Raw genomic sequence first — 72,089 nt, 5'->3', positions numbered from 1 at the left:
CTAATTAATCTTATTTAATAAATATTTAAGATAGTAAATGTTCTTAATACAATACAGAAAATTATAGTTATAATGGAATTTTGTAGATGTACAGCTTGTTACACATGTAGCAGTGTATCGATACAGTACTGAAATATCGTAAAATCTATACGATTATTATTTAATGTACTACTGATTTTACCACATACTCTGGGAATTCAGACGTCCAATCAGTCATCATTAAACTTTGACATTCAATAACTGAAAGTGTTTTGGAAGTAATGGCTGTGTTCCAACGGTCATCATATCTCTGGGGAACCAACCGTCAACTAACGGATTCCCTATAAAAGCTTGGTTCCACTGGGGAAAAACGTGTCAGTCCATTTAATACTCTATTAAATTTTTTACGAGTTTTTAAAAGTAAAAATAATAGAAAAATTAACTTTACTCTAAATTATTCTAGTTTTAAATAAATTAGTTTATTTAAGTTATTAAACATCTCACTAGAATTGGCTGCGGGATAAATATCACATGGAACCTGACTGAGAGTCGAATAAAACGCAGTTTTTAAGACGATTATCGAAGTAGATACAATATATAAGTCTTAATAATGGGTAGATTATTTTTACATTATTATTATATAGTTTTATAGTAAATTTTAGACCACAAAAATTATTTAATAAACATATGTAAACGGGAGATATGTCTAATGACTCTACAAACATGAAATGGTTAATTCTCGAGGATATATAAACCCAATGATAGAGGTACTGGTCGATACAAATATCATTTAAATTAAATGCATAGGATTGGGTTTGGCAGTACATTTTACGCCAAAAGAATGAAGGTGTCGACAGGTGCCACGTGTGGAAAAGTAGGTTCCCAGTAGTTGGTACACCGAATAACCGTTTGTGGTTGAAGGCGTCTAGAGCCACCTTATATGAATGAATGAGTTCCTCAATTGGGTTACACCTGTACACAAAGTAATATAAAGATTCTTGGAAATAACCTGAGCCATCTATTCCAGTATTGATAGCTGTGTCCACTGTACCAGCACTTCTTATCAGTCGCACTTTTACCTACTGGTAGCGTGGCTCACTGCGGCACTGGGCCAACCTTACCTTACTACAGCGTAATCTACGCCTAAACTAGCCTTAATTGCAATAAAATAAAACAATAATCTTAGTACTAAATAATTAAATATTCTAACATTTTTCAAATTTAACTATTTAAACACTATGCTATAATTTCAAGCATGTCACGTATATCAACTCTCTTAAGTAGACAGATTTTTAATTTAGATAAAAAGGTGTTAGGAATTTATCATAAAGAGACAGACACATTTTCAAGAAGCTCATGTAGCAGCTCTAATTATATGGTATTGGTATTATATGGTCGGTTTTGTCCAACTTTTCCGAAACCAGATCTCCTTATAGGGCGAGGACTGTTTGCCCATCAACAAGATAAAAAATAAATGAAGAATCTACTAGAAGTCCAAATCGATGGAAACTTCCGATTTCATAGCCTTGAGGATAAGACGTATTATTATAATTTGGAGATGTCTTAATCAGATCGTTGTTTTTTATAGGCCAACTTTGTTAAGATGACAATTTCTGAAAGTACACTGCTACTAGAAGATGAGCTGTTGAGGGCCTATGTTACCAGGTCGCTATAATCCATGTGAATAGAGATTTCATGATACTTGGATATAGCTTTATTCTGGTAATTTTTTATTGTGATAACCAAAAGACTGATGGTACTCAGAGACCTCCCAATATTCCCAAGTGGTTACACGTAATAGAGCCCAGATGGTAAGTGAATACACATGTTGGTTTAATTCGGCAGTAGGAGATTTGTTGACAGTGAAATTTAAAAACATTCAGAATTTATTTATGGCTAAGGGTTCTAAAGGTTAAGATTTTCCAGAAGATAAAGGGTTCCATTGGTCAGATTGATCAGAAAAGTAATGTTTGTAATAGATTAATGCCTGTCAATGGACTACAGCCCCATGGTTTACGAAGCTCCATCTTGTAAACAAAGCAAATAGATTTTACAAACTTTCAGGAAGAATGTTATTGTTTGATAATTCTAAATAAATTAGAAACTGGAACTTGGTCCTCGATAATCGATCGTGTGTACAGTTGCAAGTATTACAAATTATAAGATCATGGATCAAAGAATTACATGAGTGTTAAAAAAAACTACTGTTCATTTAAATAAGTGATAACAAAAGTGACATTGTAGTGATACAGGAATCTCCGTGATATTAAATAAACTATATCTTCAATTGAATTTAAAAGGCCACCATTACACAATGATGTTCCAATGTATTCAATGATAAAGCAGCCGAATTTTATGACAACGAAATTGTTTATTTGTTTCTAAAGATCAAAGAAATTCTGTGTTTTGAAATGGGTTCTATGTATTATTGAAAACATTTACTGGAATAATAATACTCCATCTACTATGATACTCCATATGTAATAACGTATTCCTGTATATTTATTAACCCATCGGTGATATGCAATAAATGTAAAGCTGACTCTATTTGGAACATCATATGTTATTTATCATTATTAAGGTTATAATAGTCATCGTATATGAATTTTTTCAGCTTGTATGTTTGAAACTATGCGAATAATATCTTAATATGGCAGTTTAATATGTCTATATAGTCTGTTCGATTCACTCTTACAATATAACGAAAAATGTTATGTTTTGTTGTAATGAATTCTTTTCATATTAAAAGTGTGTTTGATAAAAATACAAATAAAGGCCTGCTGGTTGGAGATTGGTCTAAGAGATATATTAAAATTTTCCATTATTAAATATGTTTGGTAATAATCGTATAGTTGCATGAATTTTATTATTTTCTCTGTTCATGCAATTTTACAGTTTCCGATCTAAATGGCATATTAATTAGTTGTGTAATTGTTTTAAATTAGGTGTGGTTAAAAATAAAGAAAAAATATTAAAATAAACATAGCTTTATAAAGCTTTGTGGAGTTTTTCAGGGTTAATATTATTATAAATATAAAGAGTATACCAATTTTAAATTAACCGCTGCTTTATTATTTGATAACAACTTCAAAGTACATATAAAAAGATCATCTTTTCTCATTCACAGAGATGAGAATTTTCATACAAATTTAAATAATTATCGTAAAAATTCCTTTTATACCCTTAATGCAATACTCTATAGATTCATAGATTAAGGTAATTATGAAAGGATTTCGCATATCATTTACCTTTGTACATTTTATATTTGTGACACACGAATATAACGATGGAAATTTTCCGAAATCTTATTAAACTTTTAAATCCCTCATCGTCAACAATTACTGCAGTAAAGTTTATGAAAATTCGTTGTTGTCTGTGTAATATTCAATAGCACAGGTTCATTATACTGCATAGTGAACAACTAATCACAACTAAAAATATGTAACTAATCACAACTGTTTAGTAACGTAGTGTATATGTAGAAACGTCTTGTTTAGAAATCATTTAATAAAAACTAATAATTTTTATAGTTTTATCCGTTTTCTAGCAATGATTTTCACACAGTATGCCATATCACCGAACTATCTTCCAGTTCAATGGGCACGGTGTCATGGCGGCATGGGGTCTGAGGCTACATTGTTGGTTGTGTTTGTGACGTCAGAGATCCTTTGTTGTCTAAATCTATAAATAGACGTTTGAATTGACATCTCGTCCTCCATGATATCACAACTTTATTACAGTCGATAGCTTAGTAAATCTTGATCTACATTAAATAAACGTCTTTAAACGTTCTTCCCTACATTTAGATAAAATTTATGTGCTGTAATTGCGCATTATCAATAAGAAATTATTAAATTTTGAAATAATTTATGAAATAATGAAACCAATAATTTCCAGTTGCTGTTTTCGCCGTTTAAGTGTATTAATGTTTAAGCTGAATATTAACTTTCACGCAACATAATTTAAAGTTTTAAAAAACAATTTATTGTTTTTTTTAATGTTGCATGGGGCGGAAAACTTATTCATATATAGTGTATTTGTAACTGCAAAATTACTTAGGATTTAGTTAACATTATTCTGAGGTCCTTTTAACCTAAAATAGAGTCTTCATATCATGTACTCTTTAAGAGTCATATTTTCTAAAAGATCTATGTGCATCAATAAATTCAGATTCAACCAATAATATTATTTATTTTAGAAAGTATTGGAACTTCGCAACTGCCTTTAGTAACAGAGGATGTAATAAATGTTTTTTAGTATATAAGTGTTGTATTATGACATTAGCTGAACCTTAATGATACTATACCATTACTATTGTCTGCAAGCCTTTGAAGGTTTGTTTGAAACAAATAATTTGTTTTGATTTAAAATAAAACAATAAATTTTTTCGAGTATGCAATTCCTAAATTATGTGTTTTAGTATTTCTGGGATAAACAAAATGTTTGTAAAAACTCTTATCAACAAATGATTTATAATCCACTATAATAGCGGAAGTACAACAATGATGTGTTTTGATGGATTATAATTTTGCAGATTGTATTATTACTTGAGCAAAATGGAAGATATTGAAATAAAACGAATATTAAATTCTTTAAAAATTTCATTTCTAGTGAATACACATGGATAATTTCTTTTATCAAGTGATTTAAACTATTCATTTCATGGTTTGGAGCACAATGAGAAATCGCAATTCGTATGCCTTAAATACTAGTTATAATGTATATCGTTTTTGGTTTTATTATTTTAGTAAAGTTTTCTATGTCCAATGTGTTTTTTATAGGAATGGTTAATTACTTTATTAACGGAATGATATATTTCTTGTTTCTGCGTTTATGTAGCATTAAAGACGGGCAACAAGGATTATATCTAAATTATGCACCTAATATTTTTAATCCGTGATAATAACAGCATCTTTGTACTATGTGCATGAAGGTAATCGCAGTGTAAATTAAAAAATAAATTGACCTGTACAGTTTTCTGTGATAATGGAAGTTGCACTGATGCGTGTAACATGAAACATTGACATGTTATGAGTAACATAAACATTATACAACATAATATGCTACTGTTAACTTTTTAATCGATACTCCGATTAGATACGAGTAGACTAAACAAGGGAGCATTGTAACACGCTCTGTATACTGTGCATTGCACCTTGCTCTCTGTACACTGCACACAGTGAACAATATCCTAGTACGTGTCTCCCTCATATTTGGTTCAATGAACACAACAATCCCATTACTGCCGTGTCAGTGTGGCGGAGCTTGATTATCCCGCAAACTCACGTTGTATGTCACTCATCCAGAATATGAGCAATTTGTGGACTAAATAATTATCAAACTGTAAAATCAAACAAAAAAGAACATTTATTCCAATGTATTTAAATTTTTTCTGTACTACGTAAATGATGACAATTAAGCTTTTATAAGAACACCATGTATTTACGCCGGTGTAGTTGGTGTCTCGTATAAAGATTATCTTAAGTACGTTACGGCTCGTCAATCATGCCAGACTATTCGCTTCTCGCAAAGCTGTAACACTTTGGTTTCCAAACAAAATGCCATATTCTGGTTCAAATCGTAGGTAAAAAAGAGCAGGTGGCTAAGTGGGGCACTGATATCCCTCTTGCCCTCGTAAAACTAAAGTGGGTGCCACAGAGATGCTGTCTGGACTCTACATTGTTTACGGATGACCTGTCCGATTGTGTTCGTTATTATAATGTGCACGTATATGCTGACGTACTTTGCAAAAACCGTTTGAGTTTAACTCAAGTTTTTGTGATGGTGAGGTATAAGCAAGTTGTGTAGTATGGTTTCAAGTTAAATATTTAAAATCTAATTTTCTCTAGTTTTTACCCAGTGTTACAGTTCAAAAATCCATGGTGGAGACGTGGAGCGGAAAATTAAATGTTTGAGTTTGAGTGATTATCTTATGTCTCTGGGCAGTGTATTAGACTTACATTCTCTGAAAAATATCACTCACATTTCACATTTTATTTTGGGAAGGATACGTAGTATGTACAAATAGCAAACAATTTTAGCAGAGTCCGCACATCTGCAGCTAATTAAATCATTGATTTTGTCGATATTTTACCTCAATCTTATGCCTCCCTGCATAACTTAACGATAGCACAATCAACATTGCAATACGCTGCCGTGCGTTTCGTCTACGGTCTTCATAGTGCAGTCCCGTATCTGCTGTCCGGGATGCTGACGTACATTTTCTAAAGGATACCCCATTTTCTGCTGACTTGTTCTCACTTCCACCGTGTACTATCACTTCAGCAACCTTAGTACCATATGACTCGTGGGGAGCATGTCCATCGCAATAATCGGCAGAACAAGCTACTGCACTTTTTGAAATAGCGGCTGGAAGAAGGAAGGATACGATTCCGTTACTTTGGTCCTAAACTGTATGGCGGTCAATGTTTCCAGATTAAAACCAAACAAAAGATTTTACATTTCCATAAATTATATTGATAATTTTGTTATTAAACTGTATTATAATTATTTATTTTCTAATGAAAATTGCACGTATGTTTGATACATTTATTTAGTTTATGGTTGTTTAGTTGTTAACTTAAGTTATTTTGTAAAACATCCACGTACTGAGAAGGGCTAAGAATTGTACTAAGGATATAGTTTTACTGATTTAAATCTATGTATTCGTATAGCAGATTTTTGATAGTTTTATTCATTTTGATCAGATGGGTGTTTCATTCTTTATTATTTTCATATAAACTTTATGTGGAAAGAAAGTAATTCAATAAATTAATATCAAATACTGTTAAAAATGAATTGATGGCTAAAATGGATGGCTTTAAATCTAAAAAAGTTGAAATCGATCTACTCAGTGAATAGAGTCGTTATACCAACAAATATAAACTGAATTTGATCATAACTAATGATTAAAAATTTTGCAGATGGCTAAGAATTTAAAACTTTGTTTTTAAACAGTGTAATAATTATATAATATACTATTATATATATATATATATATATATATATATATATATATATATATATTGTCATATTTAATTTAAAACAGTTTTGTTCACAAAATACCTTTGGGCCAAAAAAAGTAAGAATAAGTGATTGAAAACATTTAAAATAATTTGATCTCTGAACTCTACATACTTAATATGTTACCTGTACTCTTAAGGATTTCATCCATTAAAACAACGGTGTATGTTACGTGTGGCTAATTAAGTATCAGCTGCGATTATTTTATACTCATATTTGAGATGCGCCAAGTGAGATGACAATGTGAGATGGAAAGGGATCAAGTTTAGGTCATGTTTCAGGGAGAGGAGGATGCAGGAAATTAATCTGATATCGCAGCTGTTCAACTCGCAGACGAAGTCAACGGATTAATTAATTGGCAACGCGACCCTTACAACTGCCGACTCTGTCAATTAACTTTAGTGCAATCAGACTTGCAATTTTACTTCATCAAACAATTGTAAATGTTATACTTTTTACCTGCTAATTTTACAATCATTTGGATACTAGGACTAAGTAATTAATGTGCTCGTTATATGCGAAATGCAGCATATTTTGACGTAATCATTCATAATGACTAAACCTGACTCTCGTTTTAGTCCGCTCATCGTAATCGTATTAAATGTGCGTATTTTATTCTGTAGGCGATTTGTTTCCATTACTTGTAAAATACAAATTCATAGCTATAAAACTGTGTATTTAAATAGGTTTCTACAAACCTTTAGTCATAAATCGAAAAGCATCTTGTCTTCAGATGAGATAGTCAAAAATTTACTGTAATTTACTCATAAAGTGATTGTTTTCTTAATCTGAAGTGCAGTTAACTATGTAAAATAATTTTATGAAATATTATTGGGCAGTTCTGAATGGACACGCATATCAAATTTAATATTTAAATGCTACTCTACATTAGGCCTACTCTACGTTTTTTATGAATATAATAAGGTTGCATTTAGTATCCATCGTTTATCAGTGAAAATTGTTTTGTCATTACATATACAAACTTTATAAGTCCACCGAAACTAGATGGGAAACCCGGAGACATATTATAATAAAATATCGCACACTGAAGCCACCGGGTGGCCATAAAAAAGTCGAGGGTTGGGGTTAGTGCCACTATTTGACAACAGGGGCGCTATTCAGGTTATCTGATCTGTAATCCTGGTATGCCATAACTTGTATTCTTCATGCTTCACTATGCATGTTACCAAAATCTTCCACATATATAGTGAAATAACATTTTATATTTTTACATTTTGTATTCTTTATAAATCCTTGCTCCTTTTAAGACTGATGAGATTAGGGTAAAGATAATCACGAAAATAAAATAAACATTTTAGCAGGAAAAAGAGAATTTCATTATTATTAGGTTTCCCAATTCCTAATGATTGGGGTCCTCCATAAACTCCATTAACGCATTAAAATCTGTTGAATTTAATTTCAATATTATTTAAGTATTTTATGGAGGATAAGTTTGTAAAATAATTATTACTTTACACGAACTAGGTATGTAGGTTATAAATATAAGGATAGAGGTTAATGATCTTTTAACTGTAAAACAAACAATATTCTATTCTACAATTTTATAATATTAATTACATTGAATTTACTGACCATTAAACTTTGTTCACTAAAAAACCCTTTATACCTCTAGTGTTCCACAAATTCCTGATAGCGCACAGAGTCTAAAAAGATTGTTCAAGCGAATTGTGTATTCAAGGAGATAGAGAATAATACAAGTACACTCTGCAGTGACTCCGTGGAGATAAGGCCTGGTGCAGAGATGCTTTAATCATTTACAAACAAAAGAAACAAACTTTACCAGCAGACATGATTGGAGTAGCTCTTGCTGAATACATTGAGATGAAAAGGGTATGATAACTACTTCTAGGATCTTAGTTTTGAAATCTGCATACCATTCTTGTGTGTAATAAAACTATTCTTAACTTACAGCGAGGAAATTTTATTTCTCGTAGTTTAATATTTCTTCGTTTCGAATATATTTTGATGATTTTAGAATGCATTAAACACTCAATAAACATTTAACTTCATGCACATGTAAAATAAGATGCTTCTTCAACCTAACGATTATTTTTTAATCTAGAATAAAATTTGTATCTTAAACCCACTAAACAACAGATCTCTGAAGGGATCTCCATAAATCAGAATATAAATTGTACTATCGTTATGCCCACGCGTAGGGGAAGGCTAAAGAATAAAATGAAACCAAGAGGAGAGGGTGTTAAGGTCAAACATGTTTAGAACATTTAAAAGTTTTTACTTTATTATATACAATCTTTTACGATAACTCTACAAGCACAAAGGAAATGTTGATTGTTGAATGTCGGAATATTGTTATTATTCGCCATGCTTATTCGTTGTTTGTGCAGTTTTGACTATGTGTTTAAATAATGGAACACAGGTATATTAGTTGTTAAATATAGGTAGGCTAACATGTGATTGGCGGACATAAAATGTTTAATAAGACTATTATGTTGAGTTGTAAAATTATGATTAAGTGAATACTAACAAGGTGTAGCGTGACAGGCTTCGCTGAGAACGAATGCACAATTTAAAATATACAATTAATTTTATTCTTGTAACGTTCTGGGCGCAGACATACAGGTATAAAATCATACAGAAACTAAATTAAGAGATAAAATTACGCTTATCCAAATTCCAAGTTTGGATATCTATCTGAGAACAAAATTCTTGTTTGTCAAGAAACGAAGTTTCGTCCAGTTTACAGTTTTCAGGTGATACCTTTCTCGTGATAATATCTTGTCACATGATGCATTCACATTGTTGTTCATTCAGTAATGTTTCATAGCTGTGTTCAAAAGTATCCGATGAGCTGTGGAGGGTACCATAACGCCAGTGTGCGCTGATATCATATCACATCAACTAATTTTGACTTTGATTTTACACTGTATTAATTTTCGTTTTGTTCCATAAATAAAATTGTATGAAACTCAGTTTGTTTACACATTTAATAACTCTAATATTTTCATTCATTGCATTCACGGTCACATAATTGTCATATAAATTATAAAATCACACCTCAGTGTCTTTTTAAACGTCTAGTTAAAAAGACCAAATTCATTATTACAATATTAAGTATACAATCGCTAAGAAGCGTCTTATTGATGGTAAAAAAATAGCTGTATTTAATAAAAATATAACAAACCATTTTATTTAGTGTACAAATAATGTAGTAGTTACACATAATCAAATTTATTATTTCTTGTATTAATAATACTTGAATTTAATACAATGAACAAGTCAGGTAAATTAAATATAACGAAGAGTATCAGCTTGAATGCAATATTAAAGCTCTACGTGGTAGGTGATTTACCAGAGAAAATAATCCTTGAATAAATTCATTCCGAGTTTATGGACTGAGAAATCTCATTACTTGTCAACTGCTGGATTGGATTTCAATCTGTTTCAGGCAAGCCAACATTTTATATAAACGGGTAACGGGAATTGGTTCTTTCAATATTTATCAAACATAACACAGCACCTATATTATAACATATATTACCTAAACAATGCACTTGTTATATACGTATGGTTTTTAATACTAAGTTATTAAATGTTATATTAATATTTTGGTGTTTTACATTTATTTTGTGATAACAATTGAATTTTTCTGTTAAAATATTTAATAGTATTATATTTTATTTATAATTATTATGTTTAATTCAAAGCTATAGTTTCTATTTACAATCGTATTGACATCTACTATGAAACTGTTCATCGTATGCGTAATGAAAATGAAACGTTGGCAGTATCCTACACAGACAATATCAGCAACCGTAAACTAAGTAAATGAGTCCATCTGTCTTCATTTCGACAAGTTCAACGAACTTTCAGTCTGTACCTTCCAACCTCTACACAAAACTTTCACTGCACAACACGTCTTATTTGTTCGACGATACTGTTGGAATTATTTGTTCATCCGTTAATAACACACTCATAATGTATGCATTTTCTTTGTATTAATACTGTAAAATCATTTATTTTTAAATTAGTAAGACATTGCAATGCTCATGACTCATCATTGGCTGAGCATTTTTGAAGTTACTCAGGAGGCTGGTAAAAATCAGCTTTTGTCTGTTTGCTCTTCGCTGGGTATTTAACTGTACTGAAATGAGATTTTCATGAAACTTCATTTCTACATAATCAGTGTCGATTTCATCTATGCCTATGAATAGGAATTGGCTGAGTGATAGCCATGCCTAACTGTCCGTATGATCTCAACAATTAATTGAGCTCAAGATTTGAAATTTTGCATTGAACTCCATTGAAATAGACAAATCTATTTTCAACAGCGTTGCATGTCTCTCCATGGGATATGGCTAGAATTAGCGAAGTGTAATGGTGCGTAGGGAATTGAATTATAAATGTGGTATGAAGCTTTATTTCTTTATGGGTAAGTTCGAGTTCGATAGTTGTGTATGTATGTATTTGACTGAGATGTGCCAAAGTCTATCATACAAATGACATTTCAGAAAATTTTGAGATGGATTTTAGCGATAAATTTGTAATTTTACATGACATTTAATTTCAACGATACAAGAACATTTTTGATTATGATGTCCCTCCATGGCATGTCCCTAATCATATACATAGACATTGGTTATGCAACATGTAGTCGGACGTACCTAGTCATCCTTGTTGCATTACAAGCGTAAGAACTTCGATCCTATTCTATCATTCACATCCATAAATTGTCCTTATTTATTATTATTTCACACTGATCTTGATGGTCTAAATATATTAGTAAATGTGCGAGTATTTCTTATGTTTTACACTAACCTCACCAAAAAGTGAGCGTAATTGTTATTATATCACAGCCAGTATATGGCCCAGTAATGTTTATTTTAGAGTTTAGACATATTTATTACAATTAAATTTATGTTAAAATTCTTAACAAAATAATAAACTATAAAATATTAGCTAAGTACACAGCTATTAAAATTTAATCATCATCACATTTTCTATTTCGTAAGGTAATGTTTTTACTTCAATATAAGGATGATATAAACAGTACATTTCCCGAAGTGAGATTATCTTCTTAAGGTGTCAAAAATCTAATACATGAACATGCACTAAAAACCTAAAAAATGTGACAACTGGCAGACACTCAACAACATTTATCATAACAAATGCCTGGTACACCAACAGTTTCAAGTCCAATTTACAGAAAATGGACCCATGCGATTTCAAAAAAACTATTCCAAGATTCCCATAAGAAAAAATGTTTCTGAACGGTCAGCGAAGTCTCATGGAGTGATACGCATCACATTGGTTTTGCTAAAGGCCATGTCACACTGCCGTGGCGTCGCGTCCGTCCATCTGCAGATGGATTTTTAAAATAATCGCTAACCATGTTGTCAAATAGGACAAGTCACACTGCTGGCTCGCGCATGCGCATAAAGCACCTCCCCAACCCCCTCACAGGGGCACCGCTCTTGCCACTGCGTACTCCTAGTAGACACAACCACGTGCTTGTTATTTATAAAAAAACGTTTATAAATGAAAGCTAAACTTGATGACATAATAAAGCTTTGACCGTACATCCCCATTGAATTGGAAGAATAGTACAGCGAAATTTATATTTGGCCCACTACAGAAGAAGAACATGAGGACTTTGATGACTAAAAATAACTCATCGAGTTAACCTATGTATTATTTTACTGTATGACACAGATTTAACAATGTTAGTTGAACACATTTGAGTGTAAAAACTAAATATTTTTATAATTTGTTCAATTGTTCATTTCATGCTAAAAAGGGATGTCAAGCACTTTATATAATTATTTGTAGTATGTAAAAATAGTTTTTCTGCCTTTTACATGGTTTGATTTAATTATGAATGGTCTGATGTATATTTAAAAAAAATGCTCTTTAATTATTTTTGTACTCAGAACACAGTTTTTTTTAGTTTTCCGAAAACTGTTCCTTGAAGACTGATCCCCTTTCAGCACGACCCGATTCATATGTCCTAAAAGAGGATTTGCTGGAAAAAAAATTGTTGAAATAGCTGCCTATGAAGCTGCACTGGCATTTAATGAAGGAAATACAGCCAAATATAAGGTCCTAGAGGTCTTAAAAATAGTCCCTGGAAAATATTTTGAAAGCGTGATGGAAAATTTTGACATCTTGAGAGTGGGATACTCGGAGAAAAAGGCAAAATTGGGAACACTGGAAGTAAGAAGAGGAAGAAGGAAGCTAAGAATTGAAAAAGAACAAAAAGACAAGGAAAGAGAAGGTGTTAGATATGCTGCTGGTTAGATATGCTAAATTAAAATTTCAACAATTTTAATGTAAATATTAGTGTTAAAAAAACTTTGACAGCGATTTTCCGAAACCTGTGTTTTAAATTACCGTCTCCTTCATAACTCAAAAACTATTTGTGCTACAGCTACAAAGTTTTTACGAGTTATTCAGGACACATATAGCTGCAATGTGAACTACAATCATAAGGGTGAGTAACGACATTTTATTGTGTACTGAGCTTCCATCCTCCTAGAAAGACGTGGCGTTGGCCGCGGACGCGGATGCGTGTCTGGTAGTTTGACGGGATTCGAGACCGTCGCGGCATACGCGGGCGTTCATACTATGGATGGACGGACGCGACGCCACGGCAGTGTAACATGGCCTTAACTCTCAGAAAACCATACATCCACTTTAAGAATTCGAACTAAGGGGGGAAAGCAATAAACCATGTTATCATCATTCCAGTAATGTATTTTCAGTGTTATAAACATTAACTACCTGCACGCGCGCACGCACGCACTCACACACACACACACACACACACACACACACACACACACACACACGGATATGGCACCGGATATGCCTTTTTGGGTGCGGTCGTCTTTTCAGACCTGTATTATATATTTTCTTTATCGCAGTAAAACAATGCATACGTTATTACCCCACCGAAAAAAACTAAAACCGGAATTAGATTACAAATCTTAAAATAGATTTCTTATGACAAAATAGGCCAATAGTAAATCGCATCTTTACTGCAGAAACAAGTTGGTGGAAATCAGGTAATGAATGTGTGGCTTTTTTATTATTGATTAATCTTGAATAAACGATGATAAATGTCTTAAAAATCCCTGATTAATTCAGAATCATTCTAACATAAAAACAAACTTAAAAAAAAGAACACAGCGATGCGTGGGGTTTTTGTAATAGTTTATATTTATTGAGGTTACCAAGTATACAAAGTCAGATGTATGGTACATTTAACATGACTGGCTTGTTCTACTACATTACTTTATTAAATATCTTATACAGCAGAAGACTTTAATCCTTCATTGTAATATACTTGATGTGGTAAAATAAGTGACAACATCAATCGTCTTGTTTACGCACGGGTAAACTCAGCCTTTGTTATATAAACTACAATGTGGAAGTACGCCGTAGCACATGTCGTATCAGTCATCCCTGAGATTGCATGCAAAATTTCATTGTAAAACTCCTGTCATTGTCGTTATTTCTGGCGGACAGATAAACATACATACAAAATAAAAATTATACAAAGCTTACGCATTTTATTTTTAGAATGATTTCAATTCATTCTTATAGGAACCAAAATTCATATAGAATTTGTGTACATATGAGGTCCTCCTCGATAAATCTTTAAACATGATTCATTGAGTTTTCTGGCTAATTTGGGCTTCATAGCAGTGTTTATATAATACAATTCTACACACCAAGTAACTAAATGTATTAATATGTCAGAAATTCAACATATATTTAGCTGTTTACAAATATATTTACTCCACTGTTTTCTTACGTTGCCGCCATTGCTACCATAAAGAAAAATGTAATAATATTTGCTAACGCTCGGTCAAATCCATGACAGACAGACAAAGGTAATAGCCAGCCCCACGAGTAATAGGATTCGCTGAAGCTCGGACAATAAATAAGTAACATCCAATTGAATATGAGATATTGGCAGTTTCGAAGCTTAGAGGAGTAGAGTGCAATCCCCCAGAAACACATACTATATACCCAGACTACAAACCAAACTAATCACGTAGAGTAAACATGGAGGAGATTGAGACCGGCCAGATCATAGCGAGTGTGTCTGAGCAAACTGTGGAGACGAGTCAAGCTGATCATTCTAGTCAACTTCTAACTTTTTTTTAATAATTACTTCATTCTTTCTAACTGTCAACTTTAAAATATTTTTAACATGAAAAAGATAATAAACTATCAAAACAAAAGTAGCTAAATTAACAAAAGAATTAAAACTAGAGCGTAGATTTCTAACAAAAACAATTATGAGGAGGACGGCTGCTTAAAAACATTTAATACTCCCCTAGAAGTACCTTTCAAGAATCCTAATACCTACAAATTCAGAGTTGAAGTTCTCGTACGTATCCTATAAATATTGTTCAAAACCTATCAATTTGTAGTAAATTTGCATTACATACGGTGTTTAACACTACAAAAATTCATTTGTTCTGGTAAATATCTCTATACTAGCCATATTTTTCTATTAATTTATAGTTTTTTAACATTAAACCGTGGTTTCCTTTTGGATGTTTTCGTTCTTTTCGTTATTAATCACTAAAAAGAATCAGAATCAAAAAACTAAACTTCCATTCCACATTGCACCACTACCCGAAGGATACCTCCTTATATGAACTCTAGAAAAAATGAAAGGAGGATCCTGACTGAATATGAAATAATGAAATTTATTCCAAAAAATACAAATTTTACAAACAAGATTATTATTAAATATAATCTAACCGCATTAACAAGTTTCGTGGTTAGATTAACTAAACAATAGACAAGGAAAGGTCTGATAACAGTCTGGTCGTCTCTGTAAAGGATTTGATGTGTAGATCAGTGAGGTAATATTGAAAGTTTTTTACTACATTTAACTGAAATTGCATCTTTAAGATAAGCGCATAACTTAATCAATTCAAACTCTTGTTAATCTAAAATTTACTTTCTAGTTAATTTTAAAATATTTGAAAGTACATAAAACATATGAAACTATTAATATATATTAAATACTTTCATTATCTATTTTACAAATACAATTATATAATATCAATATATTTTGTCATATTAGAATAATGAAATAGCATTAAGATTCTATAACATATAATGTTATAATTGGCTACTATTTAAACGAGAAGTATATTAAAATAAAAGAGTTGTGTATAAAGGGGACGAATAAACGAATATTTAGATTGCAAATAAGAAAAAGAAAGAATTAAATTGAGAATATTTTAGATTAATTTGTTGTGTAGGATATCTATCTATTCGGTTTGAATAAGTAGACAATTAATTATATTATTGAAACAAGAATTTAAGTTTTTTTTTCTTTGGAATGTGATTAAATAAATGTGGACCCACGTAAGAAAACGATCTCCTGAAAGGAAGTTTGAGACCTCTTTGCAAACTTATTGGGATTTACTGTTTTTGTTGTTCAATATTATTTCCATTTCTACTTCTTATAAAAAATACTCTAAATACTTTATAAATAAAAATATATTGTACAGGAAAAGATTGTGTTGGTAAAGTGGATAATACGAGTCTTGCCTTTTCTTCCTTAAAATGAAACTTATAAAAGTGTTATGCGTTACTTTAATATGGTTTTTTGTAGCTGCTATCCAGCATGCAATACCATACTGCAATCTAGAGTATATTAGTGCATAGTACATAATATATTCAGTCTGGAACATAAATCCGTACTAAAAACACGAAATAACACTCAAATTAATATTTCTTATAAATTTTATTTCTCTTAGTCAAAGCAATCCAGCAATAGGTAGATCAGCAATAGTAAAATTCAATTTATTAAACTGAGTTTGTCAATGTAGAAATAACATGTACTTTCGGGACATGATTCCATTAATATTATTTGTGTGCCTTAAAATCATGCCAATATATCTTTAATATTGCATGTATTATTTTTGTTATCAAGATATGATATTCAGAAAAACGTTTTCTCAGTAGGTTTTATAAACAAAATTTGTTAACGTTTCGGCTACAAGGCAGTAACATAATGCTATAATAAACATAATTCTTTAAGAGAAGACTACTACTAAACTGCTTGGAATTTTGTTTATCCAAATAGAAAATTTCATCACTACATTTTTTTTAATTTTTGTTAGTGACATAAAGATTTGCAAGTATTTTATTGTTCAAGTTATTTTATTAAGATCTTAATCTTGTTTTTACCTGGCAACTAATACCCGTCGGAGTTCCTTTGTGCAACCCGCGGTAGGTGTTTATATGTCCTCCCGGCAGACGCCTCACCTCCTTGGTAGGTTCCTCTTCCGCGTATAATCATATTCCTCCCATATCACTTCTAGTCGAAAAGTTGTTGTAAATCTAAATAGTAAACACGTGTTTTTGTACTGTATGTTTAGTCGCATCCGAAAACTTTGGCGATACATTGTTTGAGGTGAAGTCGGTTTTTGTCATCGGCGTAGCTCCGTTTAATTTAAGTACAATTTTTAATAGAATAAATTCATTATATATATAAAGGTTATTATGCTATGTTTAGCATTTTAAAGCTACAATTAACCTAGTAGATTTACATACGTTTCGCATCCATAAATCAATTGAAATCTTGTTATATGAACTATGAAATCTTATTTTCTGTATGCAACTCTTTAAATATCAATATACGGTAAATCTTTATTTGAATAAATCTTTATAATTTTTGCAATGATGGAAAGGTCTCTTTGGTAAAATAACAATTTGTATCGAGTTTCTTAAATATACAACTAAATTGGTAATACAGAATCAAAGGTAAACTTTGACTGTTTAAAACGTTTTACGGATATAAACTATGCAAAATTTTGTTTATATAATTTTCTACTGATTTTATATATACTATAATCAGCAATATGTCACCCATTGAAGATGTAGGTTATATACAGTCATAAAACAGATTTACAGTAGTATGTAAATAACTGTACGTTATGTATTTGATATACAAAACTTGGGATAATTATTTCAATTTTACGTTAATACGTAATCATAATCTGTAAATTTAATGTATGGCATATAGAAAACCTCCAAACTCTCTAAGGAGCAGCCTATTTCTTCTTTTATATACAATGTATATAAAAGAAGAAATAGGCTGCTCCTATATGTCATATAGTTAATCATTTGTAAGACTTACAAACCTAGGGTTTTGGTGTTTTATAACTATAAGAAGTTTTATAATTATGGAGTATATAAGTAAAAAGTTTTAGATTTATAGAGTAGAACAACAATTTATTATAAGTTTTGGCGTAAAGAACACTCGCAACAGCTGATACAATACAGATGTTATAAGCACATTCAAAGTTCTATTTGCCAAGTCATATTACGGCTTAACCAAGCAAATAACGTACACGTGAGTTGGTCGCACAACTTGACAACTACATTACGTCGACAAGTTTGTCACTAATTAAACAATATACAGGCAGTACGCGTATTTACCTGTTAAAATAAAGTAATTCTTAGAGGATATAAACTGCCATAATCGAAACAATAATTACTTTTAATTATTGAACTAAAATCGTGTGATTAAATATAAAATATACCAGAAGTATTTTAAATAGAAGTACGTCACAGTTTTTATCAAAGAGAATTTCTTTTGCTTGAGTACGAAGCGAAATAACCTTCTATACAAAATGCAGCAGTATATAAGACATGTTTGGGTTGAGATTTGATATGTTTGGAAAACATTTTTTTCAATAATTTCTTAAGTGTATTAAGTGGGGTCTGTACTGTATATGAATTATTTTCCACGACCTTTACTTTATTATATATTTAATATTTCACCTTACTCTAAACTAGAGAGTCAAGAGACCTCTACCCAGATATTGTGGGATTGACTAAGAATAGCATGAATTATGATTGATGGCCGGATGTGAAAGAGAGTATCCAGAATGTTGCAATTAACATAATAGCTACGAAGCCTTTAATTTTCATGAATAATTAAAGTTTTATTACCTTTTACTCAGATTCTACCAAAGAAGAAGACCTAGGTACAAATCATTAGAGAAGTACCTCATTACATATACTTAATAAAAATTACTTCAATTAAAAATAAATAATTATAATTTGCGTTGCTCCCGATGTAACCAGGCAAACGTTGCTGGAATCTTATTGAGTTATGATTACATTTTAAAGAAGATGAAATTTATATTGTTATTAATATATTACATAAAATTAGTTTAAAATCTGTTATATCTAAAACGTAGTACACTTAAAGTTGATCCATCAAATATTAACTAAGTGAATTTCTCTACTACAAAAAAAATGACAATAAAGACGTTTTCAAGACTTATTCTGTGAACTTTCTAAAATAATTGATAAGTAATTGGAATACCAGTTTACAATTATAACGCTGGAAACCTGTTAATACGAAATTTTGTATTATCATAAATTATAAAAGCTTTAGTTAGAGTACATTATTTAAACAAAAATGTTGATATTTTCTATTAAAAGCCCAGCAAGATGTAGGTTGTATGTGACATAAGTATGCAGAGCGTTAAATTTGAATATATATATCCAGAATGTTATAAAATGGGTTTTGATGAACCCTATCATTCGTGTTGCTGGGAAATTTAATTTCTGTCTGTCTCTGTCTGTCTGCCTGCCTGTCCGCACGATAGCTTGAAAACAACACTCAATGCTCGTTTATTGACACAGTTAAATTTTATAGTGCAAGCCAGAACACATACAAGTTACATTAGATAAAAAAATACACTTATGGATGAAGTAATAGTATTATTTTTAAATTTCGGTACAGTTTATTTATAGTAACATGCTGACTTCATATAAGCTCATTAAGGACCCCATGAAGGCTGTAAAAAGTCTTTCCGACCAAGTGGGACCTCAAGCGGAACTTGAACTTCAGGATCATTATATTTTTTATATGCATTGTAATTAAGTTAAACGAATTCGGTCCAAAGTAAAATATTGAGTTTTTAAACTGAGTTATTTTAAATTTGTCTACTACAAGGTGTATTTTGAGTCTAATATGACATTTGTGATCAGAGACTGAAAATCTTTATTTATCTTTGCAAAATATAAATATTATTGTGTGATAAAATAAGAGACTAGCCAATGTAAGGATATCACTTACGGAAGTACTCCCTGCAACTGTGTGAGAGTCCCAAGCCCCAAACGACTCTCAAAGCTCTTTTTTGTTGGGAGGAAATTAAATTCTATTAAACAATGCTGTACTGCAATATCCCCAGAATTCGAAGTTATATCTAAGCCTAGAGCCAAATAATCCAAAATAACTTTGTTTAAGTACTTCTTGTGATGAAAATGAGGAAAGGTCCCTCAGGGCAAATGTGGCTGAATTCAACTGTTTATCCAGTTTGGTTACGTGACAGTCCCATCTCAGATTATAATCGATAAGAAGGCAATTTGGTTGAAGGTCTGCAACCAAGACGAGGCCATTCAGATGAACTAACGGGAATAAATTTGATATCCTCTAAATGTGAAATTCAATTATGTGCGTTTTTGATAGATTAAAAAATACAGTAGCTTATTAAAGAAGAACCAATCTGAGAGTCTTGATGACGCAGTGAAAAAGTTCTGGGAAAAACGATCATGGTAAGTGTGATAAAAAATTGAAAAAGTGTCATCAGCAAAGAGTGATAAGTTAAGTTAATCTTTATTTTGATTATTAATGAGATAGTCCGGGATATCATTGATATGCAAAAGAAACCACATGGGTCCCAGCACTGAGCCCTGAAGTACTCCAGTTTTATCAGCCGCAGTCTGATTAGAAGGTGTTTTCACAATGTTTGATCTGAACACGCTGAACTCTACCAACAAGGTATGAGCGGAACCAGTTCAGAAAGATTCCACGGATGCTATATTATTTTTCCAATTTATTTAAGAGGATGCAATAGTTGACCACGTCGAATGCTTTGCTTAAATCCCAGAACAGTCCCAGAGTGTGTTAACTAGCATCGAGGGAAGACAGAATTGTCTCAAGTGCGATTTCTGTGGTAAATGAGGTATGGAAATTTCGTCTGAATATAAATTGAAAAGGTGTTAAGATATTATTTCTCTCTATGAGAGTATAAAGTCTCGCATGGACAATCTTTTCCAATATTTTTGCAAACATTTGAGACATAGAGATTAGTCAATACGAGCATATACCAGATGTATTAAAGCCATTTGTAAGCAAGAGAGTTTTGTTTATTTTTGTGTCAGCGGTGAAAATATTTTGTGAGAGGGAGAATTTTTTTTTAAGTTGACATCGGAGCAAATTATTTTGCAAATTCTTTTAGTAAGGAGGATGAAAATCCAAAAATATCAGTTGAATCGCTGTTACTTAATGATAGAATAGATTTTATTGTCTTAGATGTCTCAATATTCCAAAAATAGAAAAAGTCTGAATATAATTAAGGGCAGCAGAGGAATACTATGCAACCGACAGAGGATTTTATGAAACTGATTCATATAAACACTCCGATACGTTGACGAAAGAGAAATGGAAAATTGAGGCTATCTCTTTAGGGTCACCGGTAACGTTTCCATCGACTTCCAGTTCACACACACCATGACTTTGACGTTTATTGGATGGTCTGCAACTTTTAACAATTTTTTTCTCGCTGCATTACGGCTACTAGATATTGATTTCTTAGCCTGTCTGGATTTAACACTGAGAATGAGATTACGATGTTGAGTCCTTAGGAGATTGTAATGACCCCTGAGTTCCGGAGGCCCCTTCAACTGCAATATATTAGCATCGTGTAGCATACACCAGCTATCAAGAAGCTCCCCAGTGGTCCATTAGATCTTCCAGAATTTGAAACTATTGGTCTGACAATTGGAAATGAAGTATTGAAGTATGTGATCAAATTGTTTGTTGAATTATGAACATATCATTTGCCGAGTTTGATATACTTTATCCCATGTCTGAGATCAGAGAAATAATTTGAACTTTTATATGTATTGTAGGCTGAAAACACGTATGAATTTGACCTCACTGAAGTTGGTACTTTATATTTAGGAAGGTAAAATGAAATTACCTGGCCCAGATAATCAGAGACGCAGGTCTTAATGATGTCTGAATTATAAAAGTGAGAAGGAAGATTAGTTATGATATTATCCAGGCAGGAACCACCATTAGCCGAATTACGAGTAATACCAAAAACAGTTGAGAGGAGGTAAAAATTGTTTAATGAGTCGGATAATTGTGTTGATTCGGTGATCAATTCTTAAAGGTTGATATTAAAGTCACCAGTAATGAAGGTGATATCTGTTAAGAATGTTTAATACCTCGTTAAGTGTTTCCATTAAGAGGGTAAAGAGGCCATCCGGGACGGTATATACACACCACTGTTGCCTTGAGTGATCAAGACCGCAGCAATCTCAAAGTGAAGCTGGACACTATGCTGCACTATATCATTTTGCAATTTTATTTTCAAGTTGGAATTTTCTTTCTTAATTACCGTGACTCCAGCACATATAAACGAATGTCAGCAATAAGATGAAATTACTTTGTAACCATTAAGTCCGATTCTGTTACCTTCATCATTGGTCAACCAATGTTCTGTGAGTCAACGAATATCTACATTATCGGGATGCAGCACAGCCTCGAGATCTTCCACTTTGTTTCTAATGCATTGGACAGTTTGATACATAACTACTGCATACATATGTACATAACATCTAGCACACATACATATCTAGTATATCTGCATACATATCTAGTTTAATTACTAGATATGTTGAGTCTTGATACTATTACTGTTGTTATTAACATACATATTTTTTCTTCAATGTACACGATCCCTAGATTAATTATCCTGAAAAGATATCATCATAAACATTAAAACTACTTGCGGTCAAAACATGAGGGGAGTTTGTAGCTATGACAGGTTTCTAGTGTGGAATCAGGAGTAACAGTGTGCTCCGAGGCTATGTAAGGAGCACAAGTACAGGCGTAGGAGAGACGGAGTGGTATCGAGAGACGGAGTGGTATCGAGTCGATTGATTAATTGCTGCAGTATCAACCACATAGCTCAGAAACTTAAAGATGGCCCCTGATCTAGCTATGCATCGAGCTCTCATGTTTAACGTCTTTACACACCAGCATCTTTCCCTTTTGATGAAAATTAATTCCAGCCCTTAAAAACAATTTGACACTTTTTAACCCTAGGTCCAATATTTTAAACTGTTTGTTGCTTTTAACCAAATTTTTATTCTAATGATTATTTCTCTGAACAAATGGTTTTCGTTAGAGAAAAGACTTATATCATATCTTGGCGGTATTGTTGAAAACAAACGCTTTGTATGGGATACTGAAGCCAGCAAGTCAACGTACACTTTTACAATGGCACTACCATTACCGCTGCAAACATCAGTTGTACCACCTGTGACTGAAACAAAATCATTAGATTGAAACATATTTGATTCCCATTTCACAATTTACTGAAGTGGTACTCCGGCTTCACTAGTCCTGGTTTTATTCTACAGAATTCCACCCCGAACTCGATATACATTCTCTTGGCTGTGGGCAATTTTTGAGCTTAGTTAGAGAGTTAATTTTATGACTGCTCAGGAAGTCTGTATGGACTACATCCAGCATTTCTTGGAGAGCGCTTAAATCTTTTGGTAGAAACGAAGTGACCTATAGATTTGGCGTTAAGTTTTAAGCTTCATTTACAAATGAGGAACTCCGAGTTCAAGATGGTGCATGTCACTGCATGAGATTACACTAGAGAATATTTTTGCATCGTTCTTATGGGTAACCAACGTTAAAATAGCAGAATAAACAAACTCAGTACACCAGTAAGAGATTCAAACATGTGACTTATTACCATATAAAGCCTTACTATACCAACACATAAATAGTTGTATAGATATATTTATTAGTAGTGTATTATAACATATTATTATTTGACATTTAATTATTTAACACTGATTTTAAACAAAAAATTTTCTTAACTGAATATATAATGGGGCAAGATATAGCTAGATATGTTTCATATGTTGATTTTAAATTTAACATGAAACATAATTATTATGAGTATTAGTTCTATGATGTGAAATTTTCCTGTCCTGACAAAAACTTTTTTATGATTGTTGGTTTGTCTATCTCTCCGAAAGACATCTTGAGAGTGAAGTAAGCTATGATTTTAAATTGTTCAAGCAATATCGGCGAAGCTTGTACCGACACGTGGTGTGGCGAACTTCTACCTTGTTTACGTTTTGCGTGATATTTAATCAATTATTGTGTCAAAGATAAAGATGTTCCATTTAATGTTCTAAGACATTAGGAATACTTTAGGTTCTTTTTAGAAACTCGAAACTGATTGATGACCTAACTCAGTTTTACTGGTGCTTGAAGTGCAAGCGGGTGGTGTAGTCAGACTCTGCTCTAGTCCAAGGATGATGGTATTGTTGACGTACACAGCTTGAACTACGCTCGGCTATATCGGAAATGCTAGCAACTATAGTATTGATTTATTATCTAGGCTGGAAACAGCTTTACACACTTAAGGAGCCTCACCATTTACAACAGTTTACCTCCTTACACGAGATCTATCGATCTACCTTTGCTTCCTAATATCTAGTAGTATAATAGTCATGTGTCGCTCAAGGATATCTATAATAATGCCCAGGTCTAAGTAAAAGATCGGTTTTTGCTGTGCCCAGTGTGTACTGGAAAGTATAAACCAGCCAGAAGTTAACTCTACTGGGGTATTCGAACTCTGTTCGTTAAAAAATGAAGCTTCTTGCTCAATTTTAAATCACAATTGTCAGCCTAAAGTACACAAAATAACATTGAGGCCTCTGACATCCTCTCATGGTGATTATGGAAATGTAATAATCTTTTATACTTCAAACAAGTACATGAACACGTACCATATTATATTGTTTAGGGGTTTATAGCAATCATAAAAAATACGGTTTAAGTTTTTTCTTTTGCTTTAAAATATGCTTTTATATTTCCATACTGTTTTATTTAAGCAAAGAGTGTGGTACACATCACATTTAATATTACGGTTGCAATACATTTATTACTTCAGTATATATAGTAGTCTGTGAGTAAATAATCAATTTTGATTGTACAAGAACAGATCCCAATCTAGATATTGGTTAAGTAGATAGAGGAGTTTTTCCTAAGTAACAAGTCAATTGTCACACATGGTAATTTATGTTAGGATAAACGTTGAAGGATATTGGTAGGAAGGATATCAAACGGAATCCATAAGCCTTAGATTGGCCCTCTTAAAACCAACCATTACACAATTAAATAATGTTCGTCAATAAATGAAAGCAAGATACTAACAACTACAATTTTCAAACATTCCAGTCGGTCTTCACATGGTTGTATAAAGCTAATGCGGTAATTTCGAAGGTATCGTTTCAAATTTTTATCCGCATGACATCCTCTAATATCGACTTACCCCCAAACTAGGACAGCTTACAATATATTATAACATAAGGAAATGTTCTATATTTATTTCATAACAATTATAAATTGTGTCTTTGTATAATGCTGACTGCCTTTAAATCTTAAATTGCATCTTTCATAAACACCTCACAATGATTAAACTGTCAATTATGTATGTTTATGTACGCATTTAAAAAGTTACACAACAGAATAAAAATATACAATATATTATTTAGAACTTTAAAGTCTGTCAGACCCAATTAGTATATTAAGTTTGAAAATACCGAGTACTAGCACGTTTAATACATACACACAAGACCTAGAGGACTTTATAAGACGCCGGCTAAATTTTAGAGTTCCCTGCTGACCCAATTATGGAATAATGGACACATACGCGTCAATTATTTATTAATATATTACTATTCATCATCTAAATACAACAATTTCGATAAAGGAAATTACAATATAAAAACACTAACACATTTTTAAGTATTTATTCACATGTCACAATACCCATCGCATATTGTACTTTTACTTTTTCAGGTACAAAATATAATAATATATTCAATATTTTACAATAATATCACAATTTTAACAAAATATTCTGTATACTCACATATTGACAAACACTGTACAGCTAAAATATATTAATATGTTTCTAATAACGCCTTTTTAATAATAAAACAATCACTGTGAATAATTTGTCAATGGTATTTACAAGAAGGATAACTTTCTAGCTATATTTATTAAATATTTTTAAATATTTACATACACTCAAATGCTAATACGTCCTTTATAAGGATATGTACAGCTCCCTTCAAATATACGTCGTGAAATTTGTAATACAAATTAGTAAATCAATTTAAATACAATTTTTAGTCACGAAAATTTTCATAAACAAAATTTACTATTTATATTTTTTGTGGTGCAAAATTTGTATTACGTGCCTAAATAATATACCTAATTATTTTTTCATATTACAAGTATTGAATGCAGTTAAATTAATTACAATAAATAATTAGTATTATCATGAAAATGCATATTAAAGAACATAATGTTTGTAATTTTCATATATATTTTCATATATATAATACACAGATAACTTTAAAATGGTGTCAAATTCCTTAGTATTAGCTGTAATCCATCGAGTCACAAATATTCTACTTTTCCTTTTACTTATTTATACATGTTCTCAGTTGGTCATTGAATTGATTGATTATAATATTTAAGCGTAGAGCTAATAAACATATTTCTTATACTTTGCTGGGTTTCAACTCATTGTACATGAAGTTATTAATAATTTAAGTTTTTTTGACATGGTGTGATAAATTATGTTTTAATATATTATTATTACTAAACACGTCTATTTTTTGTGTTAATCTATGGTATTGCAATACCACAATTTAGCAAACTAATAAATTTCTTTTGTGCATAATCAATGCACGCATAACAAAATTTAAGAATACTAAATAAGAGTATCATAAACGCGTAAAATTGATACACGTATTTTGAAGAGAAAAGCGAATATGCGATATGTGGTTTAGAATACTTTTATAATATTCTATTATTTGATGGGTTATTAAATACAAAGTATTGTAGGCCATGGTATATGTAATTCATTTTTGGAATACATAAATAACCAAAAAGAGCTTATGGAGTAATGATTAGAAATCAGACTACGTGGATATTGAAGCAATTTTAATAATGGATGGAATAAAATATTAGCACTCATTAGTTAAAAAGGTTGTGAAAGGCCAGTCTCTGAAATGTAAATTTGAATCAGGTTTGATGTTAACGTTGCCTCCTTAAAGAGTATTACTGTTTTATAATTGCACGGATATTATAAAGTCAGATAAACTGCTAAGAACATTTGCAAGATTAAAACCTCATTATGTTAGACACGTTTTATTACTTCTTTCTATACATCTATGTTCCAAATGCAGTTATATTCTTTGACTGGTAATAGTGACAGCTGTACATCACAGAACATTCTTATCCAGTTAAGATTGTAACCTGATAGTCTGTTTATGAATACGATTAAAAAAGGTCTCTGTGAAAGGTCATCTGTTCTATAACAATTGATGTTTTTCTTCAGATACGATAGTTTAACTGATACAGAGTGAATCTTAAATGCCAACCTGAATTAAAAATGCCTTTAAAAGTTAAAACCATCAAAAAGATAAGCTGTATTTTACTAATTTTTAAAATTCATAGAATCATAATTATGATATGTCATTCCTAAAATGATAGTTATGCTATATAATATTATACATAACAAAATAATATTTTAAAATCTTTGTAATACATTTTTTATAAATTAATTCACTATGCACAAACCGAGACATATGAAATAAGTTTGTAAGACTTCATGCCATTATTTCACTGAAATATGATAAGTATTAATATGAAATAAATATAAAAGCAAATAATGTGTCGTTTTGTAATAGAAACGTAAACAAAAATATATCACTGTGATTTTAGAACGTTTAAGATTAATTTTTATCGTATTACAGTACTGTATTGATCCCATCAATCTCATAAAAACTATGCACAACTTGACCTATGTATCCGCTGTAATTAGTCTTATTTGTTATTTTTAAAACCCTCATTTATCTAATTACGTGTTTACAAACGCATATAATATTAGTCCTTTCTTCAATTACAACGGTAATATATAAAAGAATTGGTTATTATATTTATGCTATGTCATTAGTCAAAAGCACTTTATCACCTTGCTGAAGTAAGTTAAAATTAAGTTTTTATGGATAAACTAGTATTTAATTTCATACATTTTCACCTATAATAGAATAATTTAGAGAATGTATTACAAGATTCTTCTATAGAACGATTCGATTTAAATTTCTTGTGTCCTCATAGGCTTCACTTATAAATATTAGATGCCTACTATTCATGTCCATACACTAAAATAGCTTTTAGTTTTAAAATAGAAAATTATTGAATTAAATTGAGGTTTGAACATGTATATTTACATTTAATACATGAATCGGTAATTAGCCTTTTATCTTATATTAGAAAATATCAATACCTGATGAAATTTATATTTATGTCACCTTAAACTATGTAATATGTTTTCTTATAGGCTGTACCGTTTGTGTACACTTTACGAGTACTTAAAATTTTACGCTTACACTCTATAATTCAATTTACAAAAATATAAATTAAAACAAGGATTGGAATGAAAAGCTAGCGGTCTACGTTTAAAGGATTTTTTAAGTTAGGCCTATACATTAATTATTCGTAGGCAGTTAAGTTCTAGTACAAATAATCTTCATCAAACCACATTAATTTTGTCGTACTAACAGTGGTTTGTTTGTCAGCTGTAGTTTCAGAATTATGATCCTCCAAACTTTCAACGACAGTTATCAAACCTGGTGTAGTGTCTTGAGTTCCTTCGGTACTTGATATAGTATCAGTTGGTGTGGAACCAGTTTGTGATCCATGTGACACGTTTTTATTGTGATATTTCCTTGCACTTGATCTTTTAGTTTCTATTGGAATAGAATCTTCTCTTAATTCATCAGAGGTATCATAATTACTACGTTCTGTGGTTTTAACTGTGTTGTCAAGCGTTATATAGTCGTTGAGACTTTTCGTAACTTTGAGTTCAGGAGGTATTTTAGATATGTACACTGAACTTACTATGGTAGAAAAAACACGTTCTGAAACAATGCTTTTAGTAGCAGTTACGCTCGGTGTTGTATTTTCTACTATTAAAGATTTAGTACTGGGAATAATTTCTGTCTTGTTAAAGAGACCTTCCTGGTCCAATGCATCTTGATTTACATGCACATCAGTTTTTCCCTCCTCTATTTCAGTCCATTTTGGTTCCACTGTCATCCGGTTATTGTACGGTCCGGTCCGGTTGCCCGTTAGTCTGGTTCGAATTGTATCGATAACTTCCGTCCGGTCACTGTCAAATTCGGTCCGGCTCACTTCTAGACCGGTCCGGTTGGCCTCTAGTCACACATCTCGGTAGTTGGTACACTCCGGCACGGGTTCGGACCACGTGCCGTCCGGCTGGCAGGTGGGCCGCGCGTCCAGTCTGGACACGAAGCCTGCGTGACACGTAACCTTGAGGTGATCCCCTGGGTCATAAGAGAACTTCAGAGGGACTATTCGGCCGTTGGCGGGCTCACCGGGATAATCGCACTTTGGCTTGCCTGTAATACATACATGATCAATTTAATCATTGCTGATCAAATATGATTTTTTTAATGCAGTAATAATACAACGTATAATAGATAAGTAATAGAAACGGAAAATCATTCATGTTTTTATGTAGTGACCAATATTAAATAATACTCTATGCATTTAGTGCTACTTTGACAATAATATACGTCACAATTCATAAAATGATAAACTTTTACTTCACTGAACACACAGTAACTTCAGACTCAACTACTTTAAACTGAATGTAACTAAAAATATAAAAGCCGGCTAAAACATTCCAATTGAAAAATGCTTAAGCTCATCTGAGTAATAAATAAGTGTGATCACATTACCGAAGTAACTGGCAATAAACGCGTTAGTTCTGTCGTCTACAACAGAAAGTTACTTACAGAAGGGTGGAGGGTGGGACCAAACCCCTGTCTCTATACAGACTATACTGGCTTCGCCCACTAGCTGGTGTCTTTCGCTACAGGAGAACTGGATGACCGCGCCGACACCGTAAATCCCAGGAGTCGCATCTTCTACCAAACGGCCGTTCAGCGGTACAACAGGTGGTGTACACCGAATCGCTAGGGTCAAAATAAATATAGTAAATTTTTGTTTTAATCTGAGCACTCAAAGATAGTAAGTTGTTGATACCTATAAATTAATGGCTAAGTAATTGACAACCAATATATATATATATATATATATATATATATATATATATATATATATATATATATATATATCTGATACTAAAATATTTAGCATATTTACGATTACATTTGCCTCTTTTAATACAATGAGTGTAACAATTACTGCAGTATCACCTTTACAAGAAGGTAGTGGTCCCGACCAGAGTCCGTTGAGCTCACATTCTAGGCCGGGAGGACCGGCCATTCTGAAGCCCCAAGGGCAGGTGAAGACCGCTCGGCCGCCGTAGCTCGTGTTGTACTCGGCCAGTCGAAGGTAGGGGTCGTCCGTGGCAAGATCGGGACAGACGATAGGCTCACAGCGAGGTACTGGGGATGACCAACGACCTAAAGCACAAAATGTCAGTTAGATTTATTTATTTATGTTAATATTGTTATAAAATAATGAATAGTATATTTTAACACAATTTTGTTTTAATTTATAGCGCAACACAGATTTTGTGAAACAGAGGTCGTGCAACATAATTTTCAAAACCATTATTTATTACCTACTTCAAATTAACAAAAACCAGGTATTGCAGTATTGTGGTACGCAGTAATACTGCATTGTTTTTGTATGTTTTTGTTCTCTTGTTTCACATATTTAAAACATGTAGGCTGAATTATACACACTTTTGATACCTATGCTAATAAATATCTTTTTACATAGAATATAAATATGTTTTCTGTAGCGTAATAATAATAATAATAACAGCAAATAATATTTATTATTATTTTATTCCTTGTTGTTTATTTTTGATATTCCCTTTATCTGTAAATACTTCAATAAGTACATAACTCTACACTGTATTGCTGTGTTGTTTTATATGTATATTTTTGTACTATAATTATTATATTAATAACGTATTTACGTTTTTACGTCATATTGTGTAAGGTAGATGTATATGCAGATTTGTTGTCATTTTCACTCTTGTATAAATGTGAATTCGTTATTTTAGTATTATTGTTATTTAGGTAAAAATATGACTTTGAACTTATCTACGTGTAAGCAGGCCCGTTTTATACCCTGCCAGCGCCCTAGGCACAACGAAGAGTTGCGCCCCTTTACATACCCCTGCCAGCTGACTACAAACCCCCCCCCCCACCAGCCCTACCATAACGCCTATACCCCGTAAATTTAGATTTAGTCTGAAATACCAGTTTTGGTTTGCCAGTTTTGGTCTAATTTTAAAGTAATGTCGTTTTGGGTGCACAGCAACAATAAGCCATTAAACCATTGATGATCTAATTTCTGACTTCACTCTTTTCAAAGCTGAAAAACTACGTTCAGCTGTGCAGTTCGTCACAGGTAAGGTTAGAAATATCCTGAGAGCGACCTTCTAATTGGAGAACGTATTCTCCAATTCGTTTGATTTTATGTAGGCGTACATATCTTTGATCTTAAAAAGGTTCTCCAAGACCATACATTGTTTGAAATAGTTACATACCTGGGCAAAGTCTTATCCATCAATATCGTTCTTGTATACTTCTCCTAACAGTTTAGCTTCACATGCCACCTCTTTGAAATTTTTCTCTTCTAAATTTTGTAAGATATTAAATCTTGTGTCGAGATTTTATTCACCTCCCTTCTTTTGTTGAGCTGCGAAGCTATGTTGTCAATAATGGCCATAAACACCCCAGTTCGAAATCTTTCTCGAGGAGATGTTTCTTCCATGCTTCTGGCCTTCTTTTCATCTGGCAATAGCTTTCTTTTTCTTACTTTGTCGTATACAGCTTCTTCTTTTTCTGCAAGTTTCAATGCTTTGGACTCGACATCATCAAATAAATCTCTCTTCTCCCTCAAAAACGAGGATAGTGTTTCGAGTTCCTTTGTAGAACCAAATATGTATAAATCATGATTTTGAAGATTCAAACTTGTTACTTGTTTTATCAACTGTCTCGAGAATTTCGTCCCAGATCACAGTTAATAATATGGTTTAGAAATTTCCACGTGTTTTCAGAAACTCGGCTGTGCATTGTGTTTATAGTGTCTGAGAACGGCTTTATTTAGCTCTTCAAGAGCATCTATTAATTAATTCATGTCGACTTATTGTTAAAGCTCTACCCTAGCAGACCATCTTGTGTCACTCAGAGGTTTTACCATTAGCTTTCTCTAATCTTTCTTTGATTTTCCTTCGTAACTTTTTAAGATGTTCCACCTGTAAGTGGATGCCGAGAAAAAAAACATACAGCCCTTATACGAATGTAAAAAATATTGTGTGTTATCTGGACACGCCTTATCGGCAGCAAAACACCCAGGAAGGTTTAGTGAATGAGCTGCACCTGGTACATAGTCAGCAAGATCATTTTTGCTGTTATTCCTTGCCTAAAGACCTGAGTATATGCCCGACATGTTTGATGCATTGTCGTAAGTTTGTCCACGACAGTTATCGACATCCAGCTCAAGTTTCTCTAGTAAACTGAGGGTTGCTTATTCAAAACTTCTAGATTTGTGGCATACACTTGGTAAGAGTTGTATCAGGCGTTCGTTGGTGCAAGCATTGGGCAATGAAACATACCGCAGTACTACAGCCAATTGTTCTGTGTGTGACTCGTCAGGTGTGGAGTCTATGATTAAAGAGAGATAACGAGCTTGCTTGATTTCATTTAAGATTTGTTTCAGTACTTTGCCTATAATCTCAATAAATTCACTGCAAATTTCAGACGAAAGGTATAATAAGTGTATTTGCCTTTGTGTATAAGTGTACATTTATCTTTGTTACCATGTGTTGCTATGTGTTTCGCGAGAAATAGATCAAATTCACATATCAGCTCAAGACAGCCTAGAAAAAGTCCGTTTGATGATTATGCGTGCAGATACAACCAAGGCAATGTGTTTTTCAATTTTTTGCGCCCCCCCAAAAATGCCAATTGCCTAGCGCCCTAGGCACGTGCCTACCGTGCCTATTCGGTAAAACGGGCCTGCGTGTAAGTATTGCTTGTATATATATATTGTACATATATATATATATATATATATAATATATATATATATATATATATATATATATATATATATTGTATATATATATATATATATTGTATATATATACAATATATTATATATATTGCAATTTATTCCTACCAACTACGTACATATTATCCTTTATGTAAAACCATAGACGTAATCTATATTTTACTGTTTCACTATGTTCTCATCCTATTTCCCCATGTATTAGACGTAAGTAATATGGTTACATCATTGGAAATTAATTCAATATACCAATATAAATAGTAATTATTTTTGATAGTTAACAAAGTATAGTTCAAATATTTCAACTGTTTATAACTATTAAATTGTCAATTTAAGGCATGGTAGCATATATAGGTGAAGATTAACTGGAAAGAAAATGTTTTATTTTAAAAGAGAAATTTCAACAACATGATTCATTTTACATTATATTACTTGTATTGTTATTATATGAAAGATTGTTTGAAAATTTATTGTAGGGTAAGGTAAAAACCTTCTTGTATGCAAACAACATTTCATTTTTCATTCATAATCTTGTAAATTTCCCCACAGTTTCTATTGTCAATTGCACAATACCGAGGTGAAGTACTACATAATTCAGAAAGAATTACCTGACGCTTGACAAGTGAGGTTGGAAGTGCCGTTGAGCCGGAATCCCAAGGGACACTGAAAATGAGCCACTTGGCCCAATTTGTTGCCTTCAACTCTGGACTTGATATGCCGGTCAGGAGACACTACGTCTCTCAAATCACATTCCACAGCTGTAATCAAACATGTAAGATACTAACGGTTTTACTGGTTGATAATTCAGATTGGAATTAAAATAAAACATGAGAATTATTAATCAACAAGTACGGTAAGAAAATATGTACTGACCGAGCACCTGAACGTTGAGACTGTTCGTGAGACCTCTAGGTGTCTGGCAGGTAAACACGCCCGTGTCCTGGGTCTTGGTGTAGTAAATAGACAGTCTGTATTTCCATTCTCGTTCCTCTGCTGCTATAGCCCAGCCTTGAAAAAAATTTTTACAAATAAGTTATAATAAGTAAGGACACCTTACTTGTGTTCAGTTTACTACTATGAGTATTGTGCTAATCTTTAGTATGATAGAACAAAGTATACATCAAGCTAATCCTAGAAACCCAATTGTTTATTGTATATTATGTTTAAATATATCTATTACAAAGTAATATATCTAATGATATTCAAATTTTATACATAAAAACAAAAAAAGGTTTTTTATATTTAATTACATAATAACATTTTGAATCTCTCCAAGAAGGTATACTTGTTAAAAATCCCTCATAACAAATTTTAAGTATACATGAGGGTTTTGGATTTCCACTTCATCGGTTATGTTAATATATTACCAAAAGTAAAATCTATTCGGATTAAATTTAAATCTATTCGGATTACAAATATTAGTGAAAATTGCAGATAAGTGACCCAACAATGGTTTATACAGGAAGTATATGTTTATGTCTTTGTTGTGAATTAAGTATTTATAAATTATCTGGGTTACATATAGCCCTATATTACAATTTACATATTTGAGTCTATGAATGAACTCTTTAAAGTGAAATAAAGACAAATATAGACAAACAGACAATATCAAAGTTGATATTGTCTATATTACCTCCATAAAGCGCTTTCAAGAGCGAATTAAAAAAAAATTGAAATAATTGAATTGAAATTGAAATAATTGAAATAAAATTGAAATAAAAATATGTCGTAGAATGCAGGTCATTTTATTACAAAATCTAATAAGCGCGATGTTTCATGGTTTTCAAAATTTATTATTAAAGTGAACAAAAATGTAAGGACCGTTCTCACTCAAATTGTTTTGTCACACTCACGGCTACAAAACAACCACGTTGTTGTTTTATTGTGGGTTGAATATACCAATACAACCCACGTTAAAACACCACCCGGTTTACTGGAGCAGTGGGAGAATGTAGTATGTAGGCTAACTATTACCATGAAGTACTCCTAAGTGATACCAATTTACTCTAAAGTTGCTAGGCAAAACCAGTATATCTCTCACTAGTATTTAGCTTATGAGTGCGTTGTTAATCTGATGATTGATTTTGTAATATAATAATATTTCTCACTACGTTCTGCTGCTAGTCAAGGCACCTATTATAACCTATGTAGATGGCACATCCACATTTCAACTGTCTGTGCAATCAAGCCCTACACTAATCAGATCCCCTTGGTGGCGCTCTTTAACTGGCTCTGTACTAGTTGATCACGTGATTGTCCTGAGTTAGGGCTAGACGTCTTGTGACAACCGCGTTCTATGCAGTCCGTTATCAACCCACGTACTTCGTTTACCCCTCGTATCAGAGTTCTTCTTTACAGTGTCAGAAACTTTGTCAGCTCTTTTCCCCCCTCCACAAATTCACCATAATCCCAGCAACGTTATAGGCTTATCAGAACGTAGCCAATGCAACCATAATGTGTAGGTATATGAGTAAAATACTACGTTACACTTATTATATTGCTTCCATAACTTTCTTTCAACTACAACTCCTAATTTCTAGTTAAGCTAACAAGGCCTCCAAAGTTATCTCCTACCAAAACATAGTCTAGCCGTTTGGTTTATGAATTTATTGAATGTTTAATATTTTGTTTCACGATTTAATTATTTTCCACACAAGAAAATCTGTTCTATATGTTTTGAATTAATCATATTAACGTTTTAGAGACCAGGATATCTTTTGTTCTTGTGCTGTAAGTTGGAAAGCAGATTGGAGATCCGATAGTCTCCAACGCTCATCTATGTAAGATGGTAGTGCATTTTTGTGCCTTTAAATTGCACCGAAATCCTTAGCCATAATGCCTTTAAATGTGGATGAACTAATGTATAAAAAACTCCATCTATAAGGGTTGAACAAATTCAATATATTCTTATAAATAATTAGATGTTATAAAATACTGGAACAAATCATTCAACTACGAAATATTATACTTGTTCACTACCTACTTCGTATTACGCGTGATCAAGGTTTAATGTTTTACACAAAAGTGGTCAGGATTATATATGTATTAATTAGGTCCATTTAATTTAGGAAATATATAAAAATATCGTAGGTACTTCACATATTTATATTAAAATCCTGGTTTTTATGACTTGTCAGACTACATAAAATAACTACTGGAATTAGGGTAAGTGTGAAAAATGGTTTTATTTCTACAATTTTAAAACGATAAAAATTATATTCTCGTCTGTAAATTATTTATAAATAATAGAAAAGAATAAAATTTCAGTTATAGGAACAAAGTTTTTGCCGAACTTAGATTGAGAAATCCAGGGTAAGACATGAAAAGTCAAGTACTTTTGGTTTATTTTATTTACTGAAATGAAATTTTACTATTCTTATTGTATACATATAACCATTTCACATGTACTAGAAAATGGTTGAAATTCAAAAATACAAAGACAGGTTGGCTTCCGCAATTTCTCTAGAGGGATAAAAGCTTGACCTCACTCAAGTTTATGTGACAAATAAGATACGTCGTAAAGTTATCTAGGTTACATAGCGACAAGCTAAGGTTTCCTCTTCGCGTAAAATACAAGTACTATCTCCACATCCTTTCCTTGGCGTTCAGTTATTATTATCAAGTAAAATATAATAAACATTTTCTCATAACAAATAACTTGTACTTTTAATATTAGCTGTTCCTGCTTCACATTACCTCGTATTTTCTAATATTATTATTAATTCACCCTAGGCTTTGGCCTTGGCAAAGTAAATAATTTTTGAGCTATATCAGATGTCAGTGCGTGCTTAAAATCTAAAATTCCTCTAGTTTTATCCATTATATTCCATATTATTCTAATTTTTAAATTGTGAAAATTAATGAAATTTGTTTTAAAAAATAAAATGTAAAATATTAGGTTTTACTCATACAGTTTCAAGTCTATAGCTTCATGTGTTGCTATGTCACATATTTAAATATCAAATTGTTGTACAGTATTGAAGTATATTTACATCGTATTTATTCTTTGATTTTCTCGCAGCCATCATGGTTAGCCAAAAGATCAATGTAAATATTTTTGCTACCGCTAAGCCAAATACCACAGAATGACAAGCGCTATCATTGAACCCGATGTTTCCTATATAGAAATGAAACTTTATGCAACATTTCAAGTTTATAAGTCAGTTGGTACTCGAAATATCGTGCAGAGAGACAGACTTACAGAAATGAAACTTTTCAAGCCCTCGGTTGATAGGCTTCGCTTACGCTCAGCCATAAAGCTTATTTAAATGCATTTACCTCTGATATTAGCACTCGAGAAGAATTTGAGTGATTCTTGAGGTGGGAGACATGAGAAGTATTGACGCTCATGCTATAGTATATCTTTTTACTGTTGATTATTTTGAAGACGACTGAAACCTAAAATCGTCCCAAATGCTTTTAGTGGCGGTTTTCATATTAAAAAAGGCGTCACTATGGTTTGTATGAGCTTGTTAAAAATTTAAACACGTCCACGATTATTTCTGTATACTAAAATTATTAAAATTATTAATTATTTTGTTTTAACGTTACTCTATGGTATTTTTAAGTACTTTAGCAAAATGAAATAATTTTAAGTTTTTTAAGGTCAATTATGTCTATATATATTAATTTATATTAAATATTCCTAAACTTGATAAAGATATATACCCTATTTCTTCGATTTTACAGTACAATTACAATATAAATGTTAATTATTTTTCGTAAGTAATTCAATTTTTAGCCAATCGTATTATCTAATATGTTTTTGCTCAGAATAATATGTTATATAAAAGTGTGCTTTATAAATACTCTACAGTTGTTTTTATAATTTATTTTTTTATAATAACTCGTTTTTATTTCAATTGTAATTTATTTAATTTACGGAATGTTGGGAGTTCACATAAAACCATAATTTATCACAACTCCTAAGTTATAGATACAAATTTTTAACGTTTTGGTTTTTTGCCAATATATTGCAATATTTTTTTTCGAATAAAAAAAAGTTTTTGGCACAGAATACTTTTTATCTAATTGTGCATTTTCTTTCCAATGCTAAACCAAATTGTTGGGGACTTGACAACTTAGTGAAAGAAAAGATACATAATTTTAACCTTGCTTCTTTTGTAACCGATATGATATTGCCTATACAATTTAATGGAAACTACTTTAATATTTTTCACTTTCCCCGTGATTATATTTTGTAAAAGGTATCTCATTTTAACAACTTTTCTAAAAAAACATATTACTTAAGAAAAAGCTTAAGCGAAAATGTACATATTATAATGGAGTATTAAACATAATATCTTTGCGTATTTAAAGTATGTTTATACCTAAATAATAAAATTATTATGTTAATTAAAATTTTATGTTATTTCAGTAAATTATTAAAACATGAAAAAACTAAGACACTAGTTTCAATATTTTAGATAGAAGATATAATAATAAACCTTAAAAATTATAGTTACACCCTGGTTACGTTAATTAGTACCTATATTTACGTATATATATATATATATATATCTGGATCGAAATATTTTCATTTCCAACAATAACGGTACTCTTTAAACATTATTACTGTGGAAATTTTGAAGTAAAACTAAAAGTAAATGTCCAGAATACTAACTAATACCGAAATTAAAATAATTGTCATATATGACTTAGATAGCTTTAAAACCATCGTTAACGAACAAAAAGTTTCTAATTAGTATCTATTCGAATGGTGAAAAAGGATATTCTAACTGTTCATTCGCCGAGAAGCATGAAACTATAATCCTAATTTATAGATCAATATGGTCCCTTCAGTGAACACTGACTGGAAAAATTACAAATAATTATATGTGATTTTAGCTACTTAAAAAACAATATTTTATATATATATATATATTTTATATATATATATATATATATATATATTTTTATATATATATATATATTTATATATATATATATATATATTGAGTAAATGTAAGCTATCTGTGTTTAAAAACATTAACATCTCATAAATTATTTTACAAAAATAATCTTTCAATTAACTAACCAGTAAGGTACTGCCGGTAAGTAGATGTCCAGGTCCATTCGGGATTGCCAATCTTCCTGGAGAATAAGCAGTCCAAGTGAAGGATCGTCTCAGGAAATACTGCTAACACTCCAGAGGGCTCCACGGATGCTGATCCTGATGGTATTCGTATCAGGATTGTTGGCGGGGAATCTTCTATACATAACAGTTCTAGGTTCACAAAAAATATATTTACACAGAATTGTCTAAGATTTAGTGCTGAGAGAGAGTTCTACGAACTAAATAGTCTTTTGGACTACAACAATTTTCTACACAAAAAGCGTGTCTCTTAATTAACTTTAACCAAAAATTGAGATGGAGATCTATAGATCAAGCAATCGTCGAAACAGTAAATGGTGTTTTATGAAAATGGGTCAGTGCTATTCTTCCAGAGCTCTTTTCCACATATCTCCCTTAGGTATCCCTTGGGTTTTATGAATTTGAAACCAAATTAGTAAATGAATTGTAATATAGAGAACGAATTGTAATATACAAAGGTTAAGTAAGAATGGTCAGAAGCTGGGACTTGAGATAATCTACATTGCACACATCTTAGAATGTATCGTAAGATAATACATTTACATTGTTATTGCAATACAACGAAAGGAACTTTCGATATTGCGCAGTACCACTACAACTCTTTTGGTCCAATGTTGCTACCCATTTCTAATATTTAACACATAAATAATATCATGGCACCACCAAAATTTACAAATTACTTACGTGGTGAAGCGAATTAACTGTAACCCTGTCTCCGTTTTCAGTGATAATTGGTTTAATAATACGCTATTAACAAAACGTAAATGTGTAATAACTTTTAAATTAACATCCAGTATTAAATCCAATATGGAAATATATTGCTAATTTTGTTTACTTATAGACAATTAGTATTAATCCATTATCCACAGTAATTATTTTCATAAAACAGTTAATTTCCAGTATTTACATAACGTTTTTGCAGATATCAAGGACATAATTTAAAGGGCCGATATCTAGTTTTTACTCGTTTTATGGAACTAACTTTAGTATTTACAAAATTCTCTTACAGTAACCAACACGAAATGATATTGTTGGTTCAACAAAGATTCGTATATGTTTTTATAAGATTCTTTAAGTTTCCAGTTTCCTTATTTAAGGTCAATACAGTATTCAAGCTAAAATAATGAGCCTATTTAGACATACTATCTGCAATAGGTAAAATTTACAAGTATATGTCTCCCAAATACGATATCAGTTACACAACTTAAATATGTGATCCTTTGTAAATAAATACCCCCTTCAATCTCCTTCTTAACATTACCCCTTTCCAACCTTCTAAACTTGCCCCACCATTCCTTCAACATCTTTTACTTCAATGGCGTCTTTATAACGAGTTCATAGAATTGTATAATAGTCTAGGTTTACCTGTATAGTTTGTTAGCAGAGTGGTGGGTATACAGGAGGGCAACCTGTGGTTCCAGACACCATTGTTACATTGGAGTTCTGACTCCCCTAGGAGTTTATACATCCCGAGAGGTTCCTTGCAGCGGAACTGAGCCATAGAGTTGTGCGGGAATACTTCGTTTCTGGGCTGGAACAGAGTACCTTGGGGTTATGGCAACATTTAACACTAGCCAAATGCTTTTTACTCGTATTGAAATCTAAATTACTACTGTGCGAGTTTTAAGGCTCATTTTCGATTACAAAACACACAGCCATACTTAAATGTACAGACAAATTTACAGACAATATCAATAAGATGTAGACTTACAATTCTTTGATTTATTATTTTATCTGGTGCAAACAAAGAAACATTTTAGGAATCTAAACACAAATCAGGCATTATATGTATTACCATATTTAGAGCACAAAACGCAGCACTCAGAATGCTGTGTAGAGGTAATACTAAGTTATGTATATAATTAAATACTTGGTACTAAGTGTACCAAAATTAAATATCTAGACCAAACATTAACATTTTATTTCATATTGAGACATAAACCGACCATAAGTCTCAAAACGTGGTCACTGATAGAGTTCACCTCGCATGGTTTATATCTGCAAATAGAACCTACTCTAGGTAGAACAAAATTCGATGTAATTTGAATCCGGGCAACCCAATGGATGCCCATTAGTGACACATTACTCACCACTAATATCAAGATTTTAGGGTAACATTGATTGTTCGACAGGTCTAGTTCACTTTGGAGGATGACTGTTCGAGTTGATGAAGCTCCCTTAATGTAATAAGGCTTAAGGTTTTTTACATATTAAACTTGAGGAGTAATGACATCTCCTGTTTCCCATGCACCTCTTAACAAGAAAGACTGGAATAGAGCTTGCTATATCAAGTGATCCAAGGTGACAAGAATGAGAATATGGCCTTTATTCTTTATCATGGGACTTTGACAGGAGATGCTTTTACAGCCATTATTATCATATCTTGAAATATCTTATCACTATACAAAAGGCAATGGTCCAAATAAGTATGAACCATCATATGGACTTCGGCTGTGTGTCCCCAACAATAGTGTAATTATTTCGAATGTACTACTTCATTTAGCTATTGAGTTTATCGTTTTGTTTTAAAGAAAGGGCTTGTATGACATAATACCCAATCGAGTGCGATATATGCACAGACAAATGAAGTTATGCTTCAACCACATCTTGTTAAACAAGGATATATAATAAATTAAATATAACTATAAATATAAATAAATATACCTGCCAAGCACATAACAAATAATTCCTAAAAGCAAAACGTAAGTCATATAGCTTTGGCCTTATCGTATTAACAATTAAGAATTTTTAAAACCAAGAAACTAAGTTTTACTGAACAATAAGACGAGGAGGTACCTTACCTGGCCCAAAAAAGAAGAGCTAAAGCCATTTCAATACAACCCCAATGCTAAAATCTATAACAGGCTGGATTTAATTCTGATTATGAGGAATTTCTATCAACTATAAAACAAATAGATTACTACAATGACAGATTTATCACTTCTTCACAAACAAATAATGCGGATTTCGAAGAAAAAATGGCGAAACGTAAAAGAACGCAAAGTACTCATTCCAGCTGGTAATTCTTCTAACGGTATTCAGTACCGGAAAAAATACGAGTGAGATAGAGGTTTCAAATAAAACAAAAAGTAACAATAAGAGGAGGAACAGACGTAAAGACTAAACTGAAAACTCGCTGTCCGTTGTCATTTTCTTTAATTGTGGCTGTCTGTCTATATACAGGTAGGCTATAAAGCATGAAATTATAAGATGATACATTTTTTTAAATATATCCTTATTAAATTACAGATTCCACACTAAACTCGTGAAACTGTATTTTCCGGTGAAGTGTCCTGTGTGAATATTCTAAAATATAACAATACAAGATATGTTTTGCTCTTTCTTTAAATGTAGTCCTAACTTAACATTCCTTCTCTGTCTGTTGCTACAATAATTGTTGATAGTGTAATAACGTGTAGCTCAATAAAAATAGATTATTTGTTCATAGTTTTGTGACTTAACAATAGTTTTATTGCAATACTGAGTATGTCATTTATGGAGGGGATAAGTTTATCTAGACTTGCCTATAATAAGAATAGACAGCCTAAAAATTAGGAACAATACATAACTGGTTTATTTACCAATATTGACTAAAAAAAATAAAATTGATTTTCAGAGTTAAAGTTAGAGTTGTTGATATCAGAGTATTCTTTTTAACTAAAACTCTACAATTGATATTATAATCGTATTTTTAATATTAAAGTTTCTCAGGTGCGTTAATAAAAGCTGTCCAAACCGCTATTGTAGGGGATTAAAAATTATTTTTATTAGTATTACTTAAACGGATTTAAATTACAACGGATTTATGCACAAACAATAACAAAGCATGGCACAGTGTACAAACAAGTGCTGAGGAAAGTGGTACATTTAATCACTACAGCCTCGCAATAGAAACTTTGAGACGGTTAATGTACGACACATTTCATCATGATGCAAAAGAATACACGAAAATTAAAAATATTAAGTGAAATTTCATATTCAAGTAATTATTATTCCATAAGTCAACGTAACATTAATTTACAAGGGATTGTTTGTTATAATATGCTGTTTAAACATAGGTCTATCAAAAGAAATAACGAAACCACACATAAGTGTTTACATAATTAGAAATATTCGTATTTTAAAAAATCATTAATGCTCCTGTTATTTTAACCAGAAATTCCAATTCTTTAAACAGGAAAAGAGGTGTGTACATAGTAATGTTTGAGAGAGGGAAACTCAACTGACTTACCTGCGAGGGAAAGGATGATTTGCAGACCTCAGGTGTATTGGAAAAATAGCCATTACCTTACAGAATGAGGAAATACTTTATTTAGTGGTGTTTGTGAATTATAAAATGTTTTTTGTTTCTCCTGTAAATGTTACTTAGGCGACGATTTTTAAAGTGCTTTAAAAGTTAAGCGTCTTAAAAATAAACTATTTTGAACCATAGTATGATTTATGGGAGGTAGCACTGCAATGTCACGTGATGTACTTACCGTAATGGTGACGTTGCGGTAGGAAACGATGGTGTGGGGAGGTGTTGAGACAATGATACAGCTCCTCAGCAGTGGTTGGTACCTTGTACCTCCAACAGCATCTACCAAAAAGATGTCAATTTAAAAATACAGCATTAATTTATTGTGCAGTAAATGGGGCAAAATGTCCGCTAATAGATGTAGACTATTCATGTAGTTACATTTGTTCGCTCTTGCGTTTTATGAAAACAGGCTAAAGAGATCAATTAGACTTCCATTGGGATTGTTTTACTTTAGGCTACTAACAACATATTACTGTGGAAAATGTATGATGCCTTTATTTGTAAATGAATATTAGAAAACTTTTTAGTTAAATCGTAATTCTTACATTAAATACAATGAAGTAAGTTATATATTTTGCATTCATGTTTCCAAGCTGTTTATATAAATGTAACTTTACATTTTATTAGAAACAATGATGTTATGTTGTATTGTTTCTAATAAGTTCTTTGCAGCATGAAAATTGCTTTTAATCAAAACAAAATAATAATATTTTTTAATGTAAAAGTGATAAAACACCGAATAAAACTAAATGATCAAGGATTAGATGATTTAGTATGATATGGTCAAGTACTTTTAATAACTACTTCATAATTTTCGAAATTGTAACCACGTGTAATTGCTTCATCAGTTTGAAATTCGTTATTAGTTTATATAAAAATAACAAAGGAAAGAAACTTGTTAATACAGAAAATTAATGTGTAACAAATAAGAGAAGCATATCCAGTAAAGTATATGTATAATACATACTTTCCTTTTGTGTTTTATGAAAATTACGTTATAACATTTTTAAATATTGCTTGTTACTAAATGTAAATGTATACATCGTATATTAGGAAACACATTTTATAAGGGCCATTTTTAATTATTAACGTTTCATTTTATCATACGATTATTACATTTCCTAATAGTTTTATAAATTACTGATGTTTAACATAATCTTAGTTCAATAATAACCCGTATGCCTTATCAACGATCGTTGTGGAAGTGTGATACTTAAAATTTATTCAGTTGCTTAACATACCAGGATCCTGCTGGCAGAGTGGGCCAACCCATTCGCCTCCAATACACTTTATCTTGCAGACCTTCTTGAGCGGACCGAACTGGACGGGGGCGGCGAACTCGGCCGAGAAGCGGACCTCGCCCACTGTGGAGTAGTCGGGGGCGGCATTGGCCCTGGCAGTGACTCTGCGGCCGTGCAGCGTTAACCCTGGGGGTGGACAGCCTGAGCCCTTCCATTCTAATGACAAACCAGACACAGTCATCACTCGTACTCTCTCATTATCTTGCGATTGGTTTAAATTTAAACTCCCTTGTACAGTAAGTCGCTATTAGTGTTACAATTAATCTACCATATTTCTCTTAATAAGAGCTACATTATGATTTCAACATATATTATGTGATTTATTATATTTAACATGGATTACGAATATTTTAAAAATAAGCTCACATACTTATTGTTAAAAATTGTTATATTAAATTGGAATTTTAATCTTTCTCTAAATAATTAACTATTCCTTCTACTAACCAAATATTGTCAGTAAGATAATTTTGAAATAGTAACTAGTAACTTCAACCCCTGTAAACTCATCATCTGTAGCAGTCAGTGTGAATCCAATACAATCTCCTTACTCAATTGTCTTATTTGGCTTCATTTTTGTGTGGACTTCTCCTTCAGCCCTTGTAGACTCATCATCTGTAGCAGTCAGTGTGAATCTAATATAATCTCTCTACTCAATTGTTTGCTTTCGCTCAGGTTTGTACTATCAATTTTAGGTTGGAATTTTTGTATTTACATTTTTAAACACAATTGTTATTTTATACCTTTCAAGCTCTTTAAAATGTTACACATTCCCCGAGAGGTGGTATACATTTGAAGCAGAGTTTATAATATTTTATAAACAGATCCAAATACAACTGTATACGATAAAGTTGTAAATCTTTCCGTATGTATGTGAACAATGACTGGAGGGAATATTTAATATTTCCATTTATAAAATTATTAATTTCCATCAGAAAAGAATTTCACTAAAAAAATCAACTCTTTAAACTACAGTCCATTACAAAACGAATGTTTGTTATACATACATCTACAAAAAGACATGTAATCCCTTCAATCTCATGTACATACTGTAAAAATTTCACATTTTTGTGTTTAGCCGTACTTACCTGGGAATGGTTACAAAATTACCTACACTTATAAATTAAATGTGCTATAATTACTTGTTGAGTGACCAAAAAGTTTCATACCTTGTTTGTTTTCTGAGAAACTACCTCAAAAGGCTGTGACTTTTAAATAATCCTATCAAAAACTAATTGCCCAACCTCAAGCTCGTGGATATTCTCAATAAAGGTTTTTGCTAGTATCACGAGACAAACGCAGTGTTTGGCAGACGTCTCAACTTTCTAGACTTCCCGCTTCACAACCAGGCTATTACATTCTGACTAAATTGTCTGCCAATTACTTTTCTGCCTTTTTTATTTCGTCAACTTCTCCCACTTGGATTCTGCAATCTCCCAGGGTGGTATAGCTTTATTCTGTACATGTTATTTGCCCTACCTATAAAACTTCAGTAACGCAATCAAACTTAGTAAATGTTAGTAAAGTTCTGCAGCTATGTCATTCAAATAGTATTCAACCTAATTACCTATATCTATACGCCAGTGCTCCCTTTCTACATATTAGCCTTACTTAATAAACCAAATATGTCAATATAACAATGAAACATGTATACGGACAAATAAAACTAACTTAAAATAATTTCGCTGCAAACACAGTGATAGTCAATTAGACTTATTTAATGTTGTAATAACGATAAAAAAGTTTTATTTCACTCCGCTAGCCAAGTAGAGACATTGAAAGATATCTTTGCCATTCACAATACTGATATGCAATAAAAAACGTTCGATGTCGCTAGGAATATGATAAGATCTAACGATTGTTAATTTAATATTGAATCTTTTTTTAAAATACTTAAAACAAGTATCGTGGTTATATGCGTTGTTAATGCAATGAAAAGGAGTGCAATCATTCAATTTAAGGTAACTACAGTTGTCATTTACTAGTAACTTTACTCTAGTTGTAATGCAGCGGAAGAATAGTTGTATTGTTCTAGTGAGACAGGTTATCTGCTCCAGTTATTGCGAAGCGACTGGCATTTCTGGTTCAACGATTACATGTATAGTTCCGTCTGGTGAAGTGTTTTCCTGTATGTTTAGTCTTATTGACTTGACTTCATTCAACCCCTGCACTCTGTGATTACTAGAGCGTGAGACTCATACACGCCGTGACTTAAAGGGACTTGATTGATATGACCTAGATTTAGAAATAGACCAAACATTGATTTAATTGTAACATATTTGATACTTAGTCAGAATCAACTTTAATAACAAACTCACATATTGTAATGTTTAAAAAAAGATATAGTGAGTATATTTTTAGAATTGCTAAACACAATATATGATACTCAGAAATATGATTTCTATTAAAGCCTTATCTTTTCATTAAGTGATTTTTAAACTGTCCTCGATTACTCAGTTATTTTGTGTCATAATTGAAATTGTAAATAAGTAAGATAAAAACTAAGCTAATATAATGTTACTGTTTTCATCTCGATCATACTAGATTTTTTTGTACATTTGTAAAACAGTGCAAAAGTTTGTTTTGACTTGATTCGTTACCGATTAGTTTTGTATCTTTTTAGGTGGACGCTGACTCCAGATACCAAGAACCAAATTTTCGCATCATATACTAGCTCCCCCAATTCACTAAACTCGTAGGTGCAGACATAGATATTATCAATTAAAATGAGATTTATAATAGTTAGAATGTTTTATTTTCATTCAATCTTTCAAGATTTGTTATCGTATTATTTATGTAGTTTATATATTTTACGTTTTACGTTAGTTTCACGTAAAAGAAATCAGCATTTTAAGGATCCTTGTTTTTCAAGAATTTCCACGATTGCTATCAAAACATGAAAAAATGGTCCTAGTACACTAATTTCAATTTAAATTTTATACCTATTCTGAATTTTATCACAATTTTAGAAGTACTCGCGGTTTGCAATAATTTCCGCGAAATGCATTATGCAATATGTTTCGAAGTCTCTAATTGAACACCTAAGACTATCAGATTTATGTACTTTCTATGTACATCCCTTATGTTGTTTCCATTATTTCGCAATGAAATAGTCATTAGTGTTTTAATTTTCACTCGATAACATAGATATTTTAAACAAAAAATACTAAGTTACGTGATATTATTATGTTAAGAACATTAATATGTTTCATTATTCTTATAAGGTCTCTTACTATAACTTAAAATGGGTGTACTTGCAAAGCGAACTGTCCAGCGTCTGTTAACAATGACTTAAACATGGGGCTAAAATCATCAGTACAAGCATATTGCATTTTTATATTAAACTAAAATGTACAAAATAGAGTTTACTTTTCTCCTGCTAAAAACGCATTAATTAGCGCAATAATTATTTTTATTTCTAGTGTTATTATTGGAACGTTCTATTTAATGCAAATAAACTAACAAACATTGGAAAATGTAAGTAGTGCCAGATCAAATTGTTAATGGAAACGGGATATCGGATATTTACGTTAATAATTTAAATAGATTAACTAAGCCGGCAATCTGCAATAGATCAATTATGTACGGTGAATTACAGTCTAGCCAATGCATCCCATTCCATATGATTTTATTTCCTATAGTACCATATTGATTGATATTATTAAACAGGAAGTACATTTAATATCGCTCTAATGTTGAATCATAATGACTATTTGCCGGTCATCTATGAGCTGACGTAATAATTTAAACAAGAATGCAAGTATTTCAAAACGACTCAATGATGAATTTCAAACTATTACGTACACGAATATTCTTTTTCATTTATGTATAATTTAACTAAATAATAGTGTTATGACTGAGTCGTGTAGAAATTAACAATTACATTCTATTAAAAATAAGTATCTAGTAATATGGATGTTATTAAACATATTAAATTGTAAAATATGAGTTGCAACATATATAACACATTTTATATATAATTAACTTCCGACTACATATTAGAATAATAACTTGTATATTAATGTAGATTATAATTTTATTATTGTGACATTATATACCATGATATTAAATATTTATTTACTTACTAACAATTACGCACGGCTCCACGTGTAATTATCAAACTCGAAGGTCGTAGCTTTTGCAGTGAAAGTATTTATGACGTAATATGATGGAGCCTTATGACAATTCTCAAAATGAAATAGACGTATCGGGTAACTTCTCCATCGGCACTTGTAATCTACCTCCAACCTGTGATATTTCAAGTGCCATGGTTACATTTTGCTTTTTTGTCCAGATGGAGAAAATATATCGTATGACTAAAAATCTACTGCGGTCAAAAGTGCCCTTTCCGGCCGTTTAAGTTGACTTCCGATTTAATTGATTTATAGTTCTACAAATGAGTTTGCCCTTTTATTCTGCGTATGTAGGTGTCTTGTTTAAGATAAAATGAATACTATACGATAAATTGTAATTGAAATGCGTCTTAAAATATTTCAAGTGTCATAGTTGGAATGTTTTTATATATATATCGTCTGAATGAAAAGTTACGGCGGTCAAAAAGTGTCAGTTCCAGACGTTTTAAATTCACTCGGGAGTTACCGGAGTCTAGTTTACAGGTATTTACGGTTCCACGGCTGTGTTCACATTGTTTGCACTGACTAAGAAAATAAAAACGTACGTAGGTTTTGGATTCCAAAACCAGATTAAAGTGTTAATTTCTGGTGTATTATAATTTCTGATGCTATAAGTTATTTTTAATTCTTACTCCTATAAAGAAAATATGTGTATACGCAAACTTAACAAATTGATATAAGGGTGCTACTAGTATAAGGTTAAGAGCGTGCCACACAGAATGTGAAGGGATCCGAGAGGTACGGTACTGATTACATTATGTGCAAACACTGACAGCTTTAACGTGGGATTTATAACAACATTTCAATACAATTTAGAATGAATTTCCTCGTCATCGGTGCAATCTTAAGTCAATATTATACTGTCTTTGCAATCTGCATTACAGTTCTAATCAAGCATTGTATAATAATTATAAATTGGAATTAAAACAAATATATCTGCCTATGTGGTGAAATTTTGTTGAAAGTGTCAACGTATGTTTAGTTTTAGTTAAATTTGGATTACGTTCCATACATAATGTAATAATCATTAAACATTTTTCAAAGGTTCTGGGGAACTGTTCATATTGTTATTTTTATCAACACTCTCCTCAGACTTTAGTGTATGTATTTTAAACAATTAGCAAAAAGAGGTATCGAGAAACCGTTCTCGATATTAGCACCTAGCAAAACAATATAGTTTAATTTGATAAGATGCTTAATAAGATGATTATTTTATTTTTATATTTATTGTTTTAACTAAACAAAGTTATAAAACCATACTCACAATAAATATATAAAAATTACAATTATGCCAGACTTATTTTCTAATAATTTTCTTATTTTTGAAAATTAACAGGTGGAATTTCGCACCATTATTTTTCTTCTTCGACTTCGGAATATTCAAGATTATAAAATACGACTGTGTTATAAATTACCTAATAAGCATTTCAAATGCTTTTAAATCAGTTTAGTGGAGTAATGATTTTGAATAGCGCTACAGCTTTTAGGAGTATAGATTGAATGTAGCACAGGGTATTTAGTTAGAGGTATTCACTTTTTATCAACAGTAAAGCAATACCCATTGTTTTTGCTTTGGTGATCATGAAATGAGATTTTTAAACGTCGTATTATTGGCCTAAAGTTATGAAATTTATAATATAAAGGATATATACATTTGAGGTTGGCTCATTATATCAGGTAACATCTAAGATAATCATTATTTTCATTTTACACAAAACTATAAGAAAAGTACTTAAATTCTACTGAACCATAACTATGCATGTATTTAGAACTATTACTATAATACTAGAATCAACCTAATTAATAACAATCAAACCAGGTAAAAATATAATATTAATATGTATATTGAGTTTAGCTAAAGTTCACCTCCGTCTTAGTGCAGTGCCTGGAATCTGACGCTGTCACTCATATGAGACCTGGGATCTGGAGTCACGTTCGTCTAAATAGATAAAAAATGCCGGCGAGGAAGATCCTCAAAATTAACTCTTTAAATCGTTTCGACATAAGATACATTTATAATACAAATTATATTGTAATATTGTACCTTGCTTTGGATTCGTATATCGACACAATAAGATTAATTTTTACCTATATTTAAAAAACCCCAATATTCAGATTGAATCAAACCTTCCTACAATAGCTACGTTACGATAAAAATGGCCTATACATTTTAATTCCTTACTGCCACATGTTTGAATTTGTTGCAGTTTATGTGCGAAAGGGTGTGTGCAATGATACGTAAGTTGATAAAGAGGTGTCAATGTCCTGCATCGTTGTCTTATAAAAGCTCTTAAGCATGTGTATTTATAAAAATGATTCCTTTCCTCAGAGAAAATACAATGTACTATAAATATAGGGTACTTTTTTATTAAAATTTATTGAACATGGTATGATATATCCACATACTGGTCGGTATTGCATTAACGGTGTTTTTAAAATTCTGAGTAAACAAACAAGATCAGTTCTCTAAAGTTACTGAAACTTGTTATGGCCGAGGGCGCCTCAGGCTGAGATGGGAAATGATGAGTTTTCACGGCCACTTTCCTTCTCGCTAAAAGCTTTCCCTCATACACCTCTGACACTTTCGTGTGCTGAAACATTTTCTGACTTCATCGGAATTTTTTTTAATTACGGACAAAGGAACGTTCCATTTATGGGTTATTAGATTCACCATGTGCGTTCAGCTTCATAAAATCATTTTCGTGATCACATAATACTACGAGATATCGATACTACCCCTATTATACATACCTTAGTCTGTTCTATAACTTTCCGTCTATAATGCATATTTTTACATATTATGACACTATACTAAGCTTATCGACACTGACAGAGATATTTGTAATTTAAGTAAAATAATTTCAAGAACTAAACTAATTCAGTCAAAACTATACGAAGGCAATTTTATTGAGACTATTCAATTATATTCTAACATTTTCACTTAGCTTGAATATTACTTCAAACAACCTAACGTAATCGAAAGTTCCGTATTGAAAGCAGTTTGAAACTAAGTTCGGATAAACTAGGAACCAATTCTATATCAGTCCAGAGCCAATTCAGTCTGAAAGTTTCAGCCCAACTTCTCTTGTTGATCGGAGAAATTCATCTTGTTAACGCTAACTTAGTTACAAACTATTGGAATTTGCCCATTCCGTTGTTGGCATATTTTATAGCCTACTAAGTACCTATTGACTACTACGCATTGTTATTATTACTTACAAGGACAAGAATACAGCTTAACAGGGATTAATTCCGTTACATGCAATGATGGATAGCTAATAATAATGATATATTTACAACAACGTAACAGTTTCATTAGTTGTAGAAAAACCATTGTTGTCAGTCCGCACGAAAAAATCGAAATTACAGACTTACAGAATTTAAATTTAGCTAGACGAATCATTTATAATATACCACACTGAGTTCGTTGATGATGGTGTATATCATCTCATGGAATTTGGCCGAATGTTCATAATCATTATGGCAACAAGAAAATAGCAGAAGAATTACATTACATCCTGAGTAAAATTATAATTACTATATTCTAACACATTAACACATTCAGCTTCTGCGTTATGTAAATGAAAACGTAATGAAGTAGAATATCATTGTTATAAGTCAGTGACAAGATTTGATTTGATAACATTTCAGGAATTTATTACCTTTCGTAGCTCATCGGAATTTGTATTACTTAAACACTGATAGTAAACTTATCTTAAGGGGATTCTGCATCTAGAAATGGCAAAAAATGACAAAAATTTGAAAAAAAAATATTTATACATATTCTTGTTCTCTGTTTAATTCTGAACCAGAAAAACATAACTTTATGACTAAAAAAAATAATATTTTATCTCATAATATTTATTTTATTCGGCCATGTCCTGAGTGTGAACTCGACATTTTCTGGTTTCAAAGAAACTTTACATGTAATAAGCATTATTGTTTACTCTTTGTTTCTATAGTTATTTATCTTTGTTTGTTTGTCTTTCTGGCTAGCTTGTATGTTAGTTAGCTAACAACTGTTTGCTCAAACAGCTGATCAAATGTATTTGAGTCATATGGTAGCATATCACAAAACAAACATTCACAAAATTATTCTGTTTGTTTACAATTGTAATTGTGCAGTTTCTTGTGTTTTAGTGTCTACAATAAGTGAATAGTTTAGGTCAAATATGGGTCGAAAAAAAGAACTCCAAAAAGAGACTAAGTGATAGAAATAGACAAGCGATTTCGCTAAGATGGAAAGATACAAGTGACAATGGAAATAGAGCTCCAGTTGAGCCTAGGCCTAACCTACAAACTTGTGATCCACAACCTAGTGTTAGTATGCAACATGTTACAAATGCACCATTTGTCCAACAACAAGTAAGTGAAGAGGACTGTGGAAAATGTAAGTAGGCCTACTGGATTTGCATTATATTCTAGTTATAATGAGATAATTTCCAGAAAAAAAACGAATCATCAGAATACATTTTAGTCGAAACCAAGAAGCTTGAAAGTTTTATAGGCTCTTTTCCTTGTAAAATGTGTTTTTCTGAGAGGTCAAAAGTAATAACCAAATGCATAAAAGGTTTTGCTGTTACCCTGAATGTAAAATGTGATGACTGTGATTATGAGACTAGCTTTTGTACGTCCCAGTCGACGAATACAAACGACACTCCGAGAGGTTCTTATGACGTAAACCGCAGAGTAGTCAAAGCAATTGCTTCTATTGGCAAAGGGCATAGGGCTTTTAGATATGTTTTGTATGTCCTTGAACATGAGTCCAATGAATTATAGAACGTTTCAAAAACATATAAGTAGCCTACACGCTTCTTCAAAAACAGAAATGGAACATGTTTTGGAATTAGCCCGATTCGAAGTAAAAAAGTGTTATGGCACTTTAGATGCTGACAATGAGGTGTTTTGACATAACTGTGAGTTATGACGGATCATGGCAGAAACGTGGTTTCACATCCAAATATGGGGATTGGTTGTTGTATTGAAATTTTGACAGGTCTTGTTATAGATTTTGAAGTGATATCCAAATTTTGTAACATATGTGAGGTAGCAAAACGAAAAATTAGCAACCCTGAGCATTTTCAGACTTGGTACAACAATCACAAAGGTGTATGTAACCAAAACTATGTAGGTTCATCACCAGGAATGGAGGTGGAGGAGGCAGCAGAAAGATTGTGGCGGCGTTCGAAAGCATTGGATTTAGATATCAAACCATGTTGTCGGATGGCGATGCAAAAACAATTGCACATCTAAATGATTGCAATATTTATGGTGACAAACAGATTGAAAAAGTGGAGTGCCTCAATCATGTTGCAAAGAGGTTAGGCACTGGATTGAGAAAACTAGTAAAGGATCGTTCAAAATCAAAAAACCCAGTTGGAGGTCGATCTCGAGGTCACCTAAGTGAACCAGTTATACAAAAACTAACAAGGTATTACCACAATGGTATACATAAAAACCTTGGTAATGTAACCAAAATGAAAGAGGCAATATATGCCACTCTCTTTCACTGTAAAATCCACTGATGAGATCACCACATCATAAGTTATGTCCGCTAGGGAAGGAATCTTGGTGTTTTTACCAAAGAGCCATTGCTGATGGTAAGATCCCTGAACCACATGCATTGAAAATCAAAACACCTCTCTCTCCTAATGTAGTGAAAGAAATGCTTCCTTTATATGAGAGGCTCTCCACCGAAACTTTGTTGACTAGGTGTTTAGCCGGTCGGACTCAAAATGCCAATGAGGCGCTCCACAATGTTATTTGGTCAAAGTGCCCCAAAACTGTTTACACATCTAAAACAAAACTTGAACTGGGTATTTTTGAAGCCATCAGCATTTACAACACAGGCTATATGAAAACTTGTTCAAGCTATCAAGAGGCTGCAGGTATTAGTCCTGGGAGGCACAGTTATAGGATAGCTAAGCGCTTTGATAAAAGCAGGCTTACGACTATCAAAAAGGCGCAAAGAGTTACAGATTGGAGAATATAGGAGGAGACTGAAAGTGGCACAGATAGCAGAAGAAGAAAGACTAAGAGCAACAGAAGGGCTGGTGTATGGTGCAGGAGAATTCTAGGTCTAAAAACCTAGTAGGCTACATTGGCTGTAAAGATCTGAATGCTGGAACCACTACTTGATACGGTAGGTTCTAATTTTTTTTTTTTTTTTTAAGACTTCAAAACTTAGATTTTTGGACCAACAAAAAATATTTATGGATACTATTCTAATAGGCCTATGTAAAATAACAAATTAATGTAATATTATGTTATATAAAATTGTTGTATTAATATAAACTTGTAGATTTACATTGAAGAAATGAAACTATTTTAGTTTATCGCGATTTTCCGAAAGTTAGGTTTCTTTGAATAAAAATTGATATTGCTTGAGAACCATAATAACATAGAGAGCTGAAATTTTTTCCAGGTATTATTCATATCATGTCTAAAATTCCTATGTATTTTCATAACTCTACAGCTTACCTAACCTATTTTTTTTAATTATACAAATAAAATAAAATGAGAAAATATTTTTTTTAATTTTTAAAAGCCCATGGAATTTTAATCTATTGGGTTAAGTATGACAATGAAAATACATAGGAATGTAGTAGCTGTCAATAGCATCAAAATAAAATAAACAGGATAACAATTGATTGTCATTCAGCTATGGAATATCAATTTTAAAAAATTAACGTTTTTACAAAATAAAAACGAGTATTTATTTTATTGTATCCAAGTAAAATTAAAATATGACACCAAAGGTATTTAACATATTAGTTTTTACATGTAGGGAATTGAAAAAATACATTCAAAAATAATAAAATGTTAGTAAATATAAAAAAAACACCCATCTAGATGCAGAATCCCCTTAAAGAACAAAATATGGAATGTACCGTGTGGCTATATATCTAGATATAGATAATCAGTATACTTTAAATTTTGCATGAGATTTCACTTCTACATAGACAAGAATGAGTTCTATGGTCGCACATGTACAGCCGTGGAATTTGGCTGAGCGTCATTAAAGTAGACTTACTAGGATGACACACTTTCTCTTTTATGTCGAGGGAGGGAGATGGATGTATACATATCTTTTCTGTGAAATGTCTATCTGTCCCTCCCTCTGCAAGACATCTCGAGAGTAAAATAAGCTTTAAGCCTTGAAAATATTTGCGGAGCATGATACGCAACACCTGGGGGAAGTGGCAGTCACCTAGACTTCTAAAACTCATACTAAACTATGGGTAGGAAAAATAAAATGTTAATTTTTATGAATACAAGAGCCAGTCTTGAAATACTATATTAAGAACACTTAGACTAAAATAAAAAATTAGTTAAATAGGAATTCATGGAATTGTGAAATAATAGAAAGCATTTAAATAAAATCAATTGTAAATACCAAACATATATATATATATATATATATATATATATATATATATATATATATATATATATATATATATATTATTTATTAAGCGCTCTGTGGTGTAATGGTAGCACATTCACCCGGCAAGTGAGAGATCCGGGTTCGACTCCCGGCGGAGCAAGTACTTTTTGCGATTCAATGTTTATTGAAATTAAATAAAGCAATTGCCATTTATACAATTTTATGTAACTAAAAGTCGTTTGACAGGTATTTGGTTTTCCGATCGTATGTTAGTTTGCTTATTTAAAAACGCATATGTGACAGATATGGCCAAATACAAAATAACTGAATCGGAAAAAGTAAGCGCTCTGTGGTGTAATGGTAGCACATTCACCCGGCAAGTGAGAGATCCGGGTTCGACTCCCGGCGGAGCAAGTACTTTTTGCGATTCAATGTTTATTGAAATTAAATAAGGCAATTATTGCCATTTATACAATTTAATGTATATATATATATATATATATATATATATATATATATATATATATATATATATATATATATATATATATATAAATTTATCAATAATAATTTAATTTAAACAGTTATTACAAAATTAACAGTAAAACTGGAAAGTTACAGAAAATGCATTACTAACAGGTTTAAACGACTAAAGACACAAAAGGTAATGAATTTGTTTAAATTTCAATCAATTGCGGTACGACTGACTACAGTTATCAATAACTAACGCTTTTATGCAACTGAAGAATTCACTCTAAACATTCACTGGACAATTGGAAGGTTGACGGCCGTCACAGATGTTGCATTAGCATGTATAACAATAGCTTTAACCTAACCAGGTACAGTTTAATATATCTAGATATAAATACAATTGTATAATATGTTTTTGAGATAGCTGTCTCTTATTTGTGATAGAACTTTTTAACATTTGTAACTGTTTATTTGTAAAGAAAAATTCACAATACTTTTCTATTGGAGTAATTAGAAAACTAATCACAACATTTCAATTGGACTAAGTGCGTGCGTACAGCGTGTTGTAAACTTCCCTAAAATACGGATATTTAGAATATTAGTGAAAACAAGACTAAAATGCGATGGGGAATAGCAGATTCCCTTCTCGCCCCTGATGGATCGATACCTGTCCCTCGGGGATCGCCAGGCAGCTGTCTTTTTACTCTTCCTATTGGATTGCACAATTGTTTCTGCCTCTCCGTTTAAATATTTATACGCCGTTAGAGTACATTTCGATAGTAAAATGAGCTACAACTACTGTGATAAAAACAAAAATATTATAACTAACACTGATACCTTGGTTAAATCATGTATGTATTTGTAATATTTTTCGGTCTGTCAATATTTCACTTAAACAAAATTTAAATTATTACTCTAAAAGTAATGTGTAACAATATGTTGTGATAGTTTAAATTATTTTTCAAAAAATGTATTGTATTGTTTATGTAACGATTAAATTAAAATTATTATTTATTCAGGGATATGATATTTCATTTTTTTATAAAACAATTATTTTACTGCGTCATACTAAAAGAAAACACACAAAATCTTTGTTTAAGTTTTCAAATTGTAATATTATAAACCCCTAGTGTTACACTAGTATTAACACCATAAAACTACAATAAAAACTTTATTAGGATATCCGTTATCTATAACGGATAATGGCACTCGCTTCTGAGCTGAGATAATGATGTTAACGTTTTATGGACAGTACAACACTTTCAGAAATAGCGATTAAAAACGGTTACGTAATTACCAACAACACTAATACTCTCCTACACTATATACTGAGTTTTCTGCTTCCATGTATTTAAAGTTTTATCCCACATTCATTTTCACTTATATCAAGAAAATTTTTTCTGGTTTCCGCAGTCGTACTTTTTACACGTGTTTTATTACTGCAATCATATGATTCCCCGGCTACAATCGTCCATTTCTTTTACTCTGCTACTCAGTAAATGCAATCATTAAATGTACAACTTGACTAATAAGCACTATATTTCAGTTCAGATGATGTAATAAACACTCATTCTGGTATAACGGAGCACATTACATTATTGAGCAATCGATATGACATTCGGTCTTTCCTTGCACATATTTTCCTAGAAGTTTAAGGTATATCAAATCCCTAAATATTGGCTTTATTTCATGCCTGACTTCCTTGGACTAATGAAAACTTCAATTGTGATTATAGACATCTTTCTCCACTAAGCTTTGATTGCACTTACACGTGTACAGTGTGCTGCTGCCGCTGGTTATGTACAAAAAGTAAAAGCAGCGCGTACGAAAAAAATAATTTTGGAGAACTTTTAGTCTAACCACAAAAACATAAAACATCTTTTAAATGGATACGTTGTAAAAACTCATAAACCATAAAATAATAAAATGTTTAAAAGAGCGTACTCGTCTAAATACGTTTAGAATAACATTATGCTAAAACACATATCGTATTGGAATTTAAATATTGATATTAAAACCAAGGGCGAGCATTTGATTTTTATAATAATATATTATGCAAATTTTGAATTTAATGATGTAATGATTGCTAAATTTTGATGTCAACAGTCAATGTGTAAAATTTTTTGTTACTAGCTGAATTGATTAATCAAGTTTACTTCTGTAATGTGTAGAAATGAAGATTTAATAAACTCAAAGAAAAATTATTTAATTAATTTATAAATGTATTTAAGTTTTATACGGCTGTAGTATTCAGTTACCATTAACAAACTATCTGTTATCTTATAACACTACACAACTGAACTCAACTACGCAATATATTGTAACCTTACCAATTTAATATTCTTGATATGTAATGGTAAAATAATAACATTTTTACAGAGGTTTTACAACACAATATACCGAGAAAAAAGCCTAAAATTAATACTCTACAACTGAGAAGCTGAATATATTTGACAGGACTTCTAAATAAAAAAAACATTTCATTTTCATGTGATGGTCGATGCTCGAACTAAAGCAATGTGTTAAATTAAATGCACAGGTCTTTAATAAACACGGTAGTGCACTTAAATGAATAAAAAGTATTCAAAGAAATTATCTCTACAGTGTTTACTTCTGAAGGAAATGGAGTTTCCGTGTACTCTTTATAAGAAAGTATCAAGTGTTGAGGTACTGCCGGAGGCGACTGAGGAGACCGAGTGTCAATAACGCTTTATTCGCTAGAGAACAGGGTCACCTCACATACTACATTACATTATGTGATACGCTTACTCACGGTTTGTAATGAAAATAAGTGTAGCTAGTTCCGGTATAATATTTGATTATTCTTACCACAAAATTCTTAACGTATTTAACAAACTTTTTTATAGTTTGTTAAATCAACTATAAATCAACAGCTAAATTAACTAAAATTACAAGTTGTTATTGTATAATTAATTACATATACGGATACTGAGTTTTAAGCTTTTAGCTGGTAACCTACTGAAATCATCACAACCACATCCAATTAAAATGTTTCAGTTGCCTTATATCAACCAATAAATTACTGTTTTTAATTATAAAGTATCTTAATATGTATTTTAATGCTTATTAATTCAGTTGCACGGTTTTAAAATAATATACAATGTAACATAGTGTTTAATTATCGGCTTATTTGTAATTAGTAAAATAGTATTTATTAACACTAACATAAATAAAGAGGGACGATATGGATCCTTGCAACCATGAATTACAACTTAACAACAATTTCAAATTAAACCCAGAATAAATCATAATTATTTTAATAATACATTGAAAAAGTTTATGTTTTTATACAAATAACATTTAAAAGTAATTTTCTACAAGAAACTTATTGTTTTTTTTAGTTACTGTTTACGTCATTAATAAGAATTACCAGGCCTGCTCTATTAAATTCAAGTTAAAATTTTTAGATTAATTACATTTTATTCATATGCAACATCTACAATATTTCAAATTGGTAGCACAACACTTAATATCAACTTATTACATTTCTTATTTAACTTAAAGGATGGTAAAGTTACCAAGAAAATAAAAAATATGTATTTCTTTCGCTCTATATATTTATATCTTTCTTGATGTATATTGTTTTGATACCATACATTATTCGGTGTTTAATCAGAACATTTGGTTAAAATTAGGCTTTAAGTTTACAGTAACATTTCAGTTAGTCTGTAATATAGTTTGAAACGTCAAAAATTTAAATGCAATATTTATGTTATCTCATATATTATATATTCTATAATTTGTTTTATTCATTTAAACTTAACCTTGAAAATAATTTTTAATTCACGACTTAAAATAGTAAAAAGCATATTCTTAGCAACTAGTGTTTGTTAATTCATTTAATTTGAACTGTATAATCTCGATATTATAGCAAGTGTTTGAGAAATATGAAGAATTAATTATATTAAATCGATCTACTTGAGGATTTACTGCTAACACCGGAATTACATTTTCATAGTACAATATAGCAATTTTCTAAATTTTATATTGTTGTTCGTGTAAGCTATTGTCGGAAAGATAAAAGCTACTTTGATTCAGTATTTAATAGTACCCACAATTTATTAACAGTCGCTTTGGTAGCTGGGACTTACTGTAAATATGGGTTGAAAGGCAAAAGATTTGTTTTAACTTCATATCATTTGGAATATCATTACAGGCTCCTTAAAAAATATAAGACTGATAACTGATAAGCGTGTTGTAGTACTATACAATAAATTTGGGAGTTGACTGAAAAAGTGCAATCCTAGTTCACATGGACTATCATGGAAAAGTAATTGAATAAATCAAAGCCTTGTAAAATATATGTTTTCACTAAAGACATATGTGCTTACTTTGTAGGCAGGTAACTCTAATAAAAAGTAAATATCACCAACAGTTAAGTCAACATAAAATTTACCTTAGTTGACAGCCTGTGCGGAAAAAAATAATTTTAATTATGCCATTTTTTTTAAACTGGCAGTTTTAACACAACAAATGTTGCTCCATTGAAATTGATCGAGATCGGATGATAAAATCAGGTATAGCATGTGAAGAGAAGACAAAGCTAGCCAGAAAAAGGACCAGGATGATCAGGAAGAAACTCCTCGATGCTGAGAAGGAAAAGGATCAGAATTACGAAGCTGGAATGTTTTGAAATGTAAGTAAATATATGTTTATCATGTTTTCGCGATTCCCCGAAAATCTATTTTTTTTTTACACAAAAGTCCCATTATCTCACAAAGTAGAAGGCCAATTCATTTCAAATTTTTACAGGTTATTAAGAATGTCTGTTTACACGAACCCTACTAGATTTAGACTTCTAGCTCAACAATAAAAAATTATTTTAAAATAGTAATCCAAAATTATAAGCACAAAAATTTACAAATATTTAAAAAATACAAATAATGCCAACAAGTTAATGGAATTCTATGAAATTAGTAGGGTGTCTTTAGAATACTATGTTTATTTTAGGATAAAAATTTCAATTTTATAACTCTGATACTTTCTGAGAGTTATATATAAGCATATGTTTAACATTACGGGCTTATGGGCGTACATCTCCCCTTAAAAATACAACAAAAGTTACTAGAATTAAGCACAGTTTGTTTTGGAATACAATATGTTGTTTATTCTTTCTTTATACTTTCTGGAATTTCCATCATGTTAAAAGAAAATGCTCCACGATTTTATGTTCTGAAATGAAAATGAAGTACATTATAAAAAACTTTCTTTCTCGGAGAACAGACTCATTGTTTACAGCGATGGTAGAAAACTTCAATAGGTAGAGAACTTCAATAAAACTTGTTCTTTCGAAGCTGCAGTGCAAAACAAGAAAGAAAGTCTTGACTGAAATATTCTTCCATTTTAATTTATTTATGTAATGTAATATTTTATACAGATTTACGATGTCAATTTACAATTAATTTATAAGTGACGAGTTTGTATAATCACTTATTATAAACAACAAAAATTTACAGAGTATAACGTAGAACATGTCTATGAAAAGTATGTTTCAAACGGTTACTCATTATATACCTAGAAGTGTAATGTGTGTTGTGTAATATTAAATTTTGAAGTAATATTGTATACACTTTTACCTTAATTTCATTATAACGATAAAATACGGTATTACTTCTCAATTGTTTATTTTTCATTCATCCAGAAATATCGAAAATAATGACTGAGCTAATTCCACTTTCAGAGAATGTTAAAAAAAATTAGTTGAAATATAATTTGTATAATTGCAAATATATTACCTATATTATGTCTTTACACTTCTCGCAAAATATAAGAGTGTCATGGACAAATAAATATGAGACAACTCTGTCTCTATAAAGGTCACAGAAGAACAGATTTGTATTGTACATTTATTATAGCTGAAAGTGTGGCTGTACCATCATCTTTTAATTTCCCAATACATGAAGAATAATAAAGTTAATTTGACAATCAACATTACTCATACACTACTCTTAGTATTAAAGTGCCTACTCTCTCGGTTGCGTGCTCTACCCCAAGCGGTATTTTTAGACAGATGACTTCATATCGCTGTCAAGAATATTCACATATAATGTATTTGTTTTTATTTATGACGTGTGGTAAATCTTTCAATAGATAATTTTAATTATTTTTTTAAACATTATTTGAACTAACTTTGCTAAACTTTTATTACCAATTCTAACGTTAAATTTCTAAGCTAATGTGAGTAGCTTGAAAACGTAAAATAGACGCAAACCATAACAAAAATATTATTATTAGTATTCAGCACCGTAACTTAATTAGCTGAGGTTTTGCGAAGCCTATCGCTCAGGTGGTTGGAGAAACGTTACTTCTGTCAGGTTGTTGCCCGTAGGAAATCCGAAAGAGGATTCAGGTATAAATTTAAAATTCCTACCAAACCCCTTGAGGGACATTGAGTTCAATGTCCCTTCAGGGAATCTTTCTTAGCATTAGAGAAGTGCAATTCATGCAGGATGTCTCAATATTGGAACGTGCTATAGAGCTATTGAAGTATTTTCTACCGCTTTGTGAGCTGGCAGAGTTCTGTTTATGTCTGTCTATCTTTTACACAATATATCGAGAACTAAATGTGCTATAGACTTGAAAATTTGTATGATGCTACATATCTAAATAGGCAAGATCAAGTTTAATACTAGTAAACATCCATCTATGGTGTTTGGCTGCTAGTGAAGCCTGTTATAATACTAGTCTCTATAACTAATTGAGCAATAAACTTGAAGTTTGGATGAGACTTCATTTTTACATACGTAATAAATATGTCCCTCATATGACCAGAATGGCCAGGATACACCCATTGTATTCAAACAGCGCGGGAACTGAGGGAACAGTAGGCCTAGTATTCCCTGGAATGATTAGGGGTCAAATTTAGTACTTTTTGGTGTGAGTTATCTCAAGACAGCTTTTCTTATAATGGGTTGAAACATATTCCGCAAGATTGAAATTGGGATAATTCTCATATCCTTTACACTTGGTAAAGGCTGTTACTGTCGTCTCTAAGTGCACTGTCTGGCACACTCCTACCTCGTTAAAAGTAACGTACATCACAATTATGCTCTGCAATGTCTGTGTAGATATAAAAAAAAAAATTTAATTATGGAATAGAAAGTTAATTTGTTAATATTTGTTATAGTTAAGATTGTTTTAAGAAAGTTACTAATAGTTTCACTATTTAGATAAACACGAACACTTAACATTTCAACTTTTTGTCAGAATCAACACCCTTTGGAGTTATATAATGTTATCACTTCTTTTAAGTATTATTAGACGAGGATATATGTGTTAAAATATTCATGTTGAAACGCACAATATACGTGAAACTTGTGCAAATTATTTTCTTTTTTTGTGTTATTATTTTGAAGTGCTCGAGAATTAACTATTCTTCTATCGACTTTCTTAACCCTCGTCGGTCGTAAGGTAGCCACCTTGGTAGTTGTACATAAACTGTACAGAACTGGTACCAGAACTAATGATGCTAGACTTAATTGCATAATCTGATTCGTCACAATGAGAAGTACCAAATATTATAAATTCATTTAATTGTATAATGTTTTACAGATTCCATTCGTTTGTAAGGAAAATTTGGGCTAATATAGAAACATACCAATGACTCGCTGTCTCTATTACTTTGGTAATCCGAGGGTAAATACTAGTACAACTGTTGTATTAATGTAGTACAAGTGTGTACTGAAGTGCCGACATCTCCGCTGTCTTCTACCTTAACCTACCTTCCCTTGTGCATGTGAAATCTGTTGTCTAATGCTCTTGGCTCTATGCAGTTAGATCATTTGGTTAATTCTTATCACTGTGGACTTTATGCTGTTGTACCAGTCAAGTACTGCTTGTTGTTTTGTACGACATACTCTTTTGTGAAATTTTGAATAATTTGAGTTGAGTTCATTCTCGAAGTTCTGAATAGTTTTTTTAACGATTTGTTTACGTATATCCTTCTGTTTTAGTGTTTTGAAACTTGGGAAAAGGTTATATTTCAATCTTCGAAGTGAGGTGTTCTGTGTTAGTAACGTATAGCGATGGCAAGAGTCCGATATGCTATTATCCTTTCAAATCTTCCATCGTCGGTATCAAACTTTAAACAAAGAACTACTGTAATATGTGTCTTCATCTCGTACAAGGAACACATTAAACATTAAGGTTTTCAATATAACGTCTTACTCAGCTAGTATCATGTATACATGTTGACATTAATTAATATCGAACACAAACTAATTCTTTTACAAATCATGATCACTTTCCAATTAATTGGAGTATTAATTAAGTGGAGTATTACCAGTTTTAATATTAAATCATTTTATTTCACCAATTTAATTTATGCACATTATTTCTGCATTAACTTAAGTTTTACTGCAAAAATAATAAGTGAGGATTGCCTTAAATTTTATAACAATTAACTTTCTAAGCATTTTAGTCCTTAGACTCTTAAGTTGTACCAATTATTTTGTTTTTCATGGATATTAATGTTTATATACTTTGAAAAACTCAGATTCTAACAGGTCAGATTTCTTAAACAGCTTGGTTTACAATTTACATTATTATATTTTTAAGAATGATGTTGAAGCAATGCTACAAAAGGTCATAACCTTAAAATATAAAAAGTTATGTTTTATAATGCAAAATGCACTTTTACATATAACCAGTAAAAGAGAAATATTCATGCGTTTGTAAAATCAATCCTATGCAAATTGTGCACCACAATCTCTGTGGTTTTATTTTGCATTACGTCCAAGCAGAATGTTTGTTTTGCTGATGCACTCTCTCGCCACTAGTATTTATACTCTCTCTGGCACTAAAATAAATATTATTTATCTCATGTGCACATTTATATTAGGGATATGGTTCACTTTATTTGAGCGTATAACTCGAATTAATTTATATAAAAAGTAACGGAAGTGCTTTTATTACTTATTCTCCTTTTCAATTTTCTGAAACAGTATTTTATTACAATAACTTATAACCGAATTGATCCTTATTTGCATACAGAAATATTTCTATTGAGGTAGCTTTGATTGAATTTAATACTAAATTAAAATACATATGTATCCCATAGAATAAATTTTGATAAAATAATTACATTCAATATAATGAGAAATTTCAGGTTGTCACCTAACCTACAACTTAAGTTGCTGTCGAAAATATCTCATGATCAATGCGAACTACCTGGCTTGTCCGAAATACTTACCAAATACTCGCACGAGTATAATATGCCTGTATATCAATGCCAAGTTAGTTATTATTGGCTTATGTAAATTCAGTTGCAACTGTAACTTATACAGTCCAGTAAATCGGGTTACGAAATGCTAAGATATTCTAAAAATCTGTAGTCGTATTTTGTAAAACTTTGTTATAAAAAAACCATACAAGGTTTCATATAAGCATGGAAAAACTCCTTGAGAATGAAGACATTCGTATTCGAATTATTAATCTATATCATTGATAAATACAATAAAGAGAAACTATAAGACAGTATCAAGTTAAAGTAAAAAAATATTGAGTTAAACTGGGCGTTCTCATTTATAGCAATCAATGATTTGGGGCTTTTTCATTCAATGTTTACAGTAATTTATATATCATACTTAAAATTTATACTTAGTATTATTACTTAATTACTACTTAGAAATATTTACTCAGTAGCTGTCACTACTTAACAATATATCCAATTTAACTTTTAACTCGTACACTCACTGATATTGGCTAAGATATAATTAAAATATAATCATCTACGGCACTCAAAGTATTATTTCCTAAATGAAAATTATGTAATTTGTAAATGTAGATTTAATAAATCAATGCACTGGGGCTAGTATACTATATATCAGAGTTTTAAACACGTATTTTAAAAGAGTCTTACTTGTATTTTGTACGATACATGTTTAAAATTAATAATTTGCTTTATAATTTCCTTGAATAGTAATAGAGTAATAAATATCGGTCCTTTTAATATTAATCCGTAAAGATATTGGTTATTGCAGAAGTGGTGTGGTAAATGCTTCATCGATTATTACATGTTTTAATCTAAGTTTGGGGTAATTTCAATTTGGAAACTATATAAATGAATATAGTACATGCACTATTATTATAGTTGTACCACCTTATAAAACTTACAACATCTCTAATATTTACATACTCTGTAAGCCTTTAAAACATGATATGCACGTATCTGTAAAATATGTGCGACAGATTTATGTTAAATGTTTAGTATTAAATTCGCGTTAATAACGATTAAGAATTCTGGTCTCTAAAAATGAAGAAACGTGTTTACCTTGATAGCGTACTGTTATTTTATCAGGTTAAATAAAAACATATATGACTTATATATACACATATTATTGCACGAAGGAGGTGAATGAGAGTGTCTCAAGTAAAAGGTGTTTTCGTTCACGAAGATATTACACAATTATGTTAAAATAAAGTATTCCCAGAGGCCATATATAAGCTGGCTGAGACGCCGCTATTCATATACCATGATAAACGAGCGCATTATTCATACTTTGCAAAGGAAAAAATTACCTTTTCTGTGGATCCTTGCCAGGAGTGTCCCTGAAAGCAGGCAACTTAGCGACAAAAAGGTGATGTATGGGTTAGCCATGCTTAGTAGTCGGGTCGTGAGGAGCACATGTTGTCACTGACTTCCGGGCGGGGGGAGGGACACATCCGGTGCGGTATCACTTCCGACAGGTATTTTATACCATCTTTACAAATATTGAATGGAGCTTTCAGTGGGTTTATTTAACCGTTAGTGAAAAATATCTGAGATTATTTAAAAGCTTTGTAAGAAAATCACATCACATAAGATCAGCATTACTCTATAAATTAATGTGTTACTTATTTTAAAACTTTTTCAGACCAGTAAAATAATTTAGAAAACTTTACTTAAAACATATTTATATATGGCATGTACAACAAACTTAAAACCCTTTACTTAGATTCGCCCATATACTGTAACCAGTTGAACATTCCATTATTTTTTCATTACATAGATGAATCCGGCACAAATATCACACTATCATATTTATGATTTTTCCACGGGTAAAGTAAATAATTGTAAGACGGATATAGTTCAGAAAATGTTTTGTGCACTATGTGAACGTTAAGTGGTAGGCGTGGAAGAAGATCGCTAAAGGGGACGTGAGACGAGGTCGCTGCGCGGCACACCCACCTGGCGTGAGGTCACAGCAGCACTGACGTTAATGGACCGAGAGACAAGACTGCTACTGAAGCCCGGACCTGCGCCAGACACTACCACCCACCCCCTGCATGCCAACCACCCCGCCGTAATCCATAGCACTTCACACCTGCCGCCCGTCTAGTCCCACTTCCTATTGGAAACCTGCCAAAAACGACACCCGGATTGATGGGGCAGGTAATTCTGTCAGGAATCGAGGCGATGGGATTGCCGAGGCAATACTGTCAGGAATCGAATTCTGAGTAATATTCCAGATGGATGTTCACAATCTCATTTTCATCCCCATCAGACGAAAAATCGTTATTGAGCAATCTGCACGTGTAAATCCACCTCTGTAACGTGTTGGTAATAGGGACGTTACGGTACCTGACATCGGGTTGACGATTGTTATTCACCAGGGAATAAATAAAAATGTACAGTACTTTGAAGTAGATTACTATGACATATATTATTATTAGAAATATTCTTTGATTAATTAAACTCATTATTTTACTCATATATGTTTTAAACACGTTGTTATTATGCTTGTATTATGGCCAAACACAATAAATTACTGTAAGTATCTAGATAAGCATAAAAATATTTTAAAATACACGAGTTTCAAAATATTTCTGTTTGAAACTTGTTTACTCAATTCAATTATTGTTATTATACCGTATTCTCTATTATTTTTTGTTTATATCATACTCTAAATAATCACTATTGTCCTTTTGATATCTGATAAGAAACAAAAAGCACTAAAAAGCCGCTAGGCGGTACGCTAAGTACTGAGCGTCTGGTCAGCACAACAACAATATGGGCCAACGTATTATGATATTTGCGTATAATATTGTATTTTGTTGTTTTTACTTAATGTTATTCTACACGTGAAAAACCTAAACTAAGTATTATTGATTTATGTTGTATAACACTAAATACATACCAGATTAATTTTAATTTCATGAAACGGGAGGTTTTATCAGAATGGAATAAGTAATTCAGAGGTTTACATGAACTAACTTTTGAGCACTCTTCTTGATTGAATTAAATGAGAGGTTGAAATATGATGGTACGTCCATTGAAGCGGAAATGAATGGTTTTCTTGTAAAGCTCATTGATGTGTAGATTTGTACTCTCTTGATATTTTGTGCCAATTCGTTTGTGCGCAAATAAGTATTCATACCTTTTAATTGTTGCAATATATTATATTTTATCCCAAAAATGTTACCTTATATATGAGTTAACTAATTATTAAAAAAGTAATTATTAACTACAACATATATGTTCAACTTGCAACAAAAAGTTAAGTATTATTATTTGATACTATCTATTTCTGTACGTAGCCTATATCACCACTTTTTCATACATACTTTGTTTATATAAAATATGTCGTATATAATAATGTATAAACTATATTATTGTGTAAGGATTATGATTAAGAGGACTATATAACAAAACAAAAGTCTAACATGCTTACTTTTGCTGTACATCAAATCTATTACTATAAGTATGTCTAGAAATCCATTTTTCATTGAAATCGTTCATTGTAATCGCTGTAAAAGAGCCTAATTATATACATTAGTCATCCACAATGTTTGAGTACGCAAGTTATTTTGTATGTTTGAGTAAAGAGCAAAAATACTTATTGTCGCTATTACACTATTAATATTCTCCAACTAAAAACATTAGCAAAACCTTAGTAGTGCTATGACTACCTTCGTTTAATTTCTTTTAAATATATTACTCTATTTATTTTATAAATTTGAAATAAGCAGTCGTAATTTAGGTATAACTGTTTTTCGGGTCACCCTCATTTTCATTAGTAGTACAAGACGAAAAATGTAACCTCTTTCCATCTCCAAATTCTCTTTACTACCTTAAAGTGTAATAAACCAAAACATTTCACTAAACTGAAAATTTGGACCTCAATAAGTGGATTCGTTCGCTGAACTGAAATAGGTATTGAATAATAGTTCAATAATTATTTGAAAACAAATTTATATCTATTATATTAAACTATTTGACTCTTAATTGTTTAGAAAATACAAAGTTGCAAATGTACGAGGAAATAAACATGATGAAAGTTGTGTGTAAAGAGTTCGTTGGAGAGTAATTTAAGTTGACTAACTTGAAGTTAGATGAAGTGAGGTTCCTTTGATATGAAACAGCGGAATTTCATATGTAGTGGAATTGTGAGCTGAAACAACTCTAACTTCACCAACTAGCTCAGTTAAGTTTCAACAAGTCTTAAGTAGTGTTTAAAGTTGAAGTATTTTTATTTTATTTACTCAATCTAATGTTAGGATAAGATTAAATATGTAATATCTCTTGACTAATCGACTTCTTTGTCTTTGTTGTGAGTACAGTTTCAAACATTACACACTAGTTTGTCATATCAAAGCTTGAGCCGTAATAATGAATAAATAAATTAATAATAAGGATTAAATACTTTTAATGCTATAGTTATTGTATAGTTTTATTATTCATAATAAATCAAGTAATCTGCGGAGTAATTATATTTTTTCACCTGATATTAAATCCATTGATTTCAGCATGGGTATTTATTATTACTGACCATCAAAAACAAAATTACAAGGAATGAAATTATTTTTAGTCAGACACATTTAAGTATTATAATACATTATTTATTGCATTTAAATTTCTTCAGTTAAATAAATGACATAAGTAGTTTAACGATACTATACATCATAATAAAGCTAGGCTTTTCATGTAAAAATGTTTATTATTGTTGTTATTATTCAATATCAACAATAAACTTTTTAATTTTTGCCAAAAAAATAGTTTCTTCATTAACCTTAACTCCATGATAAAGCTTTATCAATCATTTGTTTTTTTTGGACATTTTTTCCAAAAAGGAGAAGCCGATCCCCTTTTAAGTCTTATTCTGCCCGTCCTCATGGGCCACTGGCCTGTGCGAGGATCTTATCAAACAGAATAAGGGGGAGAGTCGATACAGTACAAGGTCAATGGTACTGATAAAAAGTGTAAGGGCCACAGACAGGATTCGAACCTGCGCTATCTGTAACTCAGACTCAAAGTCTGAAGTCTTAGACCGCTCGGCCATCGGCACTCACATTACCTCAAAATGTAGTATTTTCGGGTAACTAGCAGATATTTTAACCGTTACATAGTAAACATGTTAACTACAACCATTTTGAAACGGGTACCTATATAAAGTTAATACGTTTCATGTTTGTATACCTTCGTGTAATAAAGTTTCTTCTCGACTTTCATCAGTCTATCCTAAACCTTTCGTGAAGTAATATTATTTCAAACACATGCATACAGGTAGACAGATTCTAATCAAAGCTGGATGGGACAATACCATATATAATCTTGTACTGTTTGATACCTTTCACGTGCTGAACAACGAGGTAAAGTTTATAAAATGGTTCCGAGACATATTTTGTGTATTTAAATGGCAAATTATCCAGAACTAAATGTAACATGTATTGTTACAGGCTTATAATAACAGGCACTCAAACTGCAGGTTAATTGGTACTTAACTAAACCATGTGCTAATTAGTGCTCAACACACGGGGTGCACTCAAACACATACACTTCAGCATGAGCATTCTATATGAACCGCTGTTTCACGACTTATTGTCCGACATTGATGAATAACTCCGGAGTAAGGTTATGTTGATTAGTTAATTCTCTGTTTGCAGTTTACAGTTAGTTGTACTATAATCTGTGACAATTGGTTTTCGTACTACAAATTACTACAATATACTCAATAAGGCTTGATCTCTGCAAAGAGTTTCATAGTCCGTATGGTTTCGTTTCGTTTTGTATAATTACAATGCCCGAGATATAATTATTTTAGAATTCAGAACTCCTAATACGAGCCTGATGTCTATATTCCTGAGGATAATTATAAATAGAATGCAGTTAGGAGTCACGTGACACTCGTATGAGGTAACTTGAGCAACTGGGCTGGCTTTGATTACCATAAG

The 72,089-nt window shown here is 31.5% G+C and overlaps 1 protein-coding gene across 1 annotated transcript; it reads right to left on the bottom strand.

Annotated features, from left to right (window-relative positions):
• Positions 1-25,876: 25,876 nt before the first annotated feature.
• LOC124361373 (locomotion-related protein Hikaru genki) lies at positions 25,877-68,132 on the bottom strand. Its single transcript, XM_046815424.1, has 10 exons — positions 67,458-68,132; positions 44,871-45,086; positions 43,808-43,908; positions 40,695-40,860; positions 39,273-39,446; positions 34,109-34,243; positions 33,844-33,993; positions 30,400-30,609; positions 29,977-30,156; positions 25,877-29,577 (listed from the first exon to the last, which is right to left on the bottom strand). The coding sequence occupies exons 1-10, from the start codon at positions 67,534-67,536 to the stop codon at positions 29,378-29,380; spliced, it is 1,611 nt and encodes a 536-aa protein (XP_046671380.1). The 5' UTR covers positions 67,537-68,132; the 3' UTR covers positions 25,877-29,377.
• Positions 68,133-72,089: the final 3,957 nt, after the last annotated feature.

The sequence above is a fragment of the Homalodisca vitripennis genome, chromosome 1, assembly GCF_021130785.1.
Source record: "Homalodisca vitripennis isolate AUS2020 chromosome 1, UT_GWSS_2.1, whole genome shotgun sequence".
In the NCBI taxonomy this organism is placed as follows: domain Eukaryota; kingdom Metazoa; phylum Arthropoda; class Insecta; order Hemiptera; family Cicadellidae; genus Homalodisca; species Homalodisca vitripennis.
The sequence above is the reverse complement of the archived record's forward strand: the minus strand, read 5'-3'. Positions and strand labels throughout refer to the sequence as shown.

What these genes read in the sequence shown, in the direction of transcription:
- LOC124361373 (XM_046815424.1), bottom strand. Translation starts at nt 67,536, where the DNA reads ATGGCTAACCCATACATCACCTTTTTGTCGCTAAGTTGCCTGCTTTCA. An exon ending in ACTCTGCCAGCAGGATCCTG is followed by an intron (nt 43,909 to 44,870) that starts GTATGTTAAGCA and finishes TCTTTTTGGTAG; the next exon opens with ATGCTGTTGGAGGTACAAGG. An exon ending in GTCCCACCCTCCACCCTTCT is followed by an intron (nt 29,578 to 29,976) that starts GTAAGTAACTTT and finishes TATGTATTACAG; the next exon opens with GCAAGCCAAAGTGCGATTAT.